At 39.6% G+C, this 72,089-nt stretch overlaps 1 pseudogene; it reads right to left on the reverse strand.

The window, feature by feature from the left end:
* Positions 1-35,778: 35,778 nt before the first annotated feature.
* On the reverse strand, positions 35,779-36,948 carry LOC126488307 (60S ribosomal protein L7a-like; annotated as a pseudogene).
* Between the last annotated feature and the right edge of the window lie 35,141 nt (positions 36,949-72,089).

The following is a 72,089-nucleotide window of genomic DNA, read 5'->3' on the forward strand; positions in this document are numbered from 1 at the left end:
TCTCTCTTTTTATCTTTTTCATTGTTTTCTCAATATGGATGGAACAGAAAAAAAATGAGTGGCGGCATAAAGACGATATTGACCAAAGATTTTCCTCATCGCGCTAAACGCCGTTCTTGTACCACTCTGTTATCTGACTCCGTTTAATTGCATCTGAGTCAAAAAATAAATAAAATTAATTGAAATTAAAGCAGTTTCCAGATTTCCTAGGTTTTAAGTGAAATAAATCATCCTAAGTCTACTCAAAACAAATACTATATATTAGATGATACTTACTCTTAAGAAATATGTATTAACTAATAACTGCTGCGTAATGCTTTTTGTTGCTTGGCTACAAGAGTCTGCATTGCCTACTTGTGGAGTGAGTGGATAGACAGTCAAAAGTATTGACAACTTGACCTAAAAAGTTAACATCCAAGAAAAAAAAATCTTAAAATAATCTGACAGTTAGGCCAAGAGGAAAAAGAAAGTGTTGGACAATCTGTGTTATAATTTAAAATATCATAAAGACTTTCTTTTAACTTGAAAATATGTAAGCGAGTTAACATGTGTTTCAAGTTTGCCGAAAAAAAAAATCAAAAAACAAAGCCCCGAAGCATGAAAAGAACCCCTGAAGGGGACTTCCAAGCAGTGATGCTCCTACCAGCTGCAGAGTAGAGAAGGCTCAGGGCTTTACAGAGTTAGGCTGGAAGGTAACCTTGATGCACATTCTCCTTGGATAACCTCATCTGAACAACAGCATGGAGCTCACATTCGACAAGAGGGTAAGAATAAACTTATATGTTGAAGGAACCATCATGTGTGATCTTAAAGTGGAGGAGGAGGAGGAACAGGAAGGAAGTGACATGTTTCACCAGAGGCACTGATCCAATCAACACCTTCCTTTCCAGTACAGACTGCCTGATATTGGACAGGTGCTTTTCTCAACAGCTGAAGTATCTTCATCTTATGAATTACAAACACTTCCTGAAAAAAATTAGATAGTACAGGTAAAAGGACCATCTCATAACCTACCATTGTATTTTAATATTATTTCATATGTTAAAACTTATCTAGAATACTAAATTCTATATGTGCATAGTGTTTCGCATAAGGTAACGTGTTTCTATATTTCCGTATTTTAGTGTGTATGTGTGCATTTACATTTTAGTTCTACAAAATAAATATACATTTTAAATATGTATTTATACAGAGTTGGTCTGTGTTCCTTTGTCTGAATGCATCATAATTGAGTAAGCCAGCTAAATGTAATTTTAACTAAGTAAGTTTACATTGACGCCATTAAAAACATTTTCATTAGCTTTGTCTTAATCATGATTTTGGTGATCTGTAACCTCCATTCCTCCATTATCCTGATTAACTAAATACTGATGTACATACATTATTAGGAACCTTCACAGAATGTAGCATTGAAAATGAATTTTGAAGGTAAAGTAAAAGTCAAAATGGATTCTATTTCTGGCCTCAAGATGTAGCTGCTGTGTGAATTAACAGAAACAGTTTTATGTTAAACACACAGTAAGCAAGAGCAAGGTAAACATGGCAGGTAAACATGATTCATTCTGTAAGTTTGATACATGCTTTTAAAGGCACACAGAGGCTTGCTGAGTGAGAAGAACTCACAACACACTTGTAGGAAATACAGCAAAGATTGCAACAATGTTGATCATCAGTTTAATTGGGGAAACATATTGAATGACTCTCTTTATGCTAACGAAAGGAAAATCTAATGTTCTCAAGAGATGGCTAGTCATTTCCAAGTTTGTTTTCCATTCTCACATGTGTTTTAGACAGAAGTCTACCCCACACTGCAATTCTCTTCTTGATTCAAAAATCATACAACTTATAGCTTAGAACCCAACTGTGGTTTCCAGAGCTCACTTCCCTTTCAAGGCCCATTCAGCTTCTGATTCCTTCATGTCCATTCTTGTCAGGCTGGATTCATATTAGTGTTGAATTTCTTGTATTGATTTCCTTCCTGAGGTACAGTGACATCTGCAACATTGGCTGTGGATTGTTCTTAGTTTTCTGTCCACTGCTGACGACTTTGCGTGGACTAGTTATTCTTTTTCTCTAGGTGATGGTAAATGATAAGGACCAGGAAGTGTTTCACATCCTGACATGGTTTCCATCTAGAGACTATCACATTTACGTAATTTCACAATTTTGATAGATTTGGGTGTTGGATGTCTCCTTTTTTATTATTCTATAATGCAACACACATTCATGCATATGTACTCTGTTTACATGCATGTGTACACAGAGAATAGGGTTCAGTTAAACTCATATAAAGACAACTGTGTAGTAACAATAACGAAGTTTTAGTTTCGTTTAGATTAGGATTTTGTTGTCATTGTTAATTTCATCTTCCTTTTCATGGCTGTTTGGAGCCTTTTTTTCCACTGTTGACAAACCATATATACATGCCAACTGTATGAGCAAACTGTTTTAAATTTTTTTAAATTTTGTGATAAGAACTTAAAAACTGGTTATGATGGTTTCCAAATGATTCCTTTTCTGTGAGCTTTAGTAAACATAACAACATAGTATTGGGGTTTTTGTATATGTATGTATTTCAAGGCTCTGATTCATAATATAGATTGTAATTTAATAGAAAATTTAATTTTGTTAGAGATATACTGAATATTTGATAGATGTCCTGAAGACAAATGTTGTGTACTAAAAAGAGAGTCCTAGTTTAGCAAAGATTAAGACAGAGCCGAATCCCCTGCCTATTAGTTGTGAGCTGAGCGGATTAGAAGGGTGCATCCATTCCTTCAGGGAAGTCTAACTGGTGTGATGTAATTTACTTTGGATTTTCAATATCTTTTGGTTACTTCATCTCCTAAAAGGATAACTTGGAAAGTAAATTGCAAAAACAGCCATATTAGACCCTCCTGATGAAGAATTAGAAAAACAGATCAATATAAGCTGAAGTGTATATTTTTCTAAATCAGTATTAGCATGACAACCAAGGTTTGATTTATATGCTTAAAATACAAATTAATCATCAGTGAGTTCTTGTATCACTCCTTGCAGGGTGGGAGTGTTTTATACTGCCTGCGACCTCACCATTTTAGAATTTGGTCACTCTTGTTGCTCTTGCAAGGGGGTGTCCTGCTTGAAAATCTTTGGAATATGCCAGTGTTCCGATTTCACAGCCCACAATGACTCTAGGAATTAGGAGATGCTCTTAACATCTCATGAGCTGGCTGAAAGGCATTTCTAAGAATGTACTGACATGGGGAATGTACAGTGTATGGAGCAGGTATATGCCCCCACCCCATAATCTTTCAGTTCTTGTCCTTTCTTCTGGGGAACAGGTCTCTAATGTGAGCGTCTACTCAGAATTGCACTGAGACTCCTATCAGTCTTGCATACAGTACTGAACAGCCATTAAGACAGAAGAAATAGTTTTTAACTTCCTGATTCAGAAGCAATTTGAATTTGTACCCTGGGGTAAAAGAATCGAGTTCCTCACCCAGTTACTAGGCAAAAGGGATTAAAAAAATATAAAAATAAGCACAAGAGCAGGATTTTCCTTTTTCAAAGTTTGTGGATACAGTTATTATGAAAACACTTCCTAGTGTCGCTGCTTCTAAAAATGATGCCCTTTACAATATTCTCATTTTTTTGTGCATAAATTTTAAATATTGATTGAGTTCAGAGGGGTGTGTGTGTGGTGTATATATTTGGGGGCTTATTGTAAAATAATAAATAGTGAGCCTACCTATAAATAAGAGGAATTAGGAATTAGAGCATTCAGGCCAGCATCTTTGTTACAGAGACAGAAGAATTCATTCATTTCCAGTGTAGTTTCAGATTGATGTACGGGGGTAATAACAAGTTTCTATCTCACTTTTTGGGGGCTGTATATTTTTTTTGTTTTATTATTTTTACTTTACAAGTTAAGAATCCGTTCTTTTACCAACTGTCTGTACACTTGCCGATGACCCCAGCATCCTCTGCAGCTGCAGACTGCATGTGCACACGGGCTGACAGCGCCAAGTGGTCGTAGATTTCCCTTCTAGCTTTCGAGATCCATGGATTTCCAAATGTGGAGAGTGAAACCCTTTGCCTTGACAGCCTAAGACTGAAGAAGAATTCTTTGGAAACAATTCTAAATCTTGTCTCAGCACAGCCTGTGTGTCCTACTGTCCTGCCGTGAACCTGCACAGTTGCCTCAAGTAGATGTGGTCCTTCTGGAGTTTGCTGCGTAGATCCAAAGACCACTGCCAAATACTTACAATTGAATTGTGCTTGTATGAGAAACTGGATGGATAAAATAAATGACTGTATCTTGTAGGTTGAGATTTGAGTTCTGCGATTACAATTGTAGTTGCTCCAAATTACCTGAAACCCTTTTTATATTGCATTTCTTATAGCTGCATTTTACAATTGCTCTAATATAAAATTCTATACAAAAATTGTTTGATATTAATAGCAATCATTAACAACTTGATAGATTCTTGTTAAGTATATTTGCAATACATTTAATCTTATTAAACTCAGCCTTGAGTTGTTTCTTCCAAATATTAAAGGTCTTTATGAAGCTAGCAATATAAAGACGAGATTTCAACCATTTTCGGCCAAAAATTAGGTTTAGCTTAATGGATCAATTTTTTTCTTATTAAACTGCATCTGACCAGTGCCAAGTAATACATTCAGCATTGATCTTTGTCTCACCCTGCTGTAGCTTGCTTTCTCTTTATGTACATGAAAAATAAGGTGCTGGGAATGAAAACAATGCCTGTATAATACAAATATAGAATTTTTCTCAGACCTCCATTCAGTTCATCATTTCACTTTGTTATTAATGCCTTGCCTGCTGCTTTTCAGAAATGTGTTTTTAAAAAGCGCATTTGTTTCCATAAAGAATGCCTTCTTCTGGTGTAATTATAAAAAGCATACACTATATACTGGAGTACATCAATTGTTTCAGGGCCATGAACAAAATGTATGAGTCCTGTTCGTGTGTGCAAGTAGCCTACTGAAAATGTGGGGCCCTCCGGGGACCTAACCCATTACCACGAGGGATCTGAGGTTCACTGATGAGGACTGGGGCTCTATTTTCCACTTTTATTTTTCTTTCAGTAAAAAATAGGAAGATAAATGAACCAATGGGACCAGACTTTAATAGATGCAGCACATGTGCACTCAAGAAACTGGAAGTGATGACGGTATTCTGAAGTTATGTCTTTGGGACACTTGCAGTCACAATGGTGGCCCTGAGCGAGCCTCTTTGTTCCTTCTTGTCTTTCTCCCTCCCGGGCACAGTTTACTAGCTCTTCAGGAAAATCTCCTACCATTGCTTCAGCTTGTAACATCCTCGCTTAACACATTTCATTGTCACTTTAAGTACAGAACTCTCTACATCTGGCATCTAAAACTCTGGCAGCTCTGGGCTTAAGTCTGTCTGTTTTTGCCCCACACACTTCCACATACACCTTGGCTCTTCTTTCATCACCCTTCTTTGACCCAGCTTAAACTAGCCTTCCATCGCTTTCTCTTTCTGCCCATTCAATTCCCCCTAATCCTTCAAGTCCCAATTTCATATGTTCGCATTGCTTTGAAAGGTAACTTTTCTACTCTGCAGAAAATGGCCTTTGAGTGAAAGAGCAGGCTTTGGAGTCCAACAAATTTGTTTGAATACACAAGAGACTAGCTGCATGACCTTGGACAATTCAGTTAACCCCAATTCAGTAGTCTCATGTTCTACAGCAAATTGTAATATAATTTAATGTGATGAAATTGTAATATTAATTCTGAATGGCTGTGAGACTCTCTCTCTGTCTCTCTCATCTCTCTGATACATACACATACACAGAGAGATCATATATCTATATACTATAAAGTTGGCATTTCATAAGTAATGAGTCCACCTCTTTCCTTTTTTTGTATCAGATCATTAAATTATCCTGATAAAAATCTTCTTCAGAGGAAATCTGTTTCCATGGCTCCACACAATGCCGAGGAGGTTCTCCTGCATATTTGTGTCTACTTCCATCATTAAGTACATGAAAAATGTCTGCATAACCATATGCCAAGTGTATTCGAGTTGGGTATCTGATAAATTATTTAGGAAAGATGGATAAAGTGACGAAAGCACTTCCAGAACCTTCTAAAGCAGCAGCTACATCCCTGTGCATCCTAGATATACTCCTGTTAGCTGATGAAGCACATAATCCTTCCATAGGCTGGGAACTCCTAAACTTGTTTCCTGAGAGCTAATGTGTCTTATCAAGACCCACCTCTCCTTGTGATAAAGAGTTTTACTCAAAATTTCCTGATCCTCTTGGAGGAATTACCTTTTCCTCTGAGTAAAGTAGAAAAATGAGAGTTTATGTTTATAGCTGATAAAAATGAACGAAGAAAAGTGTGTTATTTTCAACAATCTACTAATTAATACTTAGTTCAAGTGCTATAAAATTGATATGAGTAGATATGTGGGTTGAAGATTTGCTGTTTTTTTATAGTTTCTTTTATTTTTTTAAAAAGAAAACAAATTTTCTCTTTTCATTTTACATACCAATCCCAGTTCCCATTTCCTCCCCTCCTCCCATTCCTTCCACCTGCCCTCCTGTCCCATCCCCCATCCACTTCTCAGAGAGGGTAAAGCACATTGCTTTGGGGAAGGTCCAAGGCTTTCTCCACTTTATCTAGGCTGAGCAAGGTATTCAATTAAATGAGAATAGGTTCCAAAAAAGCCAGTACCTGCAGTAGGGATAAATCCTGGTGCCACTGTCAGTGGCCCCACAGTCTGCATCAGCCACACAACTGTCATGCAAATTTAGAGGGACTAGTTTGGACTATGCTGGTTCCTTCCCTGTCCAGCTAGAGTTGGTGAGCTCCCATTAGCTCAGGTAAACTGTTTCAGTGGGTGTCCCCACCATGGTCTTAACCTCTTTGCTCATATTCTCCCTCCTCCCACTCTTCAACTGGTCATTGGGAGCTCAGCCCAGTGTTCTACTGCAAGTCTCTGCCTCTGTTTCCATCGGTTGCTGGTTGAAGGTTGTCTGGTGACATTTAATATATTCATTAATCTGTAGTGATAGGAGCGGCAGGGCTGCGTCCCTGGCACCCGGCTGCGCGCACAGCTAGCTTTACCCAAAATAATTACACGGAAACTGTATTCTTTTAAACACTGCCTGGCCTGGCTAGTTCCAGTTTCTTATTGGCTAGCTCTTACATATTAATCTAACCCATTTCTAATAATCTGTGTAGCCCACGAGCTGGCTTACCAGGAAAGATCTTAACCTGTGTCTGTCTGGAGTGGGAGAATCATGGCGACTCCTTGACTCAGCTTCTTTTTCCCAGAATTCTCTTCTGTTTTCCCTGCCTACCTAAGGGTTGGCCTATCAAATGGACCTAGGCAGTTTCCCCTTTTTCTGTTTAAACAAAAAAGAAAGGCTTTCATTTTAACATAGTAAAATTACATATAGCAAAACAGTTATCAAGCAAGAATTACAGTTACAATATATCTATTTTATCTTTTATCATAACTAAGGAAAATTATAACTATAGCTAACTATTCTTCAACTCCATCAAAGACTCCAGAAGGATATAATATTACCTAAACAAACAAGAAGTCCAAAGCTCTAGAAATGACAGAGACATCTTGCTGCCTGGACAGTCACCCACAGTTCTTTTTTGAGGTTGTTCACAGTAACCTTTCAGGAGGGCATGGTCTATCATACCAAATCGGAATAGATGCAATCCGCAGGGTCTGGTTTTCTGTAAAAACAAAAGAAGACCCTCTCCAAAGCATCATATCCTTAGACCCAAATTCTGAAGTCATAATACCCTTATATCCATTCTGGTTTAGTTTGGCAGCCCATCTAATGAAATGTCTCTCTGTACTTAGCTCCTTCACAGTTAAAAATTTTAAAGAAAACACAATGTACATAATCCAGACTCTCTGTGAATTTTCCATTTTTACGTGGCTTATTTTTACTTTATCACTTTACTTTATTCTGTCTCTTTAAAGACTTTACCCTTTTTTTTAAAGGCATTAACTTTATTCTCTATATTTTTTTCTTCTCTCTCTCAAGCCTACGTACACTCATCCAACACTGTGGTCTTTTATGTCTGAATGTGTTTTATTGTGAATCTGTAATTTTTTTTTTTATCCAGGAGCACTTCTTAAAATGTTAAGCAGTTCTTAAAAACTTAAGTTGCACCATGTACAGGTAATATGGTACTGCCTGTGTCCTGCCCAGTGGAAACCTTAACTGCGCTGTTATTACAGTAATTACGGTAGTTTCTGCCTGAGGTCAGCACAGTTTAGCATGGAGCAGCCACCCCTGCCTCAGAGCCAATTGGTGCCCCTGAACCATTTACAGTTCCAGGCACACAGCAGTCCACATTGGTGCCACAGTCAGCAGTTTAATTCTGAGACTGAGCATGCAGCACAGAAATTCTTTTCATCCAAGTTACAGCAAAATCTGACACACAGAGCACTGCGCAGTCTGAAAACACGTCTCTGTATGGCGGCAGGAATCCGCCAGGCTCTTCTGCCTGCCTAAGCCTGATTCTGCCTTCTGCCCAGGTGCAGGCGGGGAGTGCTGAGCCATCTGTACAGTCTCAGAGCATTTTCCTCCGATCCCAAGCGGGAACACAAACATCCAGTCCCATAAAAGCCTTGAAATGCTTTAAAGCCAGAGTTCATGCTGGCAGCACAGCCCCAGGAAGCCGCTTTAAAATGACGCAGCTTTTTTTCTGCTGCTGTTGCTGAATCAGGAAATCTCTCTACGGCACGCCACCAACAGAGAGCAAAACTCTGCATTAAACTCTGTTTTTTCTCTGTTTAAAATTAAGCTCTCTCAGGTTTCCATCGGTTGCTGGTTGAAGGTTGTCTGGTGACATTTAAGATATTCATTAATCTGACTACAGGGCAAAACCAGTTCAGGCACCCTTTCCTCTAGTGCTTAGGGTCTTGGCTGGGGTCATCTTTGTGGATTCCTGGGAATTTCTCTGGTGCCAGGTTTCTTGCTAGTCCCATAGTGGTTCCCTCAATCAGCAGGTCTTCCCCCGCCCCATTGTTTGTTTTTGAGTCAGGGTTTCCCTGTGTAGTCCTTGTCCTCAAATTCACTCTGTAGACCAGTCTGTCCTGATTAAAGTTGTGCATCCCCACCACCTGGTGGTATAAAACAGGGCCCAAACAAACATATTGTGCATTATCCTTTACAACTAGGGCAAACCCATGGCCAACATTACTGAATCTAAAAACCAGAGAGGGTCTCAGGGGGAAAATGTCCTGCATTTTTGTTTTATACATGAAAAGATCAGGCTCAGTGGCTTTCAAGGATTTCATTGTTCTTAGTCCTAGATTCATCCATTATCCTCAAGTTTCCTCACTTCCTGCTGAAGAACTGGCTCTTATTCTTAGCTGTGTATTTCACTCATACACTAATAGTTTTTTTAGGCATTGAAAAATTATGTATGTACAAAGAAGTGTATAGTTCTACTAAGTTATTCGTGAGACAGGAGTAACATAGGATAGTTGATCTGCGTATTTAGAAATATATACATTGAAGGAAGGAGTATACAGACAAAATAAAGAAATGTTTATTTTGTTTGAAGCTGTTGGCTACACTGAGTAGTTCAGTGATGGCCAGCATCAGCATCACCAGATCGTTTGTGGGCAAAAGGACTCTACTTCAGTTCATTCAGAGTCTCCAAGATCTTGCAATTTGTTGCTTGTTAAAACAGGCACACAGCTGCATGTCTGCAGAGTACAGGCCAGTGAGTGCTCTCTCTCTCTTTTGTGTATTTCCCATCCATTTTCCTAATGCAAAGATGGCCGTATGGAACTAGCTGTCAAGATGTGGCTCTCACCCACACTGGAGCACTGGACTGAGCTCCCAAGGTCCCAGTGAGAAGCAGATGGAGGGAGAACACGAGCAAAAATGTCAGGACCACGGGGGGTGCACCCACCCACTGAGACAGTGGGGGCTGATCTATTGGGAGCTCACCAAGGCCAGGTGGACTGCGACTGAAAAAGCATGGGATAAAACCGGACTCTCTGATCATGGCGAACAATGAGGGCTGATGAGAAGCCAAGGTCAATGGCAAGGGTTTCTGATCCTACTTCATGTTCCGGCTTGGTGGGAGCCTAGCCAGTTTGGATGTTCACCTTCCTAGACATGGACGGAGGGGGAGGACCTTGGACTTTCCACAGGGCAGGGAACCATGACTACTCTTTGGATTGGAGAGGGNGGATTTATACACTGAACACAGGGACACCCAAGTTCATGAAAGAAATACTGCTCTATCTTAAATATCGGCTGCCACACAAGGATAGTAGGTAATTTCAATACCCTACTTTCACCAGTTTCAGATTTTACATAAATATTATATATAATATATATTATATATATAAATTACTCTGTGCTAGTGTGTACTTACCATTCACAAATTCGGATATTATCCCAAGCGTTATGAAAGAATCAACAAATATGTAAAATAATTATTAACTTTCAAATGGTGAAAAGAAAGAAGTATAAAATACTTGTCTAACTTGTTTAAAATGAAAATAAATTTTTTATTTCATTTTCTAAAAAAAAAGATGTGGCTCTCTGGGGAAGTGGAACTGGGTATTTAGCGTTCACATATTATTCTCTGAAATACTTGAATATTTTGCTTTCTGAGGAATCTTTCCCCTAGAATTATAAAATACTGCCTTAAAAATTGTTTTTCTGTGGCAGATGTCAAGAGCTTATCGTGCAAGAGGCGAATGAGCTACTGTGTAATTGCAGGCATATTGTGCCGAGGATCCTCCTGTGGAAGAGAATGCATTTCATCTTTGTCTTCATGTGTCTGTTGTTAGAGGCCACTAGTTTGTTTCCAGCTGCTCAGCCCCGAAATAACCACACAGAAACTATATTATTTAAATCACTTCTTGGCCCATTAGCTTTATCTTCTTATTGGCTAACTCTTACATATTAATTTAACCCATTTCCATTAATCTGTGGTCTACCAGGTAAAGTTCTGTCTGGCTCTGGGTGGCCTACATAGCATCTCTCTCACTCCACCTCTTTCTCCCAGCACTCAGTTTAGTTTTCCTCACCTAGCTAAGTTTGGCCCTGCTATAGGTCCAAAGCAGTTTCTTTATTCATTAATGGTAATCACGGCACACAGAGGGGACTCCCACATCATGTGTGGATAGGGCTTAATCTTTAGGCTCAAACTCATTTTTTGAGATTATAGTATAAAAAACTTAAAATCGAATCAATTTTGTCTGACAATTTAAAGCCAAATTAAGGCAATATAAAGGAATAAAACATGTATTTGCATGTAAGCAAAGGACAGTCATTGACAAAACATTTGCAATTTAATAAAATCAGACCTGGTGTTGTATTTTAAAGCATAAAGTTGCCTAGTGTTTATATAGCATTCTATAAGGTGTGGGTTAACCTGCATCTCATTAGTTAGATAGAGGTTGTACTGATTACAGTAGAGTAAGTTAGTGGAAAAACTGATGTTTTTGTGTTCCAAACTTTGTTGTTCTCTTAAATTTCTACAAGGCTATTTGAGCTCAAATGGGGAGAGGGAGGCAAGACTTAACATGTGTGTGTGTGTGTGTGTGTGTGTGTGTGTGTGTGTGTGTAGGTAAATAGGAGTCTAGCCAATGAATAGGAGATATGATATACTTTTGGTGGGATCTTAAGTATACTGACTCTGGAAATGACTTTTTAAAGATAAACGGTAATAAATTCAAACACAAAATGCAGTATGGACTCTTATGAGAGCCTCCCGAAATGTTTTCTGGCATATGCACTTTGGTGAAGGTGTTACAGAGGAATGGAGCCATGTCTACAAGAGGGAGGGACAGAATGAACCGGGTATGCACAGCTATCTGCAAAGACCATGTAAAACGAGGCCGTTGGCTTTGTTATCGCTGTGATGAAGACCATGCCTAACTCGACCTCTGAAATTCTTCCCTTGCCCTGGGGGTCATTTTCAGGACTTAGCGACTAATGAATTATCTGGCATTTCCCTATTACTAATTTGTTGGTGGAGGAAGAAAGTTTAAAAATAAATCCTGGCTGTGAGAGTAAGATGACAGCTCTCATGTGAACATTATGATGACTGTTTATTTTATGTAAAAATCAAATAAAAGTGTTAGCAATGAGACATACTTTCAGTAGAAATCGAGTCTAAACTGTGTGTTTAAAGCAGCCTAAGCTGCCTTTGTAGCTTGTTTACTGACATGGGTTGGTTTTTCTTTGGTGTGCATGGGCAGTATTATTTGTGAGTTACTGAATTTCAATTCGATGAGAGAATCTCAAGCCTTATCCCCTCATCTCACTTTCATAATACCCCACAATTAATTTGAATGTTCAAAATTTTGCCTTCACTTAAAAATTATATAGCACATGGAAGATTTACCAGGCAACTGTGGTTAAAAATAAGAATCCTAGAAATGTACAGGGGTGTGTAGACTAAAGAAATAAATTAATGAACGTGCTTTGGGTTTGCTAGGACAATAAGATCCCCAACAATCCCTAGCTGAGAAAATTCTGTACTTCCAAATCCCACAGGGCAAATTGTGTCTCTTCCATTCATCACGGTCTCAGGAGCTCCTAATTTTAAACTAGCGTGTAGGTGTCTCTCTGCTCACAATAGAACAAGTGAATCAATAAGAGATGAATAGTTTGGGGAGATGTCAACCGCTTCTGCACCTACTTTCATTACGCACAGGGCATAGATGCATCGAGGTCAAGAGTTACTTATAGGCACTGCAATTTGGGTCCCTGAGAAGCTTCCTCTTGAGTGGCATGCTCTTGAAATGTATTTGCAAACACACAGCAATTTAGACTAACAAAGGCAATCCACTTTACTAATAGATTTGCAGTAGCAAAAGAGATGCTCAAATTCAGGATTCAAATGCAGAGGCAAAAAGAGGGACTTGAATTTAAAACTCAAAACCTAACCCAACCAAACCTCCCAAACCAACTTGGATGGCTCTCTCAGTCTTGGCTCCCCTTGGGTTTTTTTTCTCATTCTATTACATTTACTGCTCTCTCTGGTGAAATCCCAAATTACCACTTCAATTTATCAGGCTGGCACGGTCTCCAAGAACAGCTCCTAATCCCAGTGTCAGCCCTGCTCTACAAGCACTGTTCCTGCTTTAACTTGGTTCTGAGTTGCCCTGGATACAGCTCCCTACCCCACTCTGGCCCTCACAGGGGCGCCTCTAGCCCGCAGGCATCGCAAATGAGTACAGGAAATATTACATTAATTTCTAGGCACTTCAAATAATAGTTAGAATGAATCCCCAACTAAATTGGTAGAGAGCAGTTAGGTGACTGCCTTTCCACTCCTGGGTAAGGTCCCTCCCTGCTGATTGACAGGCTGTCTGCCTCTGAGCAGGGCAACAGGCTGAGCTGAAACTTCATTCCCACCAGCCTAGCTTTCCCTTCAGCAAGAAAAAAAAGTCACCATTGTCACTTGGGTGTATTTGCTTTTAAAAATCTGTTCTTGATATTATATACAAACATGTGTGGATAAAACAGAATGTACTCGCATGTCTTGCATGTATGTGAATATATGCACATATGTATTTATATTTTCACAAATATCTTTCTAGAGTCATAGGATTCTTTTTTTAAATTATGTTTGGGGTTAAGAAAGACTTGTTGCATAGCATCCATGTTTGAATAAGCACATCCTCTGTTTTATTCAAATCAGTCACCACACGTTCTTATCCCTCTGCATCCATAAGATAGACACTTGTTTAATTGAAGCCACCGTGCTGTTTCTTGTCATTCCACAGGGTCTAATATCATTTTCTTTGGCCAGAGATAGCCTGTTTTGCACTGTGTGTTCCTAAACAAGTGCCTGAATTCTCTTTTGTTCTTTTGTTTCTTTATCTATAAAAGGACAGTAGCAATAATAATATACAATTAAATTAGATTTAATATAGATTAAATGAGAAAGTACAGTATATATGGTGAGTAACAAATATGGAGTGTTATATGTGATTTTTAAAAAATGATCTTGTCAGTAAACAGTGAAATATGATTGTGGTGGTTTGAATAGGTGTGGTCCCCATAGTCTCATGTGTTTCAATGCTTGACCTATAGGGAGTGGCACTATTTGTAGGTGTAGCCTTGCTGAAGTAGTAGCTTTGTTGAAGGACTTGCACCACTAGCGGGGTGGGCTTAGTGGTCTCATATGTTTAAGTTATTCCCCGTGTAGAGACAGTTCACTTCTTGTTGCCTGTGGACCAAGATGTAAAACTCTCAGTTCTTTCTCCAGTATCATGTCTGCCTGCATGCCGCCATGCTTCTCACCATAAAGATAATGGACTGAACCTCAGAAACTGTAAGCCAGCCCAAATTAAATGTTTTCCTTTATAAGAGTTGCTGTGGTCATAATGTCTCTTCCTAGCAATAGAAACCCTAAATAAGACTATGATCAACTATAACACAGAAATTTAGAGCCTTGCCCAGTGTATGGAGAGTTGGTAAGTGAAGGCAAGAGTGGTAATCCATGATCTTCCTGATAGAGAAGCCCCTGTTTTTAACCACATATTTATTGATTCTTGCTTTTGCCCATTTATTAATGTTGCCAGTGCCTTCTTTAAGACTCTATGGTACAGTCTCAGATGCCATCTACAGTGCTCTGGGCAATGTGGAGGTTAGAAGCGCAACCTGGATGGATTTGTTAGTGTATCCTGATGTGACTGGAACAGCTGTTAAGTAAACAAAAAACACTTCTTTAAAACCCTGTGATGAAGCACTTGTGTTTGTTAGCTTTCTTTCCCAAGCTCATCCTTCCCTTTCACCTTAGCACAACTCCACTCAGCTCTATTACATTCAAGTTCTTTATTTAGATTGTTTCCTAACTATAAATAGCACTGCTAGAACCATTGTAAGTTGTTTTGTTTTCTGATTTCTCCTTAATTTCTCTTACACTTCAAGGTGCAGTAAGTAGTTATATGCACAGCAGAGTTTCACCTATATGAACAAGTTGAAAAATAAAAAAAAAGAGCCATTTACATTTCTACTGGATGGTATTTTGCTTTGAAATGCCTCGGTAGAATATAAAGTTGAGAATGTCTGCTTGTTTGCCTTTGTCATATTTTTGTGGCTATTTTTGAAGCACTTGCTATTACTGGCCTGGTTGTGCCTCATCAGAGCTTGTTCTTTCTGGGACTTCAGTGACAGTCCCGTGTACATTCTCAAGCAGCATCACAGAGCATTCCCTTCTATCAGCTCTCAACCTGTGATTTCTCAGCTTCCTCTTTACCGCTAAGGTTAGGTTCTCCTTTCAGCTGCCATTCACTTCTATGACTAGCCCCGCTGTGCTTTGCCTGTTGTTCCCCAGATTTCAAACTTCTGTGCTTCCTGCTCACTACTCTTCCATCTCAGCCGAATACCCACTGGCCTCTTATGCCTCTCACCAAACCACAAAACCAAGCCTAAAGCTGAACTGACCACCCTCTCTGTTTTGCTGACGATTGTAGTGGTTACCTGTGGTGAATGACCTGAGAAGAAGGGTTGCTTCAGCTCATGGCTTCAGGTTGTCCCTATCATCTGTCTTCATTGCTTTTGGTCCTGTGATGAACAGAAGGACGTCATGGTAGGGAACGTGAAGCAGAGTAGGTTGCTTGCCTCATGATGGCTGGGAACGATGGACAAAGGATTGGAGTATCAAATCCTTTAAGGGCATGTTCCAAGTCACTTAACTCCCTTTTGCTAGACTCCCACTTCTTACTGATTCTACCACCTTTCAATATCTCTTCAGGTTGCAGTTCCAGTCTTTAACACATGTGCTTTTCAGGGATGTTCAAGATCCAAGCCGTAACGCATTCTAGCTTCTCATTAACTTCCCTTTCTGTGTTAGAGCTCTACATTGATGATGCTATTATGCATCTTTCATTGCAAAACGTTGCATGGGTCAAGTTTGTCCCTTCAGTCAAGCATCCTGAATGTCTGATTACTGTCTTCTCTTCTGTATGCCAAGAAATGTTCTGGGTCTTGCCTCTTACTCTTTCTTGCTTCTATAAATGCAATAGACACCCAAGTAGTCATCTAATCTTACCCCTCTAATCAATGCCCTGCATCTTCTCCAGAGGACCTTGCTGACTGGCAATCTTATTGTGCCTGTCCAGCAATAAATACTGTCTAGTGGCAAGTGTGCCATCCCCACAACACCGGGCAGCAGCACAGTGGAGGATGCCCCTTAGCAGGTGGCTCCTGCCTGTTCTCACTTGCTTCTCACTTGGATATAAAGTGTTCTCCCACAAGGGATACTTGGTATCCAGATAATTTTGTAATTTTTCAAAACTTTAGATATGGGTTCTCCCTGGTAGACATACCCATATGTCATTCTGGCCGAGGGCTTGTTGCCTCTTGGTCTGCCAGCATGTGAGTAGCTCCCCTCCATGTTCTTGCCACCACGGACTCTTGAAACCTTTACCTAAAACAAAACACTGCCTTATTTAAGTGGCCTCTGTCGTGTATTTTTGTTAGAGTTCCTAGAAAAAAAGAGAAATACATAGCTCTTTCCAAGAAATAGTGCTTCGCTCTTTAGGGAGTGGACTGTCCTGGTCTTGTACATGTTTCTGAGTGCAGATTGCAGAGTGGCCATTAAACAAGTGGTTTCAAGCTCCAAACCCAGGATAGTTGTGACAAGAGTGAAACTGCCCTGTCTCTGAGGGTAAGTGTTTCTCAGCTATAGAAGAGGATTTACAGAAGCATGCATGGAGGATAGTGGGGAGTATGGATCATAGAGAAGAGCACATGCTCAATGTGAAGTAGCTGCTGATACCATTGTCTGGTGTTACCTACCCATCACTCTCCTATTGACTGGTTGAGGGGGTTAAGAATATAGTTAACAGTTACTATCTCTTTAAAGCCTTGATTCCAATGTATGGTCCAGCAAGAGCAGCATCTTCTTCTTTCCAAACACTTGTGTGCATTCTTGTATCACCGAGCTTGACTGAAGTTTGTGCCATTGCTTACTCGCTTTGAGCACTTTTATCTGAGTCTTCCACAGTGCCAGGGACTTAAAGCGTCAACTGTAGTGGTTGAGGGGTTTAAGAATGTAAGTTGGTATCTAAAGGACAGACATGAGAGAGAGCATGGGAATCTAATCCTAAACACACTAATGACTCAATGATTTTAAAAAAAAACTTGATTTAATAAGAGCAAGTTTGTGGGTTTTGGAAGAGCAAGGCTCAGCTTTAGTTGAAACGTTTGATTCTATAACATTTATGTCATGTATGGAAGGGACAGATAGAGGTAATATGCACAAAATCAGAGTCACAAATGTACAAAGTTACAAACTAGGGAAAGAAAAATGTGTATTTTGAATTCACACAGACTAGCTGAATCTGAATCTGGCTACATAAGAATAATAATCTAGCCCCCAATTATAACTTACATATTTGAGTTGGAAGACTTGCTTTGATGTGGGATGCCCCTCTGTATGCTGTGAATACCATTGGTTAATAAAGAAGCTGCTTTGGGCCTATTGCAGCACAGTATAGGGCAAGGCAGGAATTGTAAGCAGATAAAATAAAGAGAGTAAGCAGAGTCAGAGAGAGACACCATGTAGCTGCACAGGTGACAGACGCTGGACACCAGACAGAACCTTACCAGTAGGCCACAACCATGTGGCAATACACAGATTAATAGAAATGGATTAACTTAAGATATAAGAGCCAGCTAGAAATATGCATAAGCTAATAGGCCAAGCAGTGTTTTAATTAATACAGTTTCTGTGTGATTAGTTTGGGTCTGGGCAGCCAGGAAATGAACCAGCAGCTTTCGTCTACATTTCCTATTCTAAAGTATGGGCAAAATTGTTTCTGACTACCTAATCTTCAGAATATTTGGGAATTAATTATCCCATAACAAGTCAGCCAAATAAGTATGTCAGATCTGGGAAATAGGTTATCAGAGTACATTGTGTACACATGTGGATAGTCACTTGTACATTGTGACATGTGCACGAGTGACCCATGTTTATGCACAGCCACATGTCCTTCAGTGTATGTGAGAACTGTTCAAGGATGTATCATCAGTATCCAAATAGGTGGAAAAGTACACAAGAACACGGAATTCATCCTTTCCCATGGAGAATTCTAAATTTGAAAGCTTGTCAAAATTGTCAGTTATTTTTCCTTTCGAGATAAGACTTTAGTATTTTAAATGACATTATAATCAGAAAAAGAAAACATATCTAAGACAGAGAGATTTAATGAATATTTGTAAGTAATCAGAGCAAACTCACATTCTGGCCAAGAGACCAGAAGACTAGATGTGTCTAAGCCCAATCCAGTTTTCAAACACTTTCTGGGTTCTCTTGCTTAGCATGTCTCAAGGAGGCATGCAAAATCCTTCCAAGAATGTTTATGGAAGTGTTTGATTTTAAAGAATAATGCCTTATTGAATTTTCAAGAGGAAAGGGAAGATAGAAACAAAATCAAGTCGTTACGGGACAGCACAACTTGGCAAAGTCTAGCCATTTCATCAAAGCAGCCAAGGAAATCCCCTCTATAGTCATGTATAGCACTGCAAAGTTGGGACAGGTGGGCAACTAGAAAGCCGTTTTTAACCACAGACATTAAAGGAGTAAAAATCTCAGCACATTGCTAGTCTTCTCTCAGATATTTACAATTAAAGATACATGGCTAGTCGGCATCCTAACGGGCAGGTCTTTGTTTCAGAACCTGAGCTTTTTACTTTCCTATCCATTCAAACTATTTTGAGGTTTTATATGCTTAGACTCAATCATAAAATTGAATTCAGATATAACCTTTTGCAGTGTGTGAGCTAATGAAATCACCCCAAAGGTCATTTACTTAAGCAATAAGCACTTCAAATTGATCATGATCAGTTAAACTATCAACTCCAGGTAACGATTTTCTCTCTCTCTCTCTCTCTCTCTCTCTCTCTCTCTCTCTCTCTCTCTCTCTCTCTCTCTCTTTTTGTACTTACTCACGCGCCAGACTCAGAAGATCAGTTTGTCCCTGGTGTTTAGTATCCAATTTTCTACCAAGCAGAATATAAGACATGCTCTGTTAGATTTATGATACTTTAAAAATGAGTTTTATTTTCAAGTCAAAGTGCACTTGTCAGCTTTGTTGACATATTACTATGAGCTATGTAAGGCCTCAGATAGAAACCCAAAAGGAGATATGCCTGCAGAGCTACATTTAATACCTGGGCATTGTGGGAAATTTTGACATATGCAAGGATGTGGATGGAGGTACATGCATGAGAAAAATACTATTTCAATGTCAATATTTTTAGGTCAGTTTTAGAATACCTTTTTATCTCTGCTTCTGAGACCTTTCCTGACTTAAAAATTGTGATCACCTGTTTCAGCTTCCAAAGTGATGGGAATAGAAGAGTGAACTACCATGCCTGGCTGTTTTCATTTCTTATTTTTCTACTAACATTTGATAAGTCATACTATATGCCAAAATAGTACATATTCAAATAAAATGAAAGTTTAATTGGTCTGTGACATTCTAGGGCCCAAACCATGTATTATTATCATTAGTTATATCTTACAAATTCCTTAAGCATTTCTAGAAATTTTGTGGCAAAAGTTTTAACATGATAGTGAAAATTTGATTTTAGTTTAAGAATAATGTGATTATTTTATGAGACAGTGATATAGCAGCATTCATCTTTAAAAAAAAACCTGGTATGCTTAACTTGGGGCTAGTCCCTAGTGTACATCCTTCTCTAGAATATGATCTGTGGTTAATCACACCCTCTTGTTTGGGTTGAGAGCATCATGAGGTCACTAAAGCACATGTCCGGATGCTTCTGTAGGATAGTTCCTGGGGAAGATAACTCAGGAGGGAAGAACTGGCCAGAACACAGGCCACACCATTCCATAAGCCATGGTCTGGCTTTGACTAGCAGGGCAGTAGAAAGTCAACTGGCACAGACACACTCCTTGGTGCTTTCTGGCTTCTGTGCCATGAGTGACTTGGCTCATGTCTTGAATCATGTCCAAACTGCCATGAGGGATTGAAACCTTGTAAAAGGTGAGACCCAGAAGATCTTCTCCCCAAATGTTCATTATGGGGTTGGAAGCCTAAGAAGCAGGGACACTATGAGAAACCATTGTTGCGTTATCTAGCCAAGCAACCTGAGACAGCACTGGAGGGATGCTGAGAAGGAGAGTTCCCCCCCCTTCTTTCTCTCTTTCTCCCCTCTGTCTCTCTCGCTTTCTCTCTCCCTCCCTGTTCCCCTCCTTCCCTCCCTCCCTCCTTCCCTCCCTCCCTCCCTCCCTCCCTCCCTTCCTCCCCCACTCATAAATTGTACTCACACATATCAAGTAGTGTCTGTATTTTAAGCAGTGATCAGTGGAAACCAATGTTAAACAGCTGGCTGTGCTTCCTGCTAAAATTTACAGTAGTTCTGTGTAACTTTTTTTTTATGTGCCAAATGCATTCATAGGATTGCCCACTTTTATTTTACTAAGTATTTGTTTCCTTTATCAAAAGTCTTTCATTATTGAATTACATCTAGGATTTTTTTAACGTTAGCAATGTAATGATAAGTTTTGGTTAGATTTTCTTGCAACATTTAATTTGTTTTATATCTCACACCTAACGTATGAGCAAACATGTGTGTCTTGAATTCAAGCAATTGTCATCATTGTCTTTACTACTGTGTTCCAGGTTTTCACACCTCAGCCAGACCACAGCCTCTTGCTTTCCCTTTAACTCCATCCTTAATCTCTTTTTCTTCACAAAAAAAAGGAAAGAAAGAAAAGTAATTCATTCAAAATTTAGAATATCCATGAATTTGAGAGGAGGCAGACAGCAGAGGAGAGGATGGAGAGAGGAGGGAGAGAATAGTGGAAACATACCATGTAGAAATGAAATTTAAAAAAATTAAAATATAAACACTCCGATTTTGTCATTCCTTCCCCATGACATCACACAGAATAGACTGTTAAGTTCCCACAGTGGCCCACCTCTCTCCTCACATGTCTCCCCTCATCCTTGTTCCCTGCTTGGGAACAAGCAAACAGCAATCCAGGACTTTGTAGTACAGCCTTTCCTGTTGTGTTCACAGCCACCTTGCAGTTGTTGAAGACACAACATGCTGTCTCCTTGGGATCTTTGCTCCCTGGGACCTGTGCTTGGCATGTTTGGTCTCCTAACACATGTGTTTTGTGCCTTCACCTTGTCTCGGTTTTAATCAGATTTAAATTCACATGAGATTATGTTCAAACAGGAATGTCTTTCTGACTTTGCTTCAGTGATTTTATGAGTGTATAGTTGTGCGTTTTTAATACTTTTACTTTATGGTCACTTGTTCCTCTTCCTGTTACTTTCCCTCTCTGTTTATCAAAGTAATTTATAGAAAAACTTTCACTTGTGATTATACAAAAGCTCAGTTGTGTGGTCCATTTGTCCCAGCAGAGCTCCACAGGCTTAAGTCAAATCTTTTCCAATAATAAGAGAAAGCAATTCTTGTGCAAAAAAAAAAGTTTTTTTTTAAATATATAGATATACTTTTCTATATCAATTCATGAAGGAAGCTAGTCATTCATTGTTTTAAAGCAAGAATATTCAGAAATGAAGGGAGATCACTAGACCTGGAATGGTCAAGGGGCACAACAAGCAAGCAGCAATCCAGAACTGTGTAATATAGCCCTTCCTGTTTCATCCATACATTAGTAGGTTTGCTTCGTCAAAATTGCAAAGCAGAAATAGCAACCAATATCGTCTCAAGTTCCTTTTTTTCCTGTTTCTCTGTGGAGCTTCTGAGCTAGCAAATGGGTCTGTTGACTTTCACAGTCAGCTGCCCCTCCTTTCTCAGCTCCAGTGCGGAGGACCCAGACAACAACTGTCCTAGAGAAAAGCCAAGGATTCCCAATGCAACTTAGCCTCGGTGATCTGTGGAAACAAGGAGTTTGAGGATGCTTTAGTCAGAAGAGAGCACACAGGACGGTCGAAGCATGTAAGCTGCCCACTTGCAGGCACATATTGTCGTGAAATCTTCTGTGACACCTTCTTAGGGAGGCGTTTGGCCAGGGTTACCTTTGAATAGAGCGTGTGAGTCTGGGGCCTGAGGCTCCAATAGTCTTCTGTGTTTCCCAGGAACTTCTGGAAGCCAGTACTCTTTTTCTCTGTCCTTCATAATGAAGATAAAATCCCCCACTCGCCTTGAATTTTCTTGGTGATTTAATGATTAACATTGCCTGTCATTTTGATAACTGTTTAATAAAATTAAGGAGAACTTAATTTCTGCATTGCAGTGGTGGGGTGGGGCAGGGTGGGGAAAGCATCCGATAGGAAAGAGCCATGTGTGGACTCACAGGCACAATTCTCTATGAGAACTTGCGTGGGAGATGGCTTTAAATTAAATATCCACATAGAAAAAAATGAGGTCTGGGCTGCTTGTCACTTCACAAAGGAGACCTAAATTGGGCTGTAGCGCTGGGGTCCCCAGCCCCACTGGTAGGAAGAGGGGCAGAGAAGCTGCCTGTGGAGGGGGTAGGTTTGTAACTTCATTTTCCACTGACATATTTTGTTGGATGATTAATAGACTGACAGTAATTTAGGTCTCAGAAGACTAGAAGGTTCTGTAACAGGGTAGAGAAATGGGAGGGAAAGTGTGGGGGGGGAGTAACAGAATGTGGGATGTCTTGGAAGTTGGGCCTAGGGAAAGCCAGGGTGGATTTTAAAGATCTTACCCACTGGCAAATTGAGAATGGAAAAGCCAGCACCTTAAACAATTAATTTTACTAATCATGCAATCTAAATTGTCACACTTAAGCATCTCAGTGTTGACCTGTTTAGACAATATGCCTAATCCACAGGGGAGTAGTTTCAGTAGATCATGTTTAAGTTAGCTAATTAATATCAAAAGCAGTGTGGAATTGACTAACAGGTAATTTAATCAAAAGATAATTAAAACTATTGGAATTTATAAATTATTATTTAATTAATATTAGTTAATATTGTAATTTTCAAAGTCTAAGTTGTACTGATGAAAGGGTTTTCTCATAAATACCACTGAAAATTAATTACAAATTAATATAATCTGCTGAAGTATTCTCTTAATGGGTTTGCAGCTATTCTTGACTTTTACAATAAATAAACATTAGACTCCCATACTGTGGCGGTCTTCCTACATCCGTTAGGTAAAGAGTGAGGTCCTCAGCCCTGGGTCTTGAAAGGAATCCACATGCACGAGAGCCTCTTACTTAATAACAGACATTGACACTTTCATTGTTTGTCTCAAATGTGAAGCCAAGGAGCAGTGTGGCTAGACGAAGGCTGAGGGAGAGGCAGCTGGATAAAGCTGGTGTGGTTTTTGATGAGACTTCTTAATCGTCTTTGAAGGGGGTTCCAGATCACAGTTGGATAGGCAGTTAATTGAGTTTTATGGAAATGCTCTAGCTCTTCACTCTGTACAGTGGGACCCAAATGCGGATATCTGTGGATTTAATCGTTTAAAAATATTAGTTAAAAACGTTTCTATGCTGACCACATGCAAACTTTCAAGTATATTTGTGGTTTTGGTGATCTATCCCAGGGTCTCTTGCATGCCAAATTTATAATGAACCCCTGAACTTCACCGCAGCCTGAGTTCAGTTCTTGTCATTTTCTTTTTTTAGGCAATATGGCATAAAAACCATTACTTTGCATTTGCATTGTTAGGCATTATAAGCAGTTGATAGATGATTGATACAATGATTTATGTTGACTATACGCACATATGATGCTGTTTTGTATGAGGGACTTGTAGGTTTTTGTATCTGCAAAGAGTTCTGGAGCTTACCCGCATATTTCCCGCACAAGATGAGTGTATTCTGCTGCAGTTCCTGTAACGTGAGTTCCATAGGGATTGTGTGAAGGATTCAGATGTTTGGGGAGCCCATGAAAACCAAATGACATTTGCAGAGAGTATGGCAAAACAGAGATGTCATGAATAGGGCGAGGAATAGATATTTTCTCTTTAAGATTGTATTTTATTTATAATCACCACATGTATATGTCAGTTTGTGGGGCTGTGCACCTGAGTACAGGGCCCTCAGAGACAGAAGTGGGACATGGAGTTATAGACGGTTGCGAAGCCACCCGATGTGGGTGCCCAGAACTGAACTCCAGTCCTCTGCAAGAGAAGGATACGCTCTTGATGGCTGGGCAGTCTTTTCATCTCCTTTGGTATGTTATCGGCTCCAGGAAAACAAGTCACTCTCTCAGTCAGGCAGTGATATTTCCAGATAATTCTTTGTTGTCGCTTACCCTAGTATTTTGTTTCTGATCCCGAAGGTCCTGGAAAGAAGCCAGAAAGCTGAGCCAAAGGGAATGCTCTTTGGTCACTGAGGATTTGTGCTATTAGCCTTTCCTCATAAAAAGAGAGTACGGAGCTTCTCCCCCACTCCCACCCCCAGTGTACAGCATCTAGTGCTTTTGAGGTTGGCCTGTAAATATAAAATGACCTTTCTGCTTGTATTGATGAGGCAGTTAGATGCTGAATGGGGTGTCATATAAGCTAATACTACATAGAGAAGCCCCTGGCTGAAATGTATATGCAGTAAAGACAGATTTACTGCTGCCTTGAGTTTCCCTTTGAATTTCCAAGATTTATCTGAGCTTAAGGTCTCAACATTGGTTGCAGGCTGCCAGAGCATTTTTCAGAATTCACGCTGCAGCAGGATCTTGGGACTCGTGCTAAATTCCCTTTGATGAACATACGCCTTTCGGGCTGCCGCTCTCTCCGGAGGCTGTGGCTAGAATGCGAGGTTATGGTCTTCATTTTGTTAGTCATTTACCACGGGCCAGTCTCAAAGTGGTGCTTCTTAATTGGGACATTCTGAAGAAACTAATGGAGAAAAACTCTTGTCCCTTAAAAACTGAATCACAGCTGTAGACGCAGATATGACTGCCGTTCAGCTCTTGGAAAGCGGCAATCAGTGCTGAATGCGTCAGGAGAGTTCATCTCTCCAGCTCGACTTTAATAGTTTATGAAGAAGATTGATTAAGTTCTTTCTGATAGATCAATAGTACAATGAAACCCGGCTTCCCTCCCTCCCTCTTCAGTGTGGATCCCAATGTACTTGGAGGCAAAGCAAAGGCAAATGCTTGTGAGTGGCTTCCCTCTCCAGCTGCAAAGATGAAAAATCCATTGTTTTGTTTGTTTTAAGATACTTTGATTGCTTTATTGTTTAATAAACACTTGAGGTTTTTCTTTTTCTCTCTCTACTCAGCAGCGATTTTAGCCCAGATAAGGCCAAAAGAGGTGATGTTCAAAACTTAGGGAAACTTTATGTTAAATCTTGAGATCCCAAACCTGACTGTTTTTTTGTAGCAGGAGTTAGTTAATAAATAGGTGGACATTCTGACTTTTATGTTCTGCTGTATTTTAATATGGGATATAGTTGTTTTTATAGTAAACATTTTATAATAGGAATATATAATGCATAATGAATTACATATATAATCAATTCATTTAATTCCATCATGTTCCTGTTCTTATTTTTCTCAAATTTTTTGTGTGTGTGTGTGTGCGTGCGTGCATGTATGCACACGTGGGTAGGAGTATTCGGTCCTGGGGTTGAACAATGTACCTCACAAGCATTAATATACCAGTTGTCTTTTTCTTTTCTCTCCTCGGCCTCATAAAATCCTGACTGCTGACATTAAAACTATAAATATTGAAACAATTATTAAAGGTTCAACAACGAATAACTTGCATTTGTTTATATAATATTTTGAATCTTAAATTTGTGTTTTATGATACATAAAATTATGCACATTTATCGCTATCTCGTAATACAATTCGTTAGCTGGGTTAAACACTCCCACCTTCTCAAGCTGTTTTTGGCTGGGAACACTTCTCAGAGACAGGATCTTGCAGTCCAGCCTGGCCTCAAACTCAAGATCCTTTTGCTTAGCTTCTGTAGTACTAGCATTGTAGCTGTGTGCCAGCATGCCCAGATCAGCATTATTGTTTCATATGGTGAAAGCATTTTTCCTAGATTTTTTGAAGTATATATTATCATTACTTATAGTCACCCCAATGAATAACCACCAAAAGAACCCTTGAGTCCTACTGAACTGTAACCAAGTGTACAGTGTTTGCCACGTCCTCATGCTTCTGTTAACCAACATTCTACTCTCAACTCCTATGACAAAAGTCTTTTAATAATCACATATGAGTGAGATCATGCTGTATATGTCTTTCTATGCTTGACATATGTTTTCCAGTTTATTCATGTAGTCACGGATGATAGGATTTCACACACACACACACTAGCTGAATAATATTCTATTGTGAGGGCATACCACATTTTCTTTGCCCCTGGTAAGCTGCAGACTTTTAGTTTCTTGTATTTCTTGGCTGCTGTGAGTAGTGTCATAAAAATATGGTTGATATCTCTTTACTAGACTGGCTTTTCTTTTAGTTGATTATGAGCCTACCAGTAGGATTGGCAGATCATATGATAGTTCTAGTTTTCATTTTTTTGAGGAGCTTCTACAGTTTTTCATAGTGATTTTACTAACCATTTACATTCCAAGCAATGGATCCCCTTTTCTCACATCTTTTGGGACTCATTATTTGTTATTTTTTGGTAGTGAACATTCTTCCTGGAGCATTTTATAGATTCCTAATGATTAGTACATAGGACATTTTTCATATACCCGTTGCCAATATGTTTGTCTCTTTATAGACTATTGTAAATGCATTATTTATTATTGCTCTTATAAAATTAGTGAGCCTCCTTTACCCCTTAACCCCCTGTTTATCATTTGTATGTAAATAGATGAGGGATGTAGCTGGGTTGAGATCACTTCCCTTTCAGCCTTGAATTTAACCCCAGCATCACAAACGAAACAAACAAAATGAAAGCAAAATGCATGGAGGTAAATTCTTGAGTGAGTACAGAATACAATCAATGGCTTTTCCCCAGGTCCTTCGCTTCTTGTGTGATCTGGATCCCATTGCTTTTCTGTAGACATGTCTTCCCTATTCATGGACTTTCTCTATCTGCCATCCTTTTACAACGTGGCCCCCGGAGGACATTTCTACCTTTCTTAGCCATGCTGCTCTCTGTAGGCTTTCCCCATTACCTTAGTCAGCAGCTTATTCTCAGGTCCCCTGCAAAGTCGCCTTGATTCCTCCAAGGCTCTGTTTTGATCTCATAGGACTCCTTGTTCTAAAGTTTATATGATGCAGCTCTCGGTTTACTTGACTGATGGGTAATTGACAGCAGGGAGGGCCTAAGGCTGTCTTTGCTCCCCTCTGATTATAACAATAACAACAACACAACAACAAGCAGAGTCATGGTAAATAGATTGACTCTTAGGAGATCCTCCGTAGAGCTTCTCTTAGTTCTCTGTCAAAGAGTGTGGGGTATGGAATACTTTTTATTTATTTATTTATTTATTTATTTATTTATTTATTTATTATTTTTATTTATTAAAGATTTCTGCCTCCTCCCCACCACCACCTCCCATTTCCCTCCCCCTCCCCCCATCAAGTCCCCCTCCCTCCTCTGCCCAAAGAGCAATCAGGGTTCCCTGCCCTGTGGGAAGTCCAAGGACCACCCAACTCCATCCAGGTCTAGTAAGGGGTATGGAATACTTTAATCAGCAAGCAGAACATTTCATAGACTATAAAGCCTCTACACTTCCTTTGCTCAGTAAGTGGCTGAGTGAATCTGTTCCTTCATTGGCATAATGAAGAGCAATGTTGTTTGCAAGTCTTGTTATCTCAGTGAAAATCAGGAACTTTCTCTTTCTCCCTACCTTGGGGGTAGGTGGTGGAAAGAAGGGAGGCAGTGGGGGCAATGGCTGTTTAAGTTAGTCACAGTAGAGAACCAAGAAAGGAAGCCATATTATTCTAAGGATCAACATAGTGTTGCTCCACGTTCCTTTATTGAAAAAGTCTATGATCAATGCTGTGGTGAGAGTGAAAGGCTTTCTTTATACATCACTAGATGTCAGTTGTGCTTTCAAATGACAATAATAGTCTGTTAGGAGCTAAGGGTGCATTGCAGCAGAATGGTGTCTTCTTCTTTACACATAGTGAGCCCAGAGGTGCGAAAGAAAGGGCACAACATGTCAGGCCTCTACATAACTTAGTCCATCGTTAGCCAGTATGGTGCTATAGATTCCTCTGAGATGACAAATGGCATAGTAACACACAGATTGTGCTGTTCTCAGTGTTCCTGGTCAGTGACCACAGGTGGTGTCTGGATTGACTTTGGAACTTTGTCTTAATGAATAACTTTTGAGATGAAAGTCATTAGCCCTGTCTGCCACAGCCTTAGGCTTATATTACTAATTTCTTTCTAAAAACCATTTTAAATATTAGAATTTCCTAATTAAAGAAGACTCAGGAAATAACGCATTGCCTCTGTGGGGAGATGGCTTTACTTCATTCTTTAGAACATGGACAGAAGAGAAGTTTACAAAGAATTTTATAGATGCTTTTACTTCTATCTCATGTGAGCCATTATTTGTCATATTTTAATTGCCATGAATTATAATGTGAGCAATGATTCTGGTCTATTTTAGAATCAGTACGTCAGTATGTTCTGATTAAACCTTGAATTTTCTTTGCTTAAAAGCATTTTTGAAATGAAGATCTAAATTAACACCTTTGACAGGCAGTAAGATACTTTGTGAATGGTTCTTAGCCTTATCTGGACCAATAATCTTTTTATTAGAAAGATTTTATAGTTCGCAATTATCCAAAGAGGAGATATGTATTTACTACTGGTCTTTGAAAATATCTTCAACACAATTCCCAAGTTGTTAGTAAATAGAAGAAAAGGGAACATGATCTAGAATAAGATAATTCAAAGCTCAGAATACAAGTGGTTGGCAGGGCTAGACTGGAATATGGGATAAAGTTGGCTGCAGTGTACCATCACAGTGTTGATATGGTGGCTACCCAATAATGTAAATTATCATTGATGGACATCTTGGTAAATTCACAATAAATCACTGCGTAGTCTTCTCTGGATTCCACAGCTGTTATACTGCAAGGAAATAAAGTTTATGATACACTTGTGACAATACATTTTTATGTGTGAAATGGAGTTATATCCTAAGCTGATGCAATTATATTGATTTTTCATCTACATGAATGCTCTACAAAGCCAGAGAAAATTATTCAGCATTATATGTCAGTTAATTTTGGGGCGAGTTAGGGGAGGGAATTGGTTCACTTACTGCCAGGATACCTGGCATGTTTTACCTTAGACGAAAAAATGATTTTTAACCCTCTCTATTACTATGCGGACCATGACTGTTTCTGCATTTTTCCAAAATGCCTCAAGCCTTTTCCACTGAGAACCATGTGGAGAGCATCTGTTGTGTAGGGTGTGAAAAAGATGCTGATCAGTGTTTGAAGTGTTCTGCTTGGGGTCCATTTCGATCAGGAAGGAAGTCAGTATTATGTATAGAGTAAATCTTTATAAAAAGATTGGTGTTAGACATTAAGGTACTTGAAATCATAACACATTTTAAACATGAACATGTGGCGATATCTAGATCCAGGAATTTTTAAAATAAAAAATATCTTTACATGGAATTGTTACCTAAAGAGTCTCCCAAAATGTTGCGCAAGAAATGGCTATGAACTTGGCTGAAGTTATTCTTCAACTCTGAGCAGAGATGGAAAGGGGAATGAGAAACAAATATTCAATACTTACATATTGGGAAGAAACCGTGGTTTAAGTTGGATTCCCTAGGGTGCATACTTTGAGATAGTGTTTTATTAGCTGGGTATTTCCAAATGACCCACAACAGCACCCCCTGAATGATGGACAGCCGGCATCAGCTATGATCAGGTTTATTTTTACTTTTCATGTCTTGTGGGTCCCCAACATGACCTCTCGGACTGTACTGGGCCATGGAGAATTTTCCAGGCTCACAGTATTTGATCATTGAATGTTGACTAAGCTTAGAGAGTGTGATCTTGAACACAGCTCCTCTTTCATACTGAAACAGCCATGGAAAGACTGTCTGCAGGCCTCATGTCAGCAGTGAGGACAGGGGCAACACATCACTATACCTACCACACAGTGGCAGTGTGATATATGTGGAACTGGAATTTGAAACTCTAGACAGACATGAGTTCTAATCGTGGATGAGAGCCTGTGCTAACTAGAACCAAGATGAATAATGAAACAGAACCAAAACAGGAAGTACTGATAGAAGAATTCTGGCTCCTGGGCAAAGTATTGATCAGAGCTAGGCCAGGCAGGGAGCTCAGACAGGTCTCTTGCATAGTGTAGGAAAAAAAAAATCACCAAGAAGCTAGATGCTGAGTAACTGGGGACCACAGAAAAGCCTGGACAGAGAGCCCATGTTTGGGGAAATAAGATGTGCATCATAGGCACTACCCACTAGGCCGTGGCTCAGAGGGAATCTAGATTCCAACAACCATCTTTCAAGCTGATGCCTCCTCCTCCTCCTCCTCTTTTCCTCCTCCTCTTCTTTTCCTCCTCCTCCTCTCCTCCTCCTCCTCCTCTTCTTCTTCTTCTCCTCCTCCTGTTCTTCTTCCTCTTCCTGCTCCTTCTTTTCTTCTTTCTCCTTTTCCTCATCGCCCTCCTCCTCCTCTTCTTCCTCCTTCTTTTTAATGCTCTTGATTGTGTGAGATAAAGCAGCAACAAAACAAAAGAAAAAACATAATTGTACAAGTATAAAAAGTAGGATTTGTGGTCTTGGAAAAAATTATAGCAAGCTAGTTCTTATCTCAAACAAACAAAACAAAACAAACAAAAATTGGAAATCAGAGTTTGAGGAAGAGTGGTGACTATGTTTCAGGAATGTAGATCAGCTCTCCACCTTCATGTGTCTTCTCTGGATTGGCAAACAGCTGGATTCTTCTGTCTGGATCCTCTGATACTTCACAATCGCGTCCATCATGTTACTCTCTTGTGCTGGGTGTTCTTCTGGCTCCATACATGAACTTGCTCTCTTCCTCCCCTGGGCTTCATCTGTAGCTGCTCAGTACATTGTTTCCATCCCTCTCACCCAAACTCCACTCCCGTATATGTTTTGATTTTTTTTTTAAATTTTAAAAATGAGATTATAATATAGTCACACCCTTTCTCTCTTCAGTGTCCTCCATCCAAGTCCTCTCATATACTTCTATCTCTTTAAAATTCATTGCTACTTTTCTTTTAAATTGCTTTCCACCTTTTTAATAGTGTCTATGAAGTTGTCATGGCTCCTCTTTTATTCTCCTGCAAAACTGAATTGTTCTAGATGTATTTCCTGCTTCTCAGCTAAACAGGTTGCAGTCTCCCAGAAGAAAAAGAGGCCGAAGGAAGTTTCTTGTCCCTCCAGTACATAAGAGGCTGCCATCATGGCTCCTGGGCCAAAGGTTAGAGACTCATTGAGTGACATGGCTTAAGAAGGTCTATACCAATTTACATTTCCTACATTAATAATCATCATCCTATCTTAAAAGTCTCTTTGTAATATCTCATATTTTTGTATTTGATGGTAATAAAACTTTCTCAACTCAAAGCTTTGAAAATATGAAATCCAATCAATGTAATTCTTTTTCTTCTCTTAATGACTATTTTTATACTCTAGTCAAAAGTTTAGATCTCTCTGGGAATTAACTTTTGTTTTATTCGGCTCTGCCAATGTCATCTATTAACCTCTCTGAGATACATCTGCTCCATCCGCTGTCATATGATCATGACCCAATGGGTGCTGAGTGGTTGTCATGGGCAACATTAATTATTTTCAGGAAGGTGTCTCTGCAGTCCCATCTGAAGTGCAGGATTAAGGAGGCCTACTTTGTGTGTGACGCCTTGTTCCATCAAGGTTATCTAATTAGAGGTAACCTCACATTACTAATGATCCCTTCTCTTGGGTCAATACATATTTCTTTTTTTTTTTTTTAACAGCTCCATTCCCCGAGGTTCTCTAAGTATCATTTTACTGTGTGGTACCTTAGCTACTTGAAGATAATATTCAACTCTTCTGCCTGATTCAATTATCTTCTAAAATTAATAATTTGAAATCTTTGATTTTTTTTAAATCTGAAAGAAAGAGCTTGTTCTTAACTCAGTGTTTAAACTTAGCTCTTTTCTGGAATGGGCTAAAGAAAGGAAGGTTAAAGACAGCAAGGCAGACTTTGTTCAATGAGGACCCCAGGCCATGTGCAGATGGACTACAGGTTTTGCTCTCATGGGGAGAAAGCAGGCCCAACCCCAATGGGACAGAAGGGATTGATAGCCAAGGAGCAGGAGCAGACAGTGGATGGATATTTTTAAAGGGGAAACATGGGAGGAGCGGGAGTAGCTCAGTAGAACTTGTGCTAGAAATAGTACAGGGGAGTTAATATGTCGAAATCAGAAAGACACCAAATGTGGGTTTGTTTTTATTTTTTATAATTAAGCTGACAGGATTCTTTGTCAAACTGGAATCTACAAGGGTAGATCTCAAAGCTAAGAAAGGGCCCAACTCAGGATAGAGCTTGGAATGTCCCAAGGGTTAGATTATGAAGAGTCTTTGGTCTTTTTATTCTGCCATCTTCTGATAGTAGTGATGACTATATTATATAATTGAGCTTATGTGGAATGGTATATGTGTTTGAAGAGGGAAGACATGAAGAAAGCAGGAGATAGCAGGTGATGTTAACCACCAGAGATTTTGGTTGGCTGAGTTTTATTAAAGGATTAGATGGGTAGGTTAGAGTGCTGCAGTTTGAATCAGATGTGACTTAGGGGTTCATGTTTGGAGTGACTGTTCCTAACTTGTGGTATGATTTGGGGAACATTTAGAGGTTATGTCTAGTTGAGGGATATAAGTCTCTAGAAGTGAGCCTCTGAAAGTTTTAGCTTTGTTCTGGTTTGGGTTCCACTCTCTGCTTCCTGGCCCACCATGATGGTTGCAGCTCTTCGAAATCACAGATTCATACTGTGTGGACTGTGGCATCTACCCTCTTGCCCTGCTGTCTCTGATGGGAATTCCTCAAAGCCAGGATGGATAACAGAATCCCATGTTTTTTTAGGGGACATCCATCTTGGGAAAGACAAGCACTTTTTTAATATTATCTGAAGGAGATGACTCTATTCTGTGATCTTGAAAAAAAATTTTTTTTTTGGTTTTTTGAGATAGATTTTCTAAAAATGTTTTTGAAATTAAAATAGAATTACTTTAGTTTCCGTTTCCTTCCTCCAAACTGTCCCACATATTATACCCCATTCCCTCTCAAATTCATAGCTCCTATTCATCTTAATTGCTGTGTGTGTAGGTGTGTGTGTGTATGTGACTACACATACACACAAATGTTTAGGTCAAGTCACAGTGGTGAAAGAACATTTAAGTAGTGTGAAAATGGTATATTTTCTCTTGTTGGGGGCTCTTGGTCTGTTTCTCCTAGATGAGCACCTACCTTGTGCTAGACATGGAATGAGAAGTCTGTGGGAGTGGTTTTCATGTCCTCACTATCACTACCCATTAGGAGCTTACACTCAGACTGTGTGCACAGTTGGAGAGATGGCCGAGTGTTTCTGTGAATGAGGAGAAGAACTCCATTTACTTCAGGTATTCCATGGCTTCTCACCTCAGCCTCACATTCCTCCATTTTGAAATGGCTTAACAGTGCTGAGATGGGGCTTACTGGTAGGAAGAGCATAGGCCTGTGTGGTCAAGGCCCTCATTTTCAATCTCTGGGGCCTCCCTTCAAAAAGGCAGATTAAGAAGCTGGTACAGCCATTCTGCCCTGAGCTTTTTTTTTGTTGGGAGACTTTTGATGGCTGTTTCTATTTCCTTAGGGATTCTAGGTCTATTTAAAAATTTCATTTTATCTTGATTTAATTTTGGTATGAGGTACCTATCCAGAAAATTGTCCATATCTTTTAGATTTTCCAATTTTGTGGAGGACATGTTTTCAAAGGATGACCTAATGATTCTCTGGCTACTAGAACTTCAAAGAAGAGCTAATCCCTTTACTCCTCAAATTATTTCGCATAATAAAAACAGACAAAAAATTGCCAAACTCTACGAAGCTATAGTTACCCTGATACCTAAATCACACAAAGAGTCAACTAAGGAAAAGAATTACAGACAAATCTCCATCATAAACATTGATGTAAAAATATTCTGTAAAATACTGGCAAACTGAATCCAAGAACACATAAAAAAAATCATCCACCATGATCAAGTAGGCTTCATCCCAAAGATGCAGGGATGGTTCAACATATAAAAATCTGTCAATGTATTCCATCATATAAATAAACTGAAAGAAAAAAAAACCTATATCATCATCTCATTAGATGCTGAAAAGCTTCCAACAGAATCCAACACCCCTTTATAATAAAGTTCTTGGAGAGATCAGGGATTCATGGAAGGTATCTAAAGCAATATATAGCAAGCTGACAGCCAACATCAAATTAAACAGAGAGAGAAACTCAAAGCTATTCTAAGATCAGGAACAAGAGAAGGCTGTCCACTCTCTCCATGCCTATCTAATAGAGTACTTGAAATTCTAGATACACCAATAAGGAAACAAAAGGTGATCAAAAGGATACGAATTGAAAGGAAGAAGTCAAACTTTTACTATTTGCTGATTATATGATAGTATACATAAATGACCCCCAAATTTCTACCAGGGAACTCCTACAGCTGATAAATACACTCAGCAATGTGACAGGATACAAAATCAACTCAAAAAAGTCAGTAGCCTTCCTATATACAAATGATAAAAGGGCCAAGAAAGAAATCAGAGAAACATCACCATTTACAATAGCCACAAATAACAAAAAATGTCTTAGGGTAACACTAACCAAAGAAGTAAAAGATCTATACAATAAGAACTTTAAGTCTTTGAAGAAAGAAACTGAAGAATATATCAGAAAATGGAAAGATCTCCCATGATCTTGGATAGGCGGGATCAACATAATAAAAACGGCAATCTTATTAAAAGCAATCTATAGACTCAATGCAATCTTTATCAAAGTTCCAACACAATTTGTCACAGACCTTGAGAGAAAAATACTCAACTTCATGTGGAAAAACAAACAAACAACCCCCCCCCCAAAAAAAACGCAGGATAGACAAAACAATCTTGTACAAGAAAGGAACTTCTGAAGGCATCACCATCCCTGACATCAAACTGTATTACAGAGCTACAGTAATGAAAACAGATTGATATTGGCATTAAAAACAGATAGGTAGACCAATGGAATTGAATCAAAGACCCTGCTATTAATCCACAGACCTATGAACACTTGATTTTTGACAAAGAAGCTAAAATTATGCAGTGGAAAAAAAGTATTTATAATAAATTGTGCTGGAATAATTGGATGTCAACATGTAGAAGAATGCAAATAGATTCATATCTATCCTCATACACAAAACTCAAGTTCAAATATCAAAGACCTCAACATCAATCCAGCCACAGTGAACCTCATAGAAGAGAAAGTGGGAAGCAGCCTTGTACACATGGGCACAGAAGACCACTTCCTAAATATAACCCCAGTAGCACAGACACTGAAAGTAACAAATAATAAATGGGACCTCCTGAATCTGAGAAGCTTCTTGAAAGCAAAGGACACAGTCAACAAGACAAAACAACAGCCTACTGAATGGGAAAAGATCTTCATCAATCCCACATCAGACAGAAGACAGATCTCTCTCCAAAATATATAAAGAACTCAAAAAATTAGACACCAAAATTCCAAATAATTCAATTAAAAATGGGATATAGAACTAAACAGAAATTTCTCAACAGAAGAATCTCAAATGACCAAAAGACTCTATTTTTGTAATTATATTTATGTACAGAAAACTCAGCAGTACATTTAACCGAGTTTAGTAGCGAGTTCTTTGGCCTTTGCCTTTTCCAGCTTGGCAATTTGAGCCACAGATTTAGGACCCAGGACGTTGCCTCCCCAGTGCCGGCGGATCTCATCATATCTGTAGTTTTAATTGGTTCTTATAGCTTCCACCAGCTTGGCTAGAGCACCCTTGTCTTCCGAGTTAATCTGTGTGAAGGCAACAGTGGTGCACGTCTTTCTATGGACCAGACGCCCCAGCCTGGCCTTTCCCTTGATGCAGTAGGGGACCCCCATCTTCCAATCCAGGGCAGGCAGGAAGACCACCAGCTCAATGGGGTCTAAGTCGTGGGCAATCACCACCAGCTGAGCCTTCTTGTTCTCTACCAAAGTGGTGATTATTGACGCCAGCTCAAAGGACAGGTGGTCTCTTAGTTGGGATATCCCCTTTGCCGGCAGCTTTCTTTTCAGCAAGGGCCAGCAGCCTTTGCTTCTTCTTCTCCTGCTTTGTCTCTTCTCTGGCCTGTACTTGTGGGCAAGTTTAAGCAATTGGGTAGCTGTTCGCTGGTCCAGGGTCTGGGTGAACTGGTTAATGGCAGGAGAAACTTTGAGCCGCTTATAGAGGATGACCCTCTGCCTCTGTAGCCTGATGTAGCGGGGCCATTTGTCGAAGCGTGTTGAAATTAGGAGCGGCAGGGCTGCGTCCCCGGCACCCGGCCGCCCGCTTGGCTAGTTTATGCCTGAAATAATTACACGGAAACTGTATTCTTTCAAACACTGCCTGGCCCATTATCTGTAGCCTCTTATTGGCTAGCTCTTACATATTGTTCTAACCCATTTCTAATATTCTGTGTAGCCCACGAGCTGGCTTACCAGGGAGGATCTTAACCTGCGTCTATCTGGAGCGGGAGAATCATGGCGACCCCTCGACTCAGCTTCTTTCTCCCAGAATCCTGCTCTGCTTTCTCCGCCTACCTAAGGGTTGGCCTATCAAATGGGCCTAGGCAGTTTCTTTATTAGTAAGAAATCACTCCCACATCAGAAGCGTGTGAGATCTCTCTTGGGCTGGATGTCCTGCCCAATGCTAAAGTTCTTAGGCCTCTTAAACAAAGGATTCACCACCTTCTTAGCCTCCTGCTTCTTCATGATGGGGACCAGGGCCATCTTCTTCCCCTTGGCCTTCTTTCCCTTGGGCATCTTGCTGGGCTGGAGGAGAGAGCTGGCCGAAAGACTCTTAAGGAAATATTCAACATCCTTAGCCATCAGGGAAATGCAAATCAAAACAACTCTGATATACCATCTTACGCCAGTCAGAATGGCTAAGATAAAACAAAACTAACAACAACAACAACAACAACAAAAGAACACACACACACACACACACAAAAAAAAAAAAAAAACCCAAAAAACAATGATAGCTTATGCTGGAGTACAGAGTAAGGGGAACACTCCTCCATTGCTGGTGGGAATGCAATCTTGTACAGCCACTTTGGAAATCAGTATGGTGGTTTCTCAAAAAATTTGGAATCAATCTACCTCAAGACCCAGCAATCCCACTCTAGGGCATACACCCAAAGGATGTACACTCACACCACAATGACATTTGCTCAACTATGTTCATAGCAGCATTATTCAAAATAGCTAGAACCTGAAAACAACGTAGATGCCCCTCAATCAAAGAATGGATACAGAAAATGTGATACATTTACACAATGGAGACTACTCAGTTGTAAAAACCAATGACATCTTGAAATTTGTATGCAAGTTAATGGAACTAGAAAAAAAAATCCTGAGTGAAGTTAACCCAGACCCAGAAAGACAAACACGGTATGTACTCACTCATAAGTGGATATTAGATGTAAAGCAAAGGATAACAAGCTTACAGCCTACAACCCCAGAGAAACTATGTAGCAATGAGAAACTTAAGAGAGTCATACATGGATCCCCTTGGGAAGCATAAATAGACAAGATCTCCTGAGAAAATTGGATTGGGGGGGAGGGATAGTTGGGGGGGAGTGGGAGAGGGAAAGGGGAGGGGGAAGAGAGTGTGGGGGAATAGGATGGTCAAGATGGTGGAAGGACAGAGAGGGAGAGCAAGGAAAGATATATCTTGATTGAGGGAGCCATTGTGGAGCTAGCAAAAGACCTGACACTAGGGAAATTTCCAGGAATCCATAAGATGACCCCAGCTAAGACCCTATGCAATACTGCAGAGGGTGCCTGAACTGGCCTTCCCCTGTAATCAGATTGATGACTGCCTTAATCATCATCATAAAACCTTCATCTAGCCACTGATAGAAGCAGTTTAAGTGATCCATAACTAAGCACTGGGCCAAGATCCCAGAGTCTAGGTGAAGAGAGGCAGGAGTGATAATATGAGCAAAGGGTTCAAGACCATGATGAGAATAACCACAGAATCAGCTGACCTGAACTTGGGGAAGCTCACTGACTCCAGACTGACATCATGCAGTGGCAGGTGGAGGGGACCTGTATAAGCATAAACTAGGCCCTCTGAATGTGGGTGACAGTTCTGTGGCTGGGGCAATGCTGTGGGATAATACTCTTGTATACTGTAAAGATTTGTTGCTAGTATTGCTTTAATAAATACTGCTTAGCCAGCAGCCAGGCAGGAAGTATAGGCAGAGCAACCATACTAGGAAAATTCTGGGAAGAGGAAAGGCAGAGATGCAGTCACCAGTCAGATGCAGAGGGAGTAAGATGAGAATGCCTTACTGAGAAAAGGTAATAAGCCATATGGGCTAAACATCAATAAGAATTATAGGTTAATTTAAGTTATAAGAGCTGATTAATAATAAGCCTGAGCTAATAGACCAGGCAGTTTATAATTAATATAAGCCTCTGTTTGTTTCTTTGGGACTGAATGGCTGTAGGACTGGGCAGAGCAGAAACTTCCATAAACAAGGCAGTATGTGGGCCTACTAGCAGTGTGACCAGAATTTGTTCCTAGTACATGAATGGGCTTTTTAGAGCCTGTTCTCTTCTGAAGGATACCTTACAGTGTCTCAACACTTGAGAGTATAATGCTCTTGCTTAGAACTGGAATTGGTTCCTAACACTCAAGTAGGGTGGGTGGTTTATAAGTGCTTATAACTCCAGTTCCAAGGGATCCAATGCCATCTTCTGCAATCCATAGGAACTGCAATCAGATGTGCACTTATCCACATTTAGACATTCATGCTGTGAATTTACCTATTCTGATATTTTACTTAAAAAATGTTTAGTATAGCCAGGCGGTGGTGGCCCATGCCTTTAATCCCAGCACTCGGGAGGTAGAGGCAGGCGGATCTCTGTGAGTTCGAGGCCAGCCTGGTCTACAAGAGCTAGTTCCGGGACAGGCACCAAAGCCACAGAGAAACCCTGGCTTGAAAAACAAAAAAAAAAAAATGTTTAATATATGTGTGACCTTTTGTATCTGACTTTTTTCACTTAACATAGTATTATCAAGGTTCATCAACACGGGATATATATATATATAGTGATATATATATATCACTTTATTGTCAATATGAAAACCTAGTTGTAGATTATAGATCATAAATTTCAGTCTTATCTGGATCGTAATTTTCCTAAATATATTAGCCTCCAATGGGTTTGGGTTATAAAAGTATTTTTTATGGAAAAAGCTGGCTGGAGACATGGCTCAGCTGGTTCAGGTGCTTTCTGACAGTCATGATGAGCTGAATTCAATGCCTAGAGCCTACATGGTACAAACACAGAACTGACCTCCACTTGTGCACCATGTAATCTATTTATATGAACACACACAGACCTAAATAGGGAAATATAAAAATCATTAGAGAATGTCTTAGTCATATATACCTTTCTTTAATCTTTGGGTTGTGCATTCGGTTTTCTTATGTTTTTTACATCTGGATTTTTAACGATTGCAATTTTAGTGTATCATGTTTATTTTCTCCCAGGGTAGCCACCAACATAATTATTTTTAAGTAATATTTTTCAGCAAAATCATGTTGTATCTTCTACATGTTGAACTAGTGACCTAATTCCCTTCTGATCTCTCTAGAGTGTTCCTTTGATCTCACTGACTCCTGTTCAAGGCCTGTACTGTTTGATTACAATGCTTTTGTAGTTTCTGTAATTTTCATTTCTATTCATGTCAGTAATCTTAATATTTTTACTGTATGCAAGAAAAATCACTTTAAAAAACTTTTTGGATTTTAAAAGCAGTGAGTTTAAGAATTCATTCTAAAAATAAGCAGCTAGACAATACCCTCATATTTATGGTGCTAAATCTATCTATCATCTATCTATCTATCTATCTATCTATCTATCTATCTACATATTTTATATATTTTGTTTTTCGAGACAGGGTTTCTCTGTGGCTTTGGAGCCTGTCCTGGAACTAGCTCTTTTAGACCAGGCTGGTCTCGAACTCACAGAGATCCGCCTGCCTCTGCCTCCCGAGTGCTGGGGTTAAAGGCGTGCGCCACCAATAGCCGGGCTTAAATCTATAAATTTTAATATTTATTTGAAAGCAAACAAATTGCTGATTGCTATTTGACCACGCTCCTTCTTGTGGAGATAAACTCCTCCCTCTCAAGTATTATAACAGTTGTAGTTTTTTGTCTTTGCACGTTGTACCTGCCTGTTAATTTGTGATTGTTACAGGGAAATACAAGGTAATGCAAAAGCGTTGATGGATGAAATGTGCTCGCTAACTATTCCTTGCCAACCCTGTCACAGCATATGCAGTAGACAGAGCCATTTTATTACTTTAAGACCAATCACCCCAGTTTTACAAAACAATTTTACTTCATGAAGATGGCACCTCCAATTTCTTTTTCTCTCTCTCTCTCTCTCTCTCTCTCTCTCTCTCTCTCTCTCCCTTTCTCTCTCTCTGACTGTTAGAAGATGCTAGGAATATCTCCTAGACTGCACATGCCACTAATCCCAGCAGGCAGGAGGCTGAGGGAGGATTGTAAATTCAAGGCCATCCTTGTATTGCAAAATGAAACTTAATCTTATTGAAAAAAGTAAAATAAGCAAAAGCGCTCTTCTGCGTGTAAGTGTACATGTGTGTTTGTGTGTGTAAGTGTTTGTGTGAAATATTTCCTGGGTTTTTATTTGGGCTGTAGGGGGATAATTTAAAATAACAAATAGGTCAAAAGGTCATGAAGATTATTTTGGTTCTTTCTTCATGCATGTAAAAGGCAGGGGGAAATAAGGAACCGTGTTCTTTATGAATTAAAGCCATAATGCCACACTAAACATTTGCTTTAAGTAAAGAAGGCTGCAGTTGTACAGAGCTGAATAGAGTATGATACACTATTGATAATAAAACTGGGGTCCTGCCCTCTATAAAAGTTAGACTAATTAGTATACACTTGTTCGTTCACTTATGTTATTTATTATTTTCTATTTAAAGCCATTATTTTTATTGCAAAGGAGGCATAATTTTAGTCTCAGCCTATAAACCTTACTATAACTTATCTATATCTGCTAAACCAGAGTAATTTTTGCCTCTTCAATAAGTGTAGTAATTTACATTGGCTAATAGCATAAACATGATAATTAACATAATGTAGTTGTATTCTCCACTACTGCTTTATTATAACAATTTTAAATCTTGTTATTTTTTTTCCTGGTGAAGCAAGGCTTATGATTATCCATGATTTTTTTTCCCGATGTATAACAAACAAAACAAAACGAGAAATGTTTGCTTGCTTTATTTCTCCTCTGGCTTGATCCAGTCAGCAAAACTTTAGATATTGTTAGGAAATGTCAGTCATGTTGGGGGATTTGGTCTTTGTGCTTTCTTCTGGGTCCTAAATTTATTTGAATTTTCCTCCTAGATTATTTGGCTGACAGACTATGGGCCTGACATAACAAACATTATGAGCTGCCTTCCATAGCAAAGGAGATATGCAGTCACTTTTATTGAGCAATTCATTCTTGTATTTTCAGCTCCATTGTGGTAGAGAGTTGTGGAAATGAGCTTTCAAATTTGGAATGATTACAATAAAAATCCTGCCTTGCTGTACCAAGTGTGTAAGTGTGTGTGTGTGTGTCAATGTCTGTGTGTGTCTGCATGTGCGTGCTATAACTTATAGGCAGTTACTTTTCCTATAATTAGAGCCAAATTAACTTCTTTTAAAACTAAAATCAAATCTAAGAGGTCTTTGGCATTTAGAGAGTCAAAAGAGACTCAAGGTTTTCCAAGATGGACTGGAGGTTTGGGCGGTGCATGCCGTGGGGCCAACCTCTCCTGACGATGCTAGCAAGCTGAGAAGATGAGCAATTGGAAACTCCGAGTATTCAGAAAAGAAAGCTTTCCTTAATATTATCTAGTTGAAAGACAAGAAGGATTTCAGTCTTCCAAAGTCCATTCTAAAGCTTCGATGCTGCCAAGATCTGGCCTAGGTGAAGTAAATGTCAAAATACAACATTTTAAATAGGAAACTCAACTTTTGTTTAGAAGTCTTATGATTTGACTAACAGGCCAGAACCATTGATTAAGGGTCTTTGCTTTCAGTGTGGACTGTTTGCCCTTGAGCTGAGGTCAAATTAGTCCAGTTCAGCTCAGGCTTGTCTACTCACTGCCCATAAACCTATTAAGATTCAGAGAAAAAAATATCAAATGACATTCAAGTCACCTAATTTAACCAGAAAACTCCATTCTAATACCTTGTTAGCTTCTAATATTAATGGTGTTATTACTTTGAAGACGTTGGTAAAGAAAGAAATACAGAAATTAATTATTTTCTCTTCTTAATTATCCAGAGGCAAATCATATTCCGTTCATCATTGACTCATGAAACTTGACCTAACTTGAGCCTCACAAGGGCTGGTAACAAAGTCTGTTGCTACACTGCACTGTGGATGCTAACTGTATTAACATTTGTGACTTTTAAATGGCTTGGTAAAAAAAAATCCCGTGTGATTCTCCACAAGTTAAGTAGATGTGTCCACTTTCTCCATTCTGTTGGTCTTGAAGTTGCTTCATAAAAGATCCGTTCGATTGCTACTAACTGCACAAGTCAAGTCGACATCAGGGAAACAGCTTTGGAGCTGACAGGTGCCTCACCCAATGAAAGACGACAATTCCAGTAAAGAATGCTAGAGAGAGGCTGCTGGTGGAACACTGGCTGCAGTCAGGGGACTGGAAAGGCAGCCTTCCAGGAGAGCACTTTCCAGTACTTAGCTCTGCATTAATTGGAATCTTTCATCCACTTTGCTGAGAGACCTTAGACACGGTTTGGCCCATTTGGCTCTCTAATGACAGCTCTGGGACATTTTGATGGAGAGGTTGCCAAACATGTCAGATTTCCGACCCACAGGTAGCTTGCCCTCTCTCTCCCTGAGGAGTCCTTTTCGCAGGCTGGTTCTGGTTCCTCCCATCAGCCCCACTCCAGGAAGTTTCCTTTTCATGATTCTTACTCCTCGGGCCATTGCCTTGGGGATGCTTTTCTTATCTGAGCTCTTATTTTGACAACAGATTTATTATCAATGTTGTGACATCTCTCCTTTGGCCTTCTAAACTCCTTATCCTGACTTACACGTTTTTTTTAGGTAAATTTCATGTGTGTTTGCTTTATCTTTCCTTTCATATTATAAAACCCTCGAGGTCTAAACTATAACCTTCTATGTCTGGATACATGGGATCTGTAAAAATATAGAATCTGATCAGTTTTTATTGATTTAACTTTAATCATCCAAGAGATTTTCATAAATTTTTGTGCTTAGAAATGTATTTGATTTTTTTTAAAAAAATAAGTTTACTTTTTATAAAAAGGATGACATGTGGTATAGACAAAGGAATACACCAAAAGCTATTTCCCTACAATTGATCTTTATGGCAGAATGAGGGTAAGCAACATTTAGAAATTAATACGCTGTGCTGGAGTATTTTCTCATTTATTTTCAGTCTCCCTGTGTGTTCTCATAGAATACCTGGATATTTTCCCTTTCATTTCTCATGGCTTCAGAGGCTTCGAAATCCACATTAGATGTGTCTCATTGACTGAGCTTTGTAACAGCACCATGAGAAGTAGAAAGGCATTAAATGTCGAGAGAAGTGGATTGTCTAACCATATTTTACTGCCTCCTCTTGTAAAACTGCTTATACCATGACAGGGGCCCTACCCTTGTCTTCTCTTCTAAATCCCTCCTTGGGCTGAGAATGCACTGGTGTTTCGGTCTAAAGATTGAGTTTCTAAAGCAAGGTTATACTTCCATTCAGAAGGGGGTGATTGTAATATTAAAAAAAAAAACAGATACTCAAAAAAAAAGTGGAAGGAACTCAAATAGACCTGCATGCCACACACTGTGCTAGATGCTAGAGTTAATACTAGGATGTGTCAACTGGAATACTCAGTAGCAAAGCTGGGGCCAAGCTTTTTGTCTGGCTATTGCTAGGACCACCATAGAGGTTCATTTTATATATCATTGTAACTTGTACTTAACCATTCAGCGTTGCTGCATACAGAAAATCTGAGTTTTTAAAGATATAAATGGGTTGTGTTAGCTATATGAAATGACTAGGTAAATTATTTATCTGTTTATTTAATTTTGAGATGGGTCATACAGATCAAGCTGGCATTGAACTCCCTATATAGGACAAGGTTGGCCTTGAAAGCTCCTCTTCCTGTCTCAGTCTCCCATGTAATGGGGTTAGAGTCATGTACCACTGTGCCTGACTTTCCATTTGTATTTAACGAGTCCAAACATCGAAGAATACCTAATTATGTACCGCTATTCAGAAATTCACATCATTTGCTCTGGAAAAGAAATACTCCTGAAATTTTATGTTTTACACAGTCGCAAAATCTCAAAAAGGTTATCTATAGTCATTTTTCCCAACACTAATCTTTAAAGTTACAACTGTTGATACATATTTATTGCACATGTTAACACACAGTAAAGTTTGATACGAATATGGCTTTGATCACATCTGCTATCTTCATTACAATAGTCCCTCTCTTCACTTCCTCTTCCTTATTAATTCTGCTGCTTTCCGATAACTGTCTATTTTTCTTTTCTTAGGTTCTATGTATTAGATAAAAACACAACATTTGTCTTTCTATGTTTGCCTTATTGATTATTTAACATATATGTCTCTTCATTTTGCCTCTTCTTCTTTCCTCCCTTTATTTCTTTGGCCAAACCAAAGGCCTCTTAAGCAAGTGGTACATACTGAGCGGTACCCCAGCCCGAAGTGCTCTTGGAGCTGCACCCACAACTTGAAGTGCTCTTTGAACCTACTCCAACTGGTGTTTCTTCTCTTTTCCTTAAGAAGAGCCACTGCTGATGTCACCATACATTCCTGTGATCTTCGGCCCAATGTCTCTTTCTCCTTCTAACATAGACAGAGGGCAATATCTGACATGGTGACCCCCTCTCTGCATTTTGAAGCACTGTCTATATCAATAGGTCTTGCAGGGCAATATTCTCTTTGATTGTCACCTGCTCATTAGGGCAAATGCCTCCTTTTCTTGGCATCCACAAAGGAGAATATTCCAGTGTTCAATCCTGCACCCTCTTGGCTTCTTTGCCTATATGATAGGCCCTTAATAATGCCAAACATGACACTCCCCTATGCAATACATGAAAGTTTATATCATCTAGACACTGAAAACTCTTAATTTATGCCTACAGGGGTTGGAGAGATGGCCCAGTGATGAAGAGTACCCACTGCTCTTCCTAACAACCTAGGTTCTATTTGTAACACCTACATGAGGGCTTGTAACAGTCTTGGGTATGGAGGGTCACTGATGTACTCTCCTGTTTTGAGGGCACCAGGCATGCATATGGTACAAAAACATACATTCAGGCAAAACACCCATACACAGAAAGTAAGTTTTAAAAATGAAAAGTATGCCTCCATCCTTTGTCCACTCTGCCAGAACTATGTATCTCCTTATTTGATGGTCCAGTTGGTACCTAATAACTCTAATTTTTCATGTTCCATACTGAAATTCAGATTTCTTTCCACACCTTAATCAAAAAGGCAAATCTGTCCTTTTCTAGGTCAAACACTGGGCGATGCTGATCCCTTTTGCTCCTCCTCCTTTCTAGTGAGAACCGTCAGCTCTCTCTGTAATAACAGCCTGAATATGACTCCTTCCCACCACCTTGCTTATCCAGATGGTCTAGGTGGCCACGATCTCTTCACTGGTTCTGAGAACTTCCGAATTTAATTTTAACAAGAGCAAAGAGGGCTATGGAAGGTGGAAATGATGTAATTGTCTTATAATCTCAAAAATAAAATTAAAAAAGTCTTTTAAAAAAGAAGTCTGCAAATTCAGGTAACGACTGGACTTTTACATTTGCTTTCTCTCAGTGTTGCCTGTCAGCTTTGCCTGGGTAGTGATTGGCAGCTCCATGACAATGCAGCACTCCTGTCAATTATTTTTGCAAAGGTACATATCCTGCTTTATGTACTCAACCACCACAAGTTCATACTTTATACTGTTAAAAATGAAACCCTGTAAGTCTAAAGGGTTTCATAATCCCCATTTGTTCTATAAAATATTGCAGCTGTAATTTAAAGATAGTTTTCATGTTGAGTACTCTTTAAAAGCCGGAAGTTCATATACAGTTTCAAACCAGAACTTTTCAGATTTCTAGTAAACTGGTTAGTTGTGTTCTTCAAAATGAATTCTTGGGCATAGAGGTCAAGCTACGCATTCTTGTTGGTTTCCACGTTTATGAGGTTAGAGGCCTTTCTATTTTCTTATTTTTGTAGCTTTAACTCAGAGTAATTCAGGTCACAGAACGAATGTCTGTAGATGTCTTTAGAATGAATGGGTGAACCATCAGTGTGCATATAGTCTCTATAGCTTAATGTCAATATTTCTGTGCATATATCCTATCCCTCTTCTGTTTTATCTGTCTACAGAGTCATTTACTTTTAAACCAATAGCTAAATTAATATGGACTGAAAGTGATGCAATAGGAAATAAGTATCCCAAATAGGTATGTAATATAAACTCCCCCAAATTTATAACCTCTCTCTTTTTTGGTATGGGTGTTTCCCCTGCATGTATGTTTGTGCACCTTTTGTGTGAAGTGCCTGAAGATGCAGAAGGTAGCGGTTGGCATCAGATCCTCTGGGATTAGAGTTACAGGTGGCTGTGAGACATGATGTGGTTTCCAGGAATCGAACCAAGATCCTATTAAAAAGCAACCAGTGCTCTTATCTGCTAAGTCATCACTTCAGCCCTATAAACTCTTCTTTAATATAATGAACATATGTGCCTAGAAGTGCTGTATGCAGATATGTAGAACATGTTTATTTTCCTACTTGTGCTTCATTATAGTAACTGTAATCCTAATTGCCTGCCGTGCCCTGATAGTTCTCCATGTAGCAGGCTGCTGGAGAAGTTGGGCTGTCCTGAATTGTTGCTTTAAATATTATTACAAGTGTGACTTCTCTTCAAATAAGGCTTGGCTGCATTTGAAAAAAAAAAAAAAAACAGGCTTTAGGATGTTGGAGGGTATGAGTATTGGGAAAAAATACCTTCTTTTAATTTTGGAGGCAAGAATGTGTTGGAATACTGAGAATGACCAGAAAGAAGCTGGAGAGTTTAGGCAATGACCTTGAGCCCTAAAGCGTGTCTGGAGCAAAGGCACCAGGTATGTTCCTGATGGTTGTCATTGTCAGCAGTTGTGTGACTGGAAATACTAAATGTGATCAAGGTGAAAACTAAGAATCACATTTAAAAAAAAATTAAAATGTGGCACATTGTAAGGAACTTAAAACTATTTTTCATTTTTTTTTTATACTAGCAACGAACATAGTAGGACCTTGTGCATGCTGGGTCTGAACTAGGTATACCACGGGGCCATAACCCTTTGTAAGGTACACGTGTACTGTACAGAGTGGGCAGTCTGGGTCCAGGCACAAGGCACATACTGAGAAGTGGGGCCATCTTCCTGCCCCTCACACTGTCCTTGGAGGGGACCAGTGGGCAGAACTGAGATTTTCCGTTTGCTGCCTTGAGAAGGTACTGAAAGTACCCAGGCTGTGATGGAGGCAGGATGTCTACACACGGATACCTTTGGTTAATTAGTCAAGTGGGAAAGACATTTATGAAAAACAAGATAGACACATAAATCTCTGTCACAAGTATTAAATATTTCAATATTAACTCATATCGAAAATCTTTTAATGTGATTCTCATGTTTGTAGAATGATTAACACTGTGTTTGAAACGTCGCTCTTTCACCACTGAGCTAACATGGCTTTTATCATTCGATCTTTCGATAGTGTGTTACTTATCCTACCTGGACCATTTTGCATAAAAGAAAAGCCACATTAGTATAAGATCAGTTCAGTTCATAAAAGATACGATGACTGTGAAAGCAGATATGATTAAAACAGTGCGCATGGTGGGAGTGAATTGCGAGCCATTGTGGGCAGCTCAGTCAATCTCCCCAGCAGACACAAGTGGTTCGAGAGGCAGACAGGACTCGGGAATGCGCAGTAAGACAGGCAGGAGTGACACGGGAATAGCGAGTTGATGGTGCAGCAAGTGACACCTTTTCCCCTAGAACACCGAATCTAGGATCAGTCTGTGTACCTAAAAGCATATCAAGCAGGCAGGGAATTGGCAGAAGAATGGAGCAATAGAATTATTGGAAAGGGAAATTATCTCCAAAAGATGAATTTCTATAAGTGGAAAGTCACATTTGGCTAAGTCATTACATTAAGGGCAATGTTGGCAATGGAGTTATTGATGTTTATATGAACTTATTAGTTAATAAGTGGGAGAATACTCTTTAAAGCAGCAATCTGTGTGCTGATGGGAATGGATTGAGCACAAGTCTGTGCTAGGGGCCCAATGCTGTGGGCAGGCACTTTTGTTCTTTACCCAGCTTTGCAAAGCTAGTCCCCAAATAGCATTTAAGATTGGTTGTGAGTTGACACTCTTATCCGGTGGCACAGATATAAAATAAGGTCCCTCTTCTCTTCCTCTGGTTATCAAAACAAATGGCTTTCCCACTATGAAAGGAGGAGTCTGTATTTAGAGATTACAGAGTTCAGGATAGACTTTGTCTCTCGCAAGGATACTTTCTCTGTGTTACCTAGAACTGATGGCCAGAGCACATGAGTGAAAAGCCTGGGGCTTCCTCCAAGAAAAGAAATGAAATTATTTAATTTGCCTCTAATATAGTTGTCATTTTATAACATGTTGGGTTTATGTTGTCTAACGTGGCATATAAATTTTATCTCATTTATCCTCATGTGCTTCTAAAAATGATTAACATTGTCTTCCTTTCCCAAATGAAGATGCAGAATTGTTGGCTGGAAAAATCAGAAGGAAGCAGGCTCCCAGAGTCGGACTTTTACTCAGCCCAGGTTGCAGTCTGCGGAGGGGACAATAAGCTAGACTGGACTGTCAGGGACCATGACATGGAATCTAGGCATTCTTTCCTTCTGTTTATTTCTGCTTTTTAATTAGGAAAAGGTTGGTTCTGTAACTCTCGCAGTAACTTGAACTCCTTAGGAAATCTGATGTGTCCATCATTACTAGGAACTGAACTTGGCAGGTAATTTGCATATGCATGATTTTGCTAGACCAGGTTGAGTTTTCCGTTTCTAGCTATAACCAGCTCCGTTATTAATCCTATCATCATCAACTAGCTGCATCCCGTGTCTTCCGACAGCTTCCATGCTTTTCTTCCCTTCTCTTACATTACCGTTAATCAGATTAAAAGATGCTCTTGTTTCATTTCCAAAGAGAAGGAGTGAAGACCAAGGTTCGTGACACTTGGAAGGCACCATGCTTATTAAGGCAACTTATAGGAGACATTAATACTATACAAAGAGGTTTCCAGAAGAAAGAGGGATAGAAACAAAGTGGAGATAGAGGATTCTACAAAATGGGAGAATGAAAATCTTTTAGATTTACGAGTAGAACATTCTTTCCTCTCTTATGAAATGCCTTTGAAAGGGTTTGGGGCCTTGATTGCATGCTTAGGACACGGAACCATTCTAAAGCAATTCAGCTCTTTGCTATTCTGCTTTTGCTCAACATCGTGGCTCCCCCCCCCGCCCCCCATCCACAACTGGTGATTATAATGTTTGGAAAGATAGATAAAAACGTGTGTGTGTGTTTCTGAGAGAATGCTTTTCTTTCAATGATTCCATGTCTGTCATAGATCTTTAGACTGAGGGGTACTAGACAGAAGAGTCCTTTTAAGTCCTCCTTATTCCAACATTTGAAAGAGCATTTTGTTCATAATGCTTACATTTTTTTTTCAAGGGAGCCATTTAATTCATTATGGAGTAGTATGAAGCTGTTGAGAGAGATAGAGCAGCTTGATTCATTTGAAATCACAGGACAAATAGACTTTAAAAAGCAAATGCATCCATTCTGACACTAATTATGTGTCTTTTGCACATGCAGCATCTCATGTCACAAATTGCACTCATTTGCTTCTCGCCGCAGAATGTCTCTGCAATGAGACGAGTGGAAAATTCCTTAACCAGGTGGCCGAGGAACAGGTCAGGGACTGTGAGGACATCGGGAGGGAAGGGGCAGGGTGAGGCAGAGAAAAACCAAGATATCTTTTTTTTTCTTTTTCTTTTTTTTTAAACCAAGATATCTTTAATGGCACTGGCGTTCACAGAGTGTCCCGTTGACCAATGGCAGAGCCGTGCAGGGGAGGGGAGGATATGCTTCTCCAGTAGTGTAAAAACCACAGCCACTAGTAACCAGTAAGACTCACTGGACTCAGGCTGCTGGGCTGAGGTCATTTTATGTGCACAGAGACTGTTGTCCTTGAACCTTTACCCTATGAGTATATTACCATTTAGGGGATGTGGAAGCCAAAGAAATTCAAGAATTAGTCTGGAATAGAACTAATGCTTGAGAGATTAAAGTCCGAGGATTGAATTCTGGAGTCTGGAGGCCTTTACCACGATCTTTATCTTTGGTTTTTTTTTTTTTTTTGTGTGTGTGTGTGTGTATTGTTTCCACACTCTCACTTCTGAGTTCCATCAACTGCTTTGCTAGAAGCAAGAAGTTTCCTGAAGTGAGCAGACTCAACCTGAGTTTGTCGTCATGCGGTCCAGTGTTGGATCTCTTGAGCACAGACGACAAGCTTTGGGCATGATGCCAGAGTTTCTCAGAACGCTTTATGAAACAGTTCAGATAGGGTTAAAAACCAACTAAGAGAATCGAGACATGTACACTCATTTTCCTTGGTTAGGAACTAAAACAGAAGCCCTTGCTGCCTAGCATGAGACGGGTGTAGCTCAGCGTTGAGTCTATTGCCTGATAATGGACAAGGCGAGCCTCACTTTTCTGTAACTAAGCCTGTAATGGTGTCACAGCCTATTCGACTCCAATCGCTGTTCCCGGGGTTATTCGTATAAAGCAACCTTTGCAAATGAGTAGTCAAAAGGCTTGGAATGAGGGATAAAACCAGAGAGTAAAAAATGAATAGGTAATTCAACACTTAATTTCTTTTAATTTTGAGAGTCTTACATATGTGCTGCTGCTAATAATGGGTAGAATGTTGATGGTAGGGGAAGAGTTTTAAAATGTAAATTTATTTTCACCTGAGCTGCAGATTTCAAACCTGGCATGCCTTACACGTAATGCAGTTTGACAGTTCATTTGAAATAAATGTGCCGATAACCCTTAAAAGTGGCAATAAAATACTCTTTGCTCTACTGTACAGATGATTAATACCACTAAAGTAATTAAATTCCATTAGGCTGAGGTTCACATACCCAAGGAATTGGTGCCAGGATTTAGCCATTCTCTAGTGAGGACAAAAGACTAATGCCTTTTAAAGCCTTGTTTCACCAGGAAAATCCCAGGGAAGTCTATATTAACTTAGGACATCTGCTTGTTGTGATTGTTTGAGGTATTGATGCATTGGATCATTAGCAGGGTAGCGTGAACTAGTGTTTGCCTGTTGACAAGGATCTCTCACCAGGAGCTGCAGAGCTTTCTGCAAGGGGAGACGGAAAGCAGAGCAGGGCAGCCAAGTTGAGTCCCGAGAATGGCTTTGACTTACACAATTATTGCAAACTGTACAGTCTCTGATGGTAGGGAACAGCATTTTGCCCCCAGCCATTTTTCCCAAGATCAAAGCCAAAACTCTGTCTCCCGCTGTTTTGTAGCTGTAGATTCTTAAAGACTGGCATTATTGTCCTCGATGAACAGTTTGCCCCCTTTCAGATGGCTGCAGTAATGACCCACGGGGGAGGCAGCGCTTAGGCTGTGCTGACAATGTGACCAGGTGCTGCAACATAAGCGTTTCATTAAATATTGAAGAAATGGTTTTCAGTTACAGTGGCAAAAAGGGAATTTGGTCTATGTCCAAATATGTGGCTATTTTTTTCCCCTCAACCTCTTCTAATCACATTATTTTTTTGCATGACCTTTCTGCTGGTAATTAGCCGCTGTGCCGAAAAGCATCGTGGATAATATATCTAAGGTAATTCTGCATTCCGCTTTACATGCTGGTAATCATTCTTAATGTATCAATGATTTATTTACCATTTTTATCTTAAACTACATAAACGATGAAGAATTCTTCTGATTATTTCAGTTTTTTTTAGAGGTATCAATGAAAGAAGCCCGAGCTCCCAATAGAAAGACCGATTGCAGAGGGAACAGAAAACAGGGACATTGAAGTGTTAGGTTTTTGTTGCGTTAGGAGCCATTTTGTAGCTTCTGCATCTTATTTCCATTTGGAGAATGTTAAACCTGTGTGTATAATTTGTGAAATTAAATTCACAATAGAAGAACTGCAGTCATTTTTTTCAAAGTATGCATTTTCTACCTTTTATCAGCAGGATCTCCATCAGTTAACTGTGTGTGTCTGACACAAGCTTCCTGGCTGGTCCGTGTGTCCTGTGTGTCTTGTGACAGGCTTCCCCGTGATTTCCCAAGTCCTCCCCAAGAGCACAGGCACTCCCATAGGAAACATTATAAATTACAGTGCCATCACACAGGCTTCCAGTGTCTTGAGACACTTTGGTAGCTGTGGGAGGCCAGGAAAGGTGAATTACCCCCAAAGTACACCATAAAACTGAGCAGACCACAAACTCCATTTAAGAAAGTTAAATCATTTTTCCTTTGTTTATCTCCCCTCTGAAAATCCAGCCTGTTGCTAAACAATTACTTGAAACATGCAAAATTTCTCCAAAATTCTCTCCTCTCTCAAGTGAGGTCTGGCCTGAGAGTTCCCTATTCACGCTGGTTCTTTGCATCACTCAGTACATTTTGGCGCGGCTCCACTAAGGAGAAACTTGGTTTGTTTTGCCAATGCCATCTCTCCAAGAGTCATAAATGTGAGGGTTTGGCATTTCAAACATCCCAAAGTTACTCATAAGATCACCAGTCCTACATTCTATCTGTGAATTCTACATTCTACCTACCAGTTCTACCCATGAAAACAAAAATTTACCATCCAGTTTCCTTCCTTGTTTTGCTTATAGTTGGGAAGGACAGAATTCAAACATCATCGAAGCTGGTCACTTAGTGTCTCCAATACTCTATTAGTTTCTTTTTTTCCTCAGGTTCATGACTGTTGTATGGACCATCTCAAAGGAAAACAAAATACATCCTGAAAGCTCTTACAGGGTATGGTGCCATTGGCCTATACTTCAAATACTGGGAGATTGAGGCAGGAGGATAGCAAATTCTAAGAAGGTTTTGGCTCCTTGGCAATACTTTCCAGATTAAACAAATAAATGAGCAAATACATAAACCAATACATATAAACAAGGAAACATATAATTAAATTCATGAAACAAAAAATTATTCACTGCAATTTTAATTAATAAGATGAAACACTTTAAAAAGCAATATAAGTATACAAATTCTTGCCTCTTTCCTTTCAGCTATGCTACTCAAAACATTGTAAGAAATGACTTTACTTTGTTCGCAGTTGCTAAAAATGTTATTGTGTCTATGGACTTTAAGGTTGTTGATGTAGATAGAAGAAAACAATAGAAAAGAGAGAGGAAGATGTATCTAGCAAAGGTAAATACTGTGTCAAACCTCTGTAAACAATTCAGTCCTTGGTTGATAATGTTGCACCTAGATGATCCTTTCAACTTGAGCTGTATATAACCCTGGGACCTTTTCCAGGAAAGGTGACAGCCAGGAACAATTTTTGGGCTGTGTGCTGAAAGGAGAAAAGATTGGGAAGTTCCTGGTGCTGATGCCATTTCTATAGTATACATAGACAAAACAGCTCTTCAAAAAATATTTAAGATGTTTTCCTGTTTTGTGATAACAGAAATATTCAGTTTCGACAAAGCACTTCCCCACTTCTTTGCAACAACTTGCTGACACATTGTGAATGGTTCCCCATTATTTAGCTCTATTTTGTGTCTCCTTTGAAACATATGCATTAAAGATAGATTAATGCTGAGAAATTTGTCCAAAACGCTCCTGGCATGAATACTATGAAAAAAAGGAATAGTTTTTTGGAGGTTAGAGGAAAGATTGAGATACATTAGGGTGGAAAGGGCATGAAAGAATAGTTCTCTAGAGATTAGGGAGTTTGAAGGAAACAGGAAGTTACTGGATGATCTCTCCAGAGTAGCATTTTTTTTACAATAGTAATGAAATAATAGCAGTGTAGTAAAGGCTTTCCTTTTATTTTAAACATTTTCATGATATAAACAAGGTTTGGATTGTTGGAGAAAAGATTCAGTGGTTAAGCATGTTTATTGCTCTTGCAGAGGACCAGCTTTTAGTTCCCAGGTAACTTATATGCCAGCTTTAGGAAATCTGATGTCTTCTTTTGGCCTCTACAGACACTCACGTTCACAGACACATACATGTGCCCAGACACTCATGAAAAAAAATATTGATTTATAAGTAAATAAGTTAACAAGATTCTTGATTTTGCATTTTTCTGTCGGATTCCTTATTTTGAGACATTAAAGATTCTAAAATTATCTCTATCCAGGCAAATCTCTCTATTTCCAAACAGATCATTCTATATTGTCAGGTTCAAAAGAAACTCTAGGCAAATGGCTCTCTGTGGTGCCTATTGGCGTATCACATCTCTCACTAGCCTCCAGTCTCACTCAGTACCCTTGGCTCCTCTCACCCTGCCCCCTACCCTAAACTTCTCAGCTCATGGGCTTCTCTTCCCCAGCTTCTCATTTTTATATAAACTGCCATAGATACCACCAGCTCTCTTATATCTCCCCCTTCCTCTCTGTGTCCCCCCTCGTCCACTCTGTTGGTCACGTTCAGTGTACTAGCCCTCCCCGCTCTCCCTGCCCATCCTATTTCCACCTCATGAAAACTACATTCATTTCTTGCTAAAACTGCTTCTATTTTAACTTTTTCTCCAGGATTGATCCTTTTGGAAACTTAACTTTTACTTTTCTTTAAGCTTTTGAACTGCGTGACTTTGCCTGATAGATAGAATTTGATCAGCAGAAGGACGCCGCACGGCACGCTTAAGGAAAACTTATGAAGCCTTGATTAAAGAATGAGAAATTCAAAGGCTGCAGCGGGGTGGTGGCGGGAGGCGTGAGCAGGGAAATCTGGTCATCTATGTAGCTAAGCTGCACAAGCACACAGAAGGCAGGCAGCCAGTGGAAGCAGGAGTTTATTAGTGACTCCCATTAAAAGGAGTACGTTCTTCTATGCTTTGAGGGATGGATGGAAGAAATCCTCCAGCAAAGGCACATTTCTCTATAGGAAGCCAGGAGTTAATGGCAGCCATAGCAGTGGCACCTCCTTCCGGGGAGTTACGGATTTCCCATTAAGGAGTGATGGGGTACTGGAATTCTGGGGTGTGAGCTGTCTACAATGGGCCTGGCAAGCAATCTACAGCTCTCTCTCTTTGTTCCGGCATCTTACGGGACCATTGTAATCAAAGTCAGTGGAGGAACCAAGGAGAGACCCTTGATGTTTTTAAGCCCCAAGCCTTGTTTCCTGTGTTCTGTTCACGTGAAGCATCTGACTCAATACTCTCACAACAGAGAGCTCCTGGACGAGGAGCCTGGCATTTGTAAATGAGTCATCGAAGTTAGAATTCCTCTTTATTACCCCTAAAGCTTGGCTACCTGTAGGATTGTCAGTTATATTGGAAAAGAAGCCCCCAGAGGCCACGCTCTATGCTGGGTACCCAGAGCTAATCCGGGATTCTGCACTGTAACATGGCTGTTAGTCTCATCACTCAACATTTTTGTAATTTAAATTCTTTCTTTTCTTTTTCTTTTCTTTTCTTTTTTTTTTTTTTGAGTGTGAAAAAGAACATTTTGGAATGTAGTGTGCTAATTAAGAATTCTGAGGCAGAAGTCTATGAAAAGAGTGGATCTTACCAAGAAAGCTACAAATTCTGGGCACATCTAAAATACAAATGTGGGGGCTGGAGACATGACTCGGCAGTTAAAGACTCCCACTGCTCTATCACGAGGACCAGACTTCGGAATTCAGCGCTATGTTGGGAGAATCAGAAGAAACGTCTGTAACTCCGGCTCCAAGGGATCTGATACCTTCTTCTGGCCTCTACAGGCATTGCACACACATACACGCAGAGTCACACACAAATGCACACACTCATATGCATAGTCACACACATGCACACACTCATATGCATAGTCACACAATGCACAGTCAGATATGCATGCACACACTCACACGCATAATCACACATGTGCACACACATGCATAGTCACACACATGCACACCCCCCGATATGTAGTCACACACATGCACACACTCACATGCGTAGTCACACACACATGCACACACTCACATGCGTAGTCATACACGTACACACACTCACATGCATAGTCACACACAAACACATACACAAACAGAAATAAATCATAGCAAAAATCTGAAATACCAGTGTTACATTTGTCTGTTGCTGAAACCCGTAACTGAGAATCCATTGTAGACTGGAGAGAAAGGAAAAGAGGCTCAGGAGACTGTTTCTGAGTCAGATGCTATTCCTTCACTACAAGGGAAATTTTAGTGAAAATACAAATGGTAGAGTTTATTCGCGTAGCTCACAAACGATGAGAGCCTGCCTAACTGGATCTTGTTACCATGGAGTTCTCAACTCCCCCTTTATATCACTGTATTTCAGGATAGAACTTAAATATTGTAGTTGTATTTGAAAATGTAAGACTCTGAGATGCACTTAGGGCATAAACCTTATGATACTAATAGTGTACTATTATTAGCTTCATTTTATAAGTGAGATAATAAAGACACAAAAAGGTACATTAACCAAAGAACACACAAAGTCAAGGAACCTGAGATAAGTTTGGTTTTTCTACATAAAAACTTTTAAAGTGTTTATGAGTTTAAAGTTTAAAGTTTAAAGTGTGCATGAAAATACTTTTGAATTTCTTTGGGTCAGATGGGATAAACCATGTAAGAAACAGTTGTTAGTTCATCAGAATCTGACATCCATTTCAACCACTGACTTAAAACCAACCCCCCAGGCCTAAGAGGCACTTGGTTGCAAGTCCATTGTAACCCTTAACATAACATCTATCCAATTGCTCAAAATTAACAATAAAACACCTACTGATAAGCTGAAGCCAGCAAGTATTGACTTCCAAAAATTAACTGTGTAACTCCCAGGGATATTATGGACCCAGTGTCAAACACATTTGTCATTACAGACTGAATTATTATGCCTATATTTATATTCATATGTAGCTGTAGCAGGTACCCTGAATGATCACTTCTTAATTAGTTCACGAAGTATTACCATTAACCATACTCTGACGCTGTTGACTCCCAAGATGTCTTCATGGAAAGATTCTATACAGCGGTGTGCTACAGTATCGTGTCTCCCACATTCTGTGATTTGCTGTTATCACATTGATAACTTTGTCAGTCAATGTTCATGCATCATGAACATTGGTATTACAGTCAGTCACCATGCCCCTCTCAGTCCTGGCAGCATGTACGCCTTTGCTGGCACACCTAAATTCATGTTTGGAAGCTTTCTTTTCTTGTCCTTGCCATAGCCCCCTGGCCAGTGAGAGTCTAAGCCAGGGCTTTAGAGGGATAGCACTAAACCATTGCTCCTGCTCAAATGTGATCTTTGCTTTTTTTTTTTTTTTTTAAAAAAAAAAGAACCTGAACTACACTTATTTCCGGTCGCTCAAATGTCCTGTTTATATTGTTCGGGGTGGATTAAGCAATTTGGGAGAGAGGGCAAGCAAATATCATTTTGCTCAAAATTAGTTTGCACTAAAAATTGAGCAGGAGCCTAGGCAGTTTGGATGCTCACCTTACTAGACCTGGATGGAGGTGGGTGGTCCTTGGACTTCCCACAGGGCAGGGAACCCTGATTGCTCTTTGGGCTGAAGAGGGAGGGGAACTTGATTGGGGGAGGGGAGGGGAGGCGGCGGTGGGGAAGAGACAGAAATCTTTAATTAATTAATAAAGAAATAAATTAAAATAATAATAATAATAAAATTGAGCAGGACAAGAGACTTTTCTGGGTTATGCATCCCAACTTAGTCTTTGTTTTTTGAAGCTTTGGATTTTCTCTAAAGCAGGCTTTACTTTTGATCAGCTACAGGTATGTAAGATAGCCAAAGAGTTTTGTTTTGTTTTCATTCTTCGTGCTGATGAGTTAGTGCAGATTTGTTTTCATGTCGCCATGGGTGGAGCTGTGCCTCCAGGGAGGCAATGGATTGCTTACTCCCTTACAGGCAGTGGAACTCCATTGTTGTGACTGCCATTCTTAGGAATGCAGTCCCATAGAAAGGAATTATCTGAGCTGTGCTTTCAGTTGGATCGAATTGATACTGACCAGGCTAGGAAGACTAACAGAAATCCCACTTCTCACACTGGATAGCCGATGAAGGTGTTGGGCTACTAGCTGGAAATCTTCACTGCTTGCTAGAGAATGGATTCTTGGAATTTAAAAATACTCATTAGTTTGTGTTGAAACATATTAATGTTTAGTCTCTGAAATATTATAGAACTTCATAACATTTCAAGAAAATTATTTTTAAACTTTAATTATTTTAAACTAGATGGTATCCAGGCATTTCAGAAAAGGAGGGTTCTACTAATTGAACATTACTTTCATATTCCTAGAATAATAAGCATATTATTCTATATATAGACAAGTCTCTCCTTATAACTATATGTGACCTATGTAGATAGCTGGAAAGACAGTAAAAATACCATGTTTTAGATGAGGAAGCAAGGTGATTTGACGTGGTCCAGGTACAAAGCATACTGACGCCAATGAGACAGAATTGAGATCTTTAGGATTGATCTAAAGGTCTTCAGAATTAATCTTTTTACATATGGAGATACTATGAGTTATTTGTGAACAAGTTGTATATTGCTGTTTCGACTAACATAATAACGCATTTTAATTTTTCTCCATTAAACAAACAGAAGGATTCTGTTGGTATAAAGAAGGTGGATAAGAGTCAGGGAGACAGGCCCTGCATGAGATCTGCTAGGAGACTACGCTAGCAAAACTCCCAGATCCTGGAACTGAAGGCTGGAGATTCAAAGTGTCTGCCTTCCTAGGCTGTTCAGGCTGTCTGATCTTGGGATACTGATGTGAGAAGGAAGTTCGTCATCGTGTCAGTCGAATGAGCATCGTGTGGTAGCTATGTGATGTCACGGTTAAAATTATCAGCTGTTAGTGCCTAAACAAAAGAAGAGAACTAAGAAAATCACTAAGTACTTTTTGTGGCTTGTCATTCGGCTAATAATTCGGGTGTTGGCCAGTCATGGTTGCGTGTATAACAGTTCAGAGATTTGTTAACTTGGAGGCTGGGATGATGGTTTCATGAATAAGAGGACCCAGGTTCCATTTTCAGCACTTCCACGTGGCTCCCAGCCGTTTGAAGTGTCAGTCTGGGTGATCTGATGTCTCTTTTGACCTGTTCAGCCCCCCACAATGCAGCTGATGCACCTACATAGATATGCATACACATTTTAAAAGATTTTTTTAAACTTTGTAATAATCAAAATGAATAAGATATTAGGACTGACAACAATGGCACACCTCAAAATTTAGTTTACTTTATTTCCTGATCTACTGATTTGACCATATATATATATATATGTATATGCATTTCAAACTAATATTTGGACAGGCAATTGAATTATGAATAAATAAATATATTAGTTTTTTGCCTCTGGAATTCTGAAGAAAACTGGAAGTTTTCTGAAATCCCTTTCCTCTCTGGTGTGTGTGCTTGTCTGATTTCAGAACAGAAATGTCAGTTGCAGCCTCCCACTTTCTATCTGACTTACAACCATATTTTATGCCATGACCATTTTTGTTTGGTCTCTTTTAAATTCAGCTACCATAGAAACAAATAACCTCCTTCCCCAAACAGAACAACCAGGACCACTTACCAATGCTTAGATGAGCGGGGAGTGGCCAGTCTAGGAGCTGGGTAATGGTGATTGGCTGGGAAGGAAAAGCAAGGGAGACTCCTGACTCTGGTAGTGCTCTGTTTGTAGATCTAGGTGCTGATTAAATGCTTGTGTTAAATTCATGAAATTTTTCTGAGTTGTACATTTTCCTGCAGATATTATATTCTATAAACGGTTCTAAATGACAGTCCAAAATAAATCTGATATTCCAAGACTTCTTTAGAACTTTTAAAATTACATTTTGTGTATGTGTGTATATATGTGGGGGGGGGGCATCAGCATGAGTGTTCATGCTGGCACTTGTGTACAAGTGTGCAAAGACTGGAGGATAACTTGAAGAGTTGGTTCTTCCTTCCACCTGGTGAATGCAGCGATCCATCTCAGGTCCTGGCAGCAGGCTCCTTTACACACTGAGCCGCCTCGCTGACCTGAGAGACTGATATTTAACAGCACAGTTTAGAGTTTATTTTGCTTTCGTCTTTCTCCCTAAATCAGCAAAAGGCCAAGTTTGAAACACTACGGTCTCAGGAGGAAATCAGTTTCTGATTTTGTCTAACCAAATGTTTTTTTTAAAAAAATATTTTTTAGTGGTTGAAACAAAATCAAAGAAGAATAAAATCCTATGACACATGACAATCATATGGAATTCACATGTCATTGTCAGAAAAAGTTTCGTATGTTCAGTCCTCAACAGTACAGAAATAAATAGATAAGTAAATGAATGAAGAAATGGAAACTCAATTATAGAGTACTATTAGAATACAGTTTTGACACTTGGTCCTTCTTTGTGTCCTTAGCTCTTCTCTCACTCTCTGCCCTCTCTCTGTCACCTGCTGTCTCACTCTCTCACCTGCTGTCTCTGGGTGACTTTGTTGTATAATGGTTTCGTTGATGCTGCAATGACAGACTCAAATATTACTGTTCCTCTACCCCCAGTGAAAGCGTCAACCTTGGGGTCAAGGGTACATAGATAGGATCACAACTTAAGCAAAGTCAGACAGGAATTGCTATCAGCTATCAAAGGCTACCCACCCACACTTTCACACTTAGGTTTTCAAGCAAATGTGATGAAAGCAAAAAAAGCCAAACAGCCAGCAGTAGCACTGAAAATGCATCTTTCTCATGGTTTTGGTACTTTCTCTATTCCTTCGTCCTGCCATCCAGTTTTTACCATATTTTTTTTAAAAAAATAATATTTTTCTGTTTGAGTGTTTTGCCTCCATGTGTGTCTGTGTATCACATGTGTGCTTAGCTCTGGGAGGCCAGAAGAAGGTGTCAGAACTTGGGAACTGAGTTACAGGTCGTGGTGAGCAACCATGTAGGTGCTGGGAATAGAACCAGGATCCTTTGGAAGAATAAAGATTGCTCTTAAGCCCTGAGCCATCTCTCTCTAGCCATAGTTTTCAGTATCATCATGGAATTTGTCTCTTTGCACCTTTACCAAATTCCTGCTTGCTCATCATGCCCTTGAGCTGTTGTCTACTAATTGGCTTAACATTTTGCCTTCTTCCTGTGTTGTCACGACTGTCCCCTGCCTTTAAAAAAAGTGTTGGTTTGTCACAAGTGACTTTTGACCTTTCAGTATCTGTTGGAAGCTCTTGGTTAAGAGTCTGCTTGCTACAGCCATTTCCTCAGCTCGTACCAAACATCTGAGAATAACACACACTTTGATTTCCCACAGGCTTATGGGCTACTCTTCTTATTATGTCTCCTAAATCTGTGCCCCCAATCACTTTCCTTGAATATACTCAACAGCAATGTTATGACCAGCATCAGTTATTCTGTTGGAAAGAATGTGTGAGTCTAGGAAAGGATAGCGTTGAGAGCTCAAGTGTAACCTGGACCTGAAGAGAGCAAAGAATTGAGATGCAGGAAGCTGGACTGCTCAGTGCTAAGAAGAAGGTTTATGCACTGTGGTCAGAGGGTAAGCGGGACTCTACAGTTTGGAACCATATGAAAAGAGGAGTAAATGAACCAACCACCCAACTGAAAGGTCTCATGATCCTACAAGACCCCTTCTCATTCTTCATTCTTTTCTCTCCCCGCCTGTTCCGATGTATCTAAGAAAATGAGCTACTGTGAGCTGCAGACCTTAGGCAGTTTGTTTTTCGCCCTAAACCCACATCTTCACTCTAGTACCTATCTTTGTTTTCTTGATATAAAGAAAAATCTCTATCAGCATATCCACGTGGTTTTGAATTTAGCAGGGTTAATTGCTATAAAATGAACGTTGCTGACCCTGGTGAAAGGGGCCATGTAAAAGCACCTCTGTTCCATTCTGCTTAGGCAGAATCAGCTGAACTCCCTGACTTAAAAACACATGACGTGAATTTTTGATGATAAAATTAGAAAACAAAATGCCTTAAATTTTGAATGCGAGTACTGTTCTGGCTAGACACTTGTATAAACTGATTTTCTATTCATGATGGATGAGAGGAATGTAGATACAGAATTTTACCTTCTTCTTCATTGTTCTTCTAGCCAGATGTGGTGATGAGGTAAGACAGCTTCTGAACTTGCTAATGCTTACTAATTTATCCCACGGTGAGAATATCCATCAAAATGAGAATCACCCATGCTACCAAGAGAAAGTATAGAATTGTCTTGAAATAGCCCTTTTTTTAGGAGTGGGAGATGAAGCCCAGGATAGTCAAGTTTTTCAATCCAGAGTTGGCTGTCTCCTAGCCCTTCCCTCCCCTGTACAGTGCTAATTCAGACAAATGCTCTAATCCTTGCATCCTGAGCTTGGCAGTTAGCCAGATGTGGGGACATTAGCTTCTCATTAGCACCTTGTCATCTGCCCACAAATCCTCAACCCAGAACAAAGGTAAAATGGCCTGGCCCATTTGAAGGCCTGGTCATTGAAGGAAAGTTCTTTATGGTTTTTTATGAGTTCGAGGTAAAAGCAAAGTTTGTCTGATGTTTAGATTTCAGATTAATCATGTGCTGGTCAGCAGATTTATCATGTAAGATAGAAATACTTCTTACAGTCTGAGATTCTAAAACTCACTTCTTGTTTCCAAATCATCTGCAGGTGTTTGTCTTTTGTAAAATATTATTTTTGTTGGTATTATTATCGTCATTGATAAGCCAACATGAGAAAATTGTAAGTTAATTAAAAGAAGGTCTACTCTGGCATGTAATTCTTCCTCTTTTGTCCTATAGATCCTATCTTAGTCTCTGCTTCGTCCCAAATGTGTGTACCTGTGTGCATTCAACTGGACTTTGCAGATGGTATTTCCAAGTCTGTCTTTGCGGTCCTTGTATCTGAGCCATCAGTTATGATCGCTGCCCAAACGAGTCCTTTGGCTTAATACTGTGCACAAAGAGTTGAGCATGCTGGAGGAGAGTTTGGGGTTACGTGCTACCCCTTTTTGTAGCAGTAACTGAGTAGCTTGTCCACACCCAAGCACTAACAGAATCAGCGGTCCATGCGGCTCTTGGTGCCAGAGACACTGAAGCATTTCTCACACGGAGACGGAATGCCCTCTCCTCCATGTTATGTTAAGTGACTGCGTCAGCCTTCCTCTGCAGGATGAGGTTTTGAAGGTGTTTATAAAAGGAATTGAACATTTCTGCTAATTAAACATGAGAAATAGCATTTTCAGCTTTGTCTCCGTCTACTCATAGTGTGAGAAGTGGATGCTAAAAGGGAATACAGTATGTTTTCCCTTTTACTGTTTTAACATTTATTTAGCTGAAATTTTGGCAACAGCGACAGAGTGACAAGAGAATAGCATACACATTTATTTAATGTAAATTTTAGGTGATTCTTCAAAAGGAAATGAAGTTCCAAGCAGCAGTTGGAAGTGTTTTTAGCAGGTTTAACGAAGAGTAGGCAGTGTACAGATAGGCAATGTTACACTGATAACCCAGAGAGAACATTGCTCGTTCAGAGTCTTTGTGATTCTGTGTCTTTAGAGATGGGGTGCTCCTTTCCTTTAAGTATAAGAAGGCGCCCCCAACATAAGGGTCTTATGACCTGCCATTACTGCAAAGTTTGGGGAGTCCTTCAGAATTATCATGTGATACCAGGGAAAACCAGAATTCGGTTCTTAGTGTCATTAATAAAAGAATTAAGAATGGAGCAGGAAACAAGTTCAAGGAGAATTTCACTGGACTTTAAAAAAAAATAAAACCAAAAAAAAAGTACTGTGCAGACAAATTGTAAATCTCAGCATCTGGAGAGAGAGAGAGAGAGAGAGAGAGAGAGAGAGAGAGAGAGAGAGAGAGAGAGAGAGAGAGAGAGAGAGAGAGAGAGNAGAGAGAGAGAGAGACAGAGAGAGAGACAGAGAGAGAGACAGAGAGAGAGAGAGACAGAGAGAGAGACAGAGAGAGAGAACACAATAGAGAGACAGAGACACAGAGAAAGACGGAGAGGGAGAAGACAGGGAGAGAGAGAACAGCCATGCCCTGTGAGTTAGTCAGGGAGGCCAGCCTCATGGCAAGACAAGTGAGTACATGGCAAAAGTGTCAGGGAGCTTCAGAGAAATCCCAAGAATACCAAAGAACCAGAAAAAGCATACTTAGCCTCTGGACTGAATCCAAAAGAAGAAGAGAAGAAAAAGAAGAAGTTTCTTCTTTTGATGAGACTCGGGTGGGCAGACCCCCCTAGAATCTCAGGGCAGCTCTGTAGTGGTTGCACAGAGGCGAGGGTGCTGGGGGGAGAAAATGCATTGCCTCATTAGAGGGGCAATTCTTTCTCCTGTTTCTTTGGTATGGCTTCTCCGCCTTCTGGAGAGCTGATTTCTTCGCAGGGTGATTGGCCTGCCCAGTTGGAATGTTAGGTCTGCACCCACACTGCTGATTCCACTCTTTTCCAGTCTGTCCTCTCAATGAGCCTTTCCCGTTGCTCTAACACTGCTGTAGGGAAGTTCCCTAGAACCTTCCTGACTTCAGGGGAAAGGGCACAGCAAGGTCAGGGAGGATCTCATACAAATTTTACCTCTCAATTTCTCCTGCCTGAAATATTCACTATGCCGAGGTGTCGAGTTTTAGAGTAACACGCCCGGAATATCACCAATGTCTGTGAGAGTAACGGTTAATTGCTACATTTTGCAATTTCCACTTCAGTTCAAATTCTTGCCTGTCAACAAGCTTAATTTCTTTTTGGGCTGATCTGCTTAAGTACTTTGAATCTCTGCCAATCTGTGCCTCCAAACCCAATAATACAAATTGCTTATGGAACACGAGGGAATGATGAGATTGGTCAATGTCCCCAAAGTCAGCTTGCTTTACTATTATTATTAATATTATTATTTTATTTTATCTTATTTTGTATCGATCATGCAAGAAGACTTTTCTACCTTCTAGAATTCCAAAAGGTTTGGGGGAGCATTTAATCAGCATTTGCTGTGTGGGAAGCACAGGATGGAAGATGTCATAGTTTATATTTTAAGAAGTGCCGTTTCTGGACTGGGGATGCAGCTCAGGGGTACAGTCCTTGCTCGACATGGGAAATGAATTGTTTTCTTCTTTAATAGTATTCAGAATTGGAAAATGGAAGTGTGTGGAAACATTTTAAGTTCTCTATTGGGAGCTGAAGCTCAGTTCTTTCCTCTTTTTGCAGATCACCGCTTCCTCTTTGGGATGGCTTAGGTTTCATGGCTCCCATTTTCCTTCCCTATTTGCTGTGTTTGTATGGCGAGGAGTCTTATCCTGATCTGATGTCTCTCCTAGCCCCCTTACGTAATGTGCTGTGGGTGTTTTTATCTTGACAAATCAAGTTCAAGTCTCTGGATGTTTGACTCTAACTTCAGCTTTAACTCCAGGTTATATGAATTAGATATCTTAAAATAATAATAAAAGAAAAAATTAGTCCTTTGATATGCACGGATTCACTGGAGGAGAAGTCATGTTTATAAGGCTCCCAAGAGCTTCCAAGTAAAACCTGGTTTGGTGTTCCCTCGAAGCACAGCCTTGTTGTTGTCTTACTTTAAGAAATATTGCGGCTTGGTTACCTGGCTTCTGTTCAAATATATTTATTGACAAGGAAGCCCAGGTATGTTGCATTTACAATTTGAGCTTCCAAATTCATAAGTATGGTTATCACAAACATACTTCATAACTCAGAAATGTATAAAAGGTGTTTAAATAATAGATGGAGATGACAGGTATCATAAACATTATGAAGTGGATATAGTCAGACTTGGAAAATTTGGAGATGGGGTTTCAATCATTGTATTTTTTTGTTGTTGTTGATCTTTATATATGATCTTAGGCTGTCTTAAATTAAAGAGAGAGTCACCTTTCATTTATTGTCAGGTGGAAAGCACACTTCTCCTGTACTCTAAGGATTTATCCAACTTAACTCTGTAATTGCTAGCAATATACAAGCTCATTATATGACAATTTGTTGTATTTGATGCCAGCTGTTATGGAGTTAATGGCAAAGTCGAAAGGAATGACATAAAGTACACGCTTGTATGAGGTGCAACCATCTTAATGTCACAGTGGAAAATGAAGTAAGCACAGGAGCTCACGTTCGTGTTGTTTTTACCACTGTCCATGTGAAAAATAAGATTTTTTTCCACAAAAATATTGCATTTGGTATTTTGCTAAAGCATTAGCATTTTTTCTTAAATGTTCAAAAACACTCTTGTATGTATATTTTCTTTTTCTGAAAGCTGTATTTTGGAAAACCTGCAGGTTCAAATTCTATTGTTTTGTTCATTAAAATGGAAGATGAGAATATAAAAATAAGGTGCTTATAATTGGGTCATGTGTCAGCATTTTGTCTTCTTGGCTAGAATTAGAGATTTCCTACTTGTATTTCGGCAGTGTTTGTAGTTCCTAGAGGAGGGAGGAATCTGCACAGAAACACAGAAGAATTCAGAAAGAGAATCCTGCAATTAAAACAGCTTATTTTCCTGCAAGGTAAAGAGTTTCGTCTAAGCAAATGTGAAGTATTAACGCTGCTAATAGTTGCAGTGCTTGCTATCACAACCTCGACTGAACAGATGAGTTTCTTTCAGGCCATCCCGATATCAACTGAATTTTTTTTTTTTTTTGCCACATTTGTAGTACCCTTGCTGAATAACTTTTCTTGATTTGTATTCTGTAGATTTTTTTTGCTAAATGTATTATTTCTGATACACAGAATATAGAGCACTTGATATACTTCATGAGAGTGAGCAGATGTTAAAAAATATGATAAACTATTTTTATCTGTAAGAACGCTTAAGTCATTTCTCATGCTAGCCTGATGGCAGATATTTGTCCCAACGATGTTTACACATTTTTTTTGAAGTTGTGCATTTAGCTTGAGAAGCACTCACTCTTCATCGCTGTGTGACAGGAACGAAGAGTGAGATGAACATCCAGGAAATGATTCCCTGGTAATTCAGTCCAGCTATTTTCAGTACTTAACTCTTGGTTTGGTTTGGTTTTCCTTAAGTTCACCCTGATATGACATTTCATTATTAGATTTCAAAAAAAAAATAGTCACTCACCAGATATTAAAGGATGCAATTGGTTTCAGTTCAGGCAGGTTTTAACTGCATTTTAATTAGCTTAAAACATATGCTTCCATTTATTGTATTACGTGGAGTACATCCTATGCCATTTAGCTGAGTATTGAGGACTATTGTACAATATTGTGTTCAGGCTAAAACAATGAAATACTAATTGGATCCAGTAAAATAACTGTAACGTTTCCGATTCCTATTAGGCAGGTTAGGTAAATTAGGCTAATATAAAATGGTGCTTAATAGAACTGCAAATACGGTGATGATACATTCAGACAGGAACGACAGGAAAGGGGATTTTGGGAAGAAATCAAATACATTTGCATTACAATAAAACATTTCCTGCTGTGAGGGCTCTTGCTCGCTGGAGAAAGCACCACTTCGGCACAGCTCCCTCTTATTTACATAGGAACGCCAGCCCAGGCTCTCCCAGTCCCTAGGAGCACTTGTCTGGCAGTGACAGAGGATAACCTGCAGTTTGAAATCTGTTGATGAATATAGTCCTTTTATTATTTTGTCGAGCATCTTGTCTGAGATCTTTATGTTGCAACGAGCGAACATTTCTCTTTCTATACAGAATGTCCTTTTATGATGTGAATGCGTTGTCTAGGCACTAAAAAACAACTGTGCTCATTCGATTGGTATTTTATATTTGAGCTGCAAAATGTCTGGAGTTTATTTCCTTTTCTTCTTTTCAATTATTCATCTCTGACCTGGATATTTGGGACATTTCCATATGCTTTAATCATCCTGAAATGGGTTTGAACGGAGTGTTGATAGCGTCCTCCTTCCGTGTCTCATCCCCGCTGGACTTTCTTACAAGCCCGAATAACAGCCACGTGTACTCTTTTAAATGAAGAAATTTGAGAAACTGACACCAGGGTGCAAACGGAGAGAGGAGCCTTTTTCTAAAGTTCTTCCAGGGCAACACTAATTTCATCTCTTCATTAGCAGTCCCCATGGCGAGGTGGTGGAGGAATCCAGTCCTTTTTAGGCTGAAGAGCTGTTTCTAGGGAGGAGATTTTTTGAAGCTGCCCCTCAAAGGGAAAGTTGCCCGATGAAGTGAGAAAGGGAGTGCATTTTCCCTTGCGAACACACTGATAAAAGAGCTTTGTGCTGAACTCACAAGCACCCTTGAACCTTGCAGTTTGCTCCCAGCGCTCAGACCGCAGCGATTCTGTGAAATGGCAGAAAGAGAAGACCATTCTGGGGCCTAGCATGCAAATGAGCAAGCCATGTAAAGGGAAGGAAATTTAAATCCTGCCTATTGTATTCTAAGCAGGTTGCTAGCCTGCCTTCGTGGGGCTGCTGTAAAAATGAATGTCATCTCCTCCCTGACATGGAATCTGAACACATACTTCATGGCTTTCACTCGCAGCAGCCGTTTTTATGAGGTTTTATCTTCAAAACACGGTTTTTGTTTTTCCTAGGAGTTTAGTGTGTAACATTTTCATTCATGATACCAATTATTTTATCTGCATTCGTGCCTCTGATTTAGACCTTAATCTCCCCGAGATCTTTAGCTGTGGAATTTGTTGCTTCATTTATATTCACAGATAGTTCTCCCCCTCTTTTTGAAAGTGCTGGAATTAATACTATTTGCTCAAAGGTATGGCCATTTAAAAAAAAAAAAAAGATCTGACGTCTTATGGGGCATGCGCTCCTGGTGCAGCAAAAGCCAAAGAAAAACCTCCAGATTCAGATTTTTTCTTTCCCCCCCTCAACCAAGAAGAAAGGGATTTTCACCCAGATGTGAAAGATGGTAATTGACCGCAGTAAAGGACTGTGGCCAGTGGGAGGGACTGGGACCTGAGATGAGAGAGGGGACACTGGAGGTAAGGAAAGAGTCACCAGCCCTTGGTCCGTCCCCAGGTCAGACTGTCTGAAACAGCCTGTGTCAATCCGCTCTAAGCCCAAGAGACAGTCAGTCACTTTGATGCTGTGTCCAGCAGACCTCTTCCTCACTGTCCAGCTCACCATCACGGACCGGTCACTCCTGCTCACAGTCTCAGTGACTAGGGAAGATCAGGTGGTATGCCTCCACCTCAACGATGAGAGGTCATGTGATATGCTTCCCCCTTTTTTTCAGAGGGAGATGGCTGAAATCTACCCATATATGCATTTTCTCTCCCTTTCTCACCGGGTTTTGTTTTCAATTGAGATAATTGTGTTAAAATAGAATTTCAGGTGGAAGGACTGAGCAGAGCCGAAGAAACACTGTATTCTCAAGTAACTTAAGTTTTCCCTTTGAAAACAATGATGGAGGCTGAGGTAAAGCTCAACATTTCAGAGCTCTTGCTACTGTTGCAGATGACATGAGGTCACCTCCCAGCACCCACCTCACAACAGCCTGTAATTCCAGCTTCCAGGGTTCCAATACCCCTTTCGACCTCCAGGGGCACCTGCACACACCTGGCCTACATTCACACACACATGAATTAATAAATAATAAATAAATATAAAAATGTCTTTTACATGTCTTTTAAAAGTAAAATAAAGTCTGTTGGTGGTGGCACACAGCTTTAGTCCCAGCACTTGGGAGGCAGAGGCAGGAGGATCTCTGTGATAGAGATGAGCCTGGTCTACAGAGTGAGTTCCAGGACAGCCAGGGCTACACAGAAAAATCTTGTCTCAAAAAAACAAAACAAAAAACAAAAAAAAACCCTATTTTTTAAAAAAAGTTGTTGATTCAGTAATTACTGGTAATTGTGTGATTAGTCCGTAAAGGTCCTCCTTGTGAACTTTGCCCCCTTTCTTCCATCAATGATATCTGCCATGACCCTGGTGTGATGTCATACCCTGGAAATAGTCTTCGTTCATCCTCACACCTTGTCACACATTTGTTTGTATATTTCTGTTTATCCTTGTGTGTCTAGTGTGTGTGTGTGTGTGTGTGTTTGTAGTTTCAAGCAATTTTACCAAATAACTTTTTTAAAGTAAGGTCTTAGCTTTAAAAAGTGGAGGTCTTGTATCGAATCTCTCTTGAGTTCAACTTTGAATGATAGACAGAAGTAAATTACTATTATTTTGCTGTGCTTTCTTTTAGTTTTTAGCAGAACAAACTCTTCTTAGACATAAGAAGCATCCAGTGTTTAGATACAGAAGCAAAAGAGTAAATTTGCTAGATATAATTCTAGCCAAGACTAAAGCCCCTGTGGTTAATTAATATAATTAGATTTTTATCATAATTCAGACATTGATATTTAATTACATCTAGAATTACAATTTTTAGCCTTTCTCTTATACATGTGCTCACACATAGACATAAGCTTGCTGAACCTTGCTTTTATCTCCATCACTAATCTTTCAGGTGTGCACACACACATAAATAACTATACATTCTAATTACGTAGATTTATAGACTACAGATGCTTTAGATCAGGTGTCACTAAACTCTGTTCAGGAACCGTGGCTATACTGTGTGAAATGCAATACTCAACTATGTTCTGTAGCAAGAGGACGGCCATAGATCATGCATAAATGCATGAGCGCGAGTGTGTTACAATAAAACTTTATTTGTGGACACATTTGAATTTCGTATCATTTTCAAGTGTAATGAATGCTATTTTTCTTTCTACTTTTCTTTCAAGTATTTAAGAAGGTAAATCCATTTTTAATGCGCAAACTTCACTAATACTACCTGAAGCTACACTTGGCCAGCAAGATAGAGCTTTTGGATCAGGGTACTTCCTAATACAAAGGTGAGGACCTCAGCCAATAGGAAGATGAAGTCATGCTTTTTGACTGATCGCTGAGCATGCAAGTTTTTTTGTAGCCTAATCTAATCTCGTATTCTTGTCATTTGAGAAAACATAGACTAATTGTATGGGGGACACTGTAGCGACTTTGATGGTAGACAGTGGAATCGTAGCCCTGTGGTACAGTAACAGTAGATTTTTCTTTTTCTTGTACTTGAGTGTAGCATTAAAGGGAACAACCGAAGTTCCTAATTCTTTTCTCCTCTTGTCATGGATATGTTAGCAGCACATGATGCATGCTAATTATAAAGTTGGCTGTAACAAGAGTTCCTCTTGTGAATCCATTTAAGAACTGATTGTTTACTATCTTTTTCTGTAAGTATAAAATTTTAATTATGCCACTGACAGGAACTGTGCGTGATACAGTGGTCTACATTTATCACTGGGAGAGGGCCAGTTGCAGAGCTGTTTGACTTTGGAGAAATCCTGATGCGTTTGCAATGTTGAGCAGCAGGTGCCACATTATTATGTACAGAAAAGCAATTAGGAAGCATATTGGATGAATGGGGAGTGCATTAATATTAGCAAGTACATTTGTCAGTGGTTTTGATGCGAGTCTTTTTCTTTCCTTTATGCAACATTAAGATTGTGGCTCTCATAAATTCTCCCCTTAAATTGCCATCTGTTCCCTTGTCAGGCAGTAGTGAGGTAGAGAAAAGTTTTCTTGACAAAATGAAAGGAATTTATTTTATTTAAAATAGAAGAAAAATGGCCCATAGAAAGTTCCAGAATTGTAGGTTGTGTGGTTCGGCTTT

Source organism: Alexandromys fortis, unplaced genomic scaffold, assembly GCF_014885135.2.
Source record: "Alexandromys fortis isolate MF-2015 unplaced genomic scaffold, M_Fortis_MF-2015_v1.1 scaffold_169, whole genome shotgun sequence".
Classification (NCBI taxonomy): domain Eukaryota; kingdom Metazoa; phylum Chordata; class Mammalia; order Rodentia; family Cricetidae; genus Alexandromys; species Alexandromys fortis.